The sequence below is a fragment of the Chenopodium quinoa genome, unplaced genomic scaffold, assembly GCF_001683475.1.
Source record: "Chenopodium quinoa cultivar QQ74 unplaced genomic scaffold, ASM168347v1, whole genome shotgun sequence".
In the NCBI taxonomy this organism is placed as follows: domain Eukaryota; kingdom Viridiplantae; phylum Streptophyta; class Magnoliopsida; order Caryophyllales; family Amaranthaceae; genus Chenopodium; species Chenopodium quinoa.
Window position 1 is genome coordinate 2,298,994 of NW_018742726.1, and position 60,948 is coordinate 2,359,941.

General features: G+C 35.5%; 7 protein-coding genes and 1 pseudogene across 9 annotated transcripts; 6 read left to right on the forward strand and 2 right to left on the reverse strand.

Moving 5' to 3' along the window:
* Positions 1-1,171: 1,171 nt before the first annotated feature.
* Positions 1,172-2,900, reverse strand: LOC110723296 (thioredoxin H-type 1-like). The gene is made up of 3 exons (XM_021902644.1): positions 2,737-2,900; positions 1,687-1,809; positions 1,172-1,582 (listed from the first exon to the last, which is right to left on the reverse strand). Exons 1-3 carry the CDS (start codon positions 2,812-2,814, stop codon positions 1,421-1,423), a joined length of 363 nt encoding a protein of 120 aa, XP_021758336.1. The 5' UTR covers positions 2,815-2,900; the 3' UTR covers positions 1,172-1,420.
* Positions 2,901-5,694: 2,794 nt separating this feature from the next.
* Positions 5,695-7,011, reverse strand: LOC110723358. Its single transcript, XM_021902709.1, has 2 exons — positions 6,734-7,011; positions 5,695-6,640 (listed from the first exon to the last, which is right to left on the reverse strand). Exons 1-2 carry the CDS (start codon positions 7,009-7,011, stop codon positions 5,695-5,697), a joined length of 1,224 nt encoding a protein of 407 aa, XP_021758401.1.
* A 3,447-nt stretch (positions 7,012-10,458) lies between these two features.
* Positions 10,459-12,384, forward strand: LOC110723235 (putative germin-like protein 2-1). The gene is made up of 2 exons (XM_021902574.1): positions 10,459-10,674; positions 11,526-12,384. Exons 1-2 carry the CDS (start codon positions 10,533-10,535, stop codon positions 12,113-12,115), a joined length of 732 nt encoding a protein of 243 aa, XP_021758266.1. The 5' UTR covers positions 10,459-10,532; the 3' UTR covers positions 12,116-12,384.
* Positions 12,385-15,985: 3,601 nt separating this feature from the next.
* On the forward strand, positions 15,986-20,756 carry LOC110723298 (putative germin-like protein 2-1). 3 transcript variants are annotated; one of them, XM_021902648.1, is made up of 5 exons: positions 15,986-16,300; positions 16,410-16,576; positions 17,927-18,039; positions 18,150-18,661; positions 19,886-20,756. In XM_021902648.1, the coding sequence occupies exons 4-5, from the start codon at positions 18,520-18,522 to the stop codon at positions 20,407-20,409; spliced, it is 666 nt and encodes a 221-aa protein (XP_021758340.1). In that variant the 5' UTR covers positions 15,986-16,300; positions 16,410-16,576; positions 17,927-18,039; positions 18,150-18,519; the 3' UTR covers positions 20,410-20,756. The 3 variants fall into 3 exon arrangements, with proteins under 3 accessions (XP_021758340.1, XP_021758341.1, XP_021758339.1); XM_021902649.1 differs by having other exon boundaries at positions 16,508-16,576; XM_021902647.1 differs by having other exon boundaries at positions 15,986-16,576.
* Positions 20,757-29,048: 8,292 nt separating this feature from the next.
* LOC110723359 lies at positions 29,049-29,933 on the forward strand. The gene has a single exon (XM_021902710.1). It carries the CDS (start codon positions 29,049-29,051, stop codon positions 29,931-29,933), a length of 885 nt encoding a protein of 294 aa, XP_021758402.1.
* Positions 29,934-34,732: 4,799 nt separating this feature from the next.
* Positions 34,733-36,154, forward strand: LOC110723297 (putative germin-like protein 2-1). Its single transcript, XM_021902645.1, has 2 exons — positions 34,733-34,945; positions 35,320-36,154. The coding sequence occupies exons 1-2, from the start codon at positions 34,807-34,809 to the stop codon at positions 35,913-35,915; spliced, it is 735 nt and encodes a 244-aa protein (XP_021758337.1). The 5' UTR covers positions 34,733-34,806; the 3' UTR covers positions 35,916-36,154.
* Positions 36,155-38,387: 2,233 nt separating this feature from the next.
* Positions 38,388-41,679, forward strand: LOC110723300 (putative germin-like protein 2-1). The gene is made up of 3 exons (XM_021902650.1): positions 38,388-38,641; positions 39,055-39,390; positions 41,275-41,679. The coding sequence occupies exons 1-3, from the start codon at positions 38,476-38,478 to the stop codon at positions 41,550-41,552; spliced, it is 780 nt and encodes a 259-aa protein (XP_021758342.1). The 5' UTR covers positions 38,388-38,475; the 3' UTR covers positions 41,553-41,679.
* A 17,485-nt stretch (positions 41,680-59,164) lies between these two features.
* On the forward strand, positions 59,165-60,658 carry LOC110723236 (annotated as a pseudogene).
* The last annotated feature ends 290 nt before the right edge of the window (positions 60,659-60,948 follow it).

The following is a 60,948-nucleotide window of genomic DNA, read 5'->3' on the forward strand; positions in this document are numbered from 1 at the left end:
ACAGAAAATAATAACAAACGTGAAAAAAGAATGACAGATAGTGTTTCTACTTTCTTTTTGTATCTAAATTTTTTTAAAAAATATAATAACTAATACTAATAATAATTATTGTTATTAATAATAATAATAATAATAATAATAATAATAATAATAATAATAATACAAAACATGCCCATAAATAAGTACACTCATTAAAATGGGTATTCGGAGCAACGCTCGGGGCACGTACTAGTATGTATGTGTGTGTGTGTATATATATATATATAAAGGGGAGTTTTTTCCCGAGTTTTTAAAATGCCACGTAGGATAACATTTTCTGAACGCACCATGTAGGATAATAAATTTTAGTGATAGCCAATCAAAAAAGAGATTTGAAAATTCTATTAAAATTAAATAATTCAAATGCAACATAAGCAAAATTGAAGAATGAGATTTTAAAATTTAAATTAATTAAATATTATATATTATGTTTTAAAATTAGGAATTTTATCCAAATGTATAACCGAAAATTCACAATTTATTTTAAAAAATAAATATATTAAATGATAAAATACGTACAACGAAAAAATAACAAATTTTATCACATATATACAAAAAAAATATTTATTCTAAAAAAATAAAAAATAAAACCATACATCGCACAGGTTTCATCTAGTTAAGGATAATAACGGTATGACTCCCGTATGAATATATTTATTGAATGTATGTAATACGTTACAATACAATTATCCCTATCTGCATAATCGTATCTCTAAAATGTGTGCCTCAAACTAGTGGGCATGAGGAATACGATGCTTTAAGCCTTTAACAATCCCTGAAATTCGATTTTTCACATTTCGTACAAAGGTGAGATGCTAAGGGTTGTTTCAGAGCTAGTTTATATGAACTCTTTCCTTTGGCATAAGTTTTCGGCCTAACGAGTAATCCTCCCTTTCGAACCACACAAAAAGACTAGCAAAGCATGGGTGACAACTGACAATATGTTAAATCTTCTTCCTGAGATGAAGTTATTCAACAACCAGATACTGGGTGGTAAGCCATCCCCTGTCCCGAGAACCCCCCCACGAAGGGGTTCGGTCTCTCATTACCTGTTACAGGGTATACTACTACTTCGACCTGGTTTTAATTGTCACGTTATAAGTACAGATCACACTAATAATGCAACAATTAATTCCACGCAAAGAAAGCAATAATAATTATAAGAAACAACGAATCTACTCTTAGGTAAGCAATAAGCGTACCCATGAGAACACAAGTAATTCCACAAGGTACAGTACATTATTCGCTATTCTGTCATTTGTAACAACCACAAACCACAACTGAATCATACAAGTATTCATAACCCATGATATGGTAATACATTAACAGTACTTAGACATAAGTTTAACACGATAGAGCAATAAGCTCGCGGTTAACTTCATTAGGTTGATGCTGATCCGGAAACAGTCGAAGGAACTGCATGCTTCTCTATTTTGGCAAGGAGGGAATCTTTGTCAGCACCCACAACCTTGTCAACTACATTTCCGTCCTTAAGGAAAATAAAGGTCGGCATTGCTTCGACTTCAAACTGCTCAGCAGCACTCTGCAAGCAATGATTTCCAACACTCATGAGACTGATTATATAAATACGAAGAAACGAAGTAGCTATGGGGGCACAATTATGGTTTAAGAGTTTCAGTTACATACCTTCAACTCATCAACATCAACTTTGAGGAATACCACATGTGGGAATTTCTTGGCATACTCAGCCAGAATTGGTGCAATGAATCGGCACGGTGGGCACCATGAAGCAGTGAAATCAATGACAATCTGCAATAAAATTCATCAGTTCCAGTAATCCTAACTCCAACCACAAAGACGAAATCATTGTTTTTGACAAATCAAAACGTCAAACAGTCACCCAAAACCATACTTGAAACCCAATTGAGAGTCAACATAACCAACAAGTGTTTTGATCGGCTAGTTAGAGACTTAGAGGTAATATTCTAGCTCAACCAGCACTAGTAAGGACCATATGCCTTCAATTGGCGCACACCCAGACTGAATCACCCAAAACCATACTCGAAAGTTGAAACCCAATTGGAATTCAATTCTTATAAAACCAAGAAATCAATATGACCAACAAGAGTTTAGATCAGCTAGTATCCCTCCAATTGGCGTATGTCCTCGCTTAAATCCGGATTAGTCGAAGTCTAATGAGATCTGGATTATTGGGGTCTCCTAAAAACATTACTCACCCAATATAGCATACATCCACAGAAATACTACTTGTGGATTATTATAGGGTCTCCTAAAAACATTACTCACCCAACATAGCATACATTCACAGAAAGTCCAATTTGTGCTTCTTGTAATAACTCCCCAACTTTCTTCACTTTTATCACAAATATCATCAATTCATCATTCCAGTTACTTTAACCATAAACAAAATTCTCAATTTATATTCGTGAATTAGGGTTTGACAGAATTAATTCTAATAATCAAATTCAATTCCGTATAAAGAATTAATCTTTGAATCCATTCAATTCAACTCAATTGCACATGTAAATCAAATCAAATCACATAATTACACATTAATAAAATTTCACTCCATACCATACAATCATATACAACAAAAAAAAAAAAACACTCAATTCTTCACAATTTTTTGTAAAAAAATAATGCAATCATATTAAAAAAAAAAAAAAACACAAATAAATTCATCACAAAATTACAAAAATAATGATAAAAAATTACCAATTTGTCAGGACTTTTGTTAGTCTCAAGCTGCTGCTTCCATTGGTCAACGTTGTGGCATCCAACAACTTCACCCATTTTTACGATTTTCTGTTTTTCTAATTTTGTTGAGACAATAGAATTCGAAAAAGCGATGATTTAGCTTAGTTGAAAATGAAAAGATTCACCTCTTCAACTATTTGTAGAGGGGAATGTAAAGTTGGGGCCGCGTATTTGTTGGGCTGGGCCTTTTTTTTTTTTTTTTTTTTTTTTTTTGGTATTCGCACTATTAACTTTCCTTAACGCGGTGTTTTAAACTTTTAATATTCGTTCACGTGAGTAATTTAATTTTACTCCGTACTTCCTATTTGATTTTCTTTTTTTTTTCTTATATTCAAAGGTTTTTGTAAATTCGTTTTATCTTTCCATTTACGCTACAGCTAGAGGATATGGAATATTTGACCTTTGATAGATAATGAAAGTGATAAAGTTTATTTTGATATCAAGATTATCACTATGTACATATATTATGGAAATTTCCAACGCGTGTTCGTATAGGCTTTCTGCAACAAAGTTGTTACTCTTTTCATCCTGTAGAAAATTTAGTTTATTATTCTGGATGTTCTACTAAAATTTTCTAACATAATTAGTGGCGGATCCAGAATTTTCGAGATGGTGGGTCACCATCAATTATCGAAGATGAGGTTTCGTTTGCGATATCGATAACAGTCGTGAGTTGCAGTAACGGAAATAATGCGGTTATCACTAAACGGGTTGCAGATGTGGTATCTAAATTTTAATTAGCAATTTGATATTTTTTTAACCATTTTCTATAATCTATTATTATTACTCTCTCCGCTTTTTTTAAATGCCCCATTGGGCATTTTGACACTATTCAATAAACATACTTTGACTTATGTTTGTGAATTATATATAAGAAAAAAATATAGTATTGTGAGTGTTTGTTGGAATCGTCTCAATGAGTAGATTATTAATATTCAATTGTTATAATTTATCATTCTATATAATTAAAAATATATTTATTTGATCAAAGTTTTGTCTCGACATATGTGTCATGTCACTATGGGATACTTAAAAAAACAGCAGGAGTATTAGGCAAAACCACCCAAGCAGCTTACACGTACTAATTTCTAAGCCAAAAAAAAAAGGTTTATTGAAATGTAATTGGTCTCTTAAATGTCAGAATTTTAAAATCTACAGGTATTGCCTAGTAAGAAATAACTTTGAATTCTTACTCTACTCCGTATTCGGTACTTTTTCCTATGCTTTCAAATAAAGTAAAAAAGTTTTGCTTTTTTTAAAGTTATAGCTATCTAAATTAAATAAATAGAGGGTAGAGGTCATGGACTTATACGTATTAGACAGTTGTCCACCTGTCCTACACCTATTCTAAAACTCAAATATTGCATCATTTCCTACCCCATACTTCATAGTTTGAAGATCTTAGCCATGAAGCCACTGGAAAAAAAAAATAAATAAAGGGAGAAAAAGGGTAAAATTTCATTTCATTTTTTGGGGCTGGTGGTGCACGTGCACCATCGTGCACACATATGGCTCCGCCACTGAACACAATCAGTTCTTGGATCCAAAACCCTTCATTTCATTTTTTAGGGCTGGTGGTGCGCGTGCACCACCGTGCACACATATGGCTCCGCCACTGAACACAATCAGTTCTTGGATCTAAAACCCGAAAAAAAATTCTAACCAACTAAAATATCCCTTACTTACCTAACTAAATGGTTTATGTGTGACATATAAGCCAAAATTTAAGGCATGTCAATAAAGGAAAGAGAAGCCCACTTCAACTTATAAAACAATTGCCAAAAGTATGAAAGGAAACCGTTTTGGGTCAGCCTTGCCCACCTAGCGTGCCCATTAATTTTCCAACGGTCTAGCCCGTATTTATTCTAGTCTAATTGAGCCCATCGGTCCAGTCGTCCAGGCTCGGGAGTATAATCCTCTAATAAATGTAACTCAAAACTCTTGAGAGTCTCAATGATGGCTACATTATGCATAGTCTTATGCTTTTAGGTGACTAATGCCTTAAATCGTCAACATATTCAGAATCGCAGTGGGTGTACAAGGAAAACAATATACAGGAAGCAATTGCCACACTTGAAACTTTGTAGAGGTTTCCTTATTCTCGACACTTAACACGAAAGATTTATCCATCTCCGCTTGAGTATATATATAGCCCTCATTTGCATCCCCTTGGGGGTTGGAGGTGTTCATTCGACGAAGAGAACCCTATATATGTTTGTTTTGTGACCTCCAACAACAAACTCGATAACGGGACATAGTAGTGTTCCCTCAAGGCCTCAAGACTAACTACTATGTAATCCACTTCCATATACTATGAATTAACCCCAGGAACAAAAATCCTGTCACAATTAAAATTTGAATTAATAGTACTGCATTTTTATTTCTTTTCACCTAGGTCTATAAGGGAGCTCTTTCCCAAATTAATGTCAAGAATTACCGCAATTCCCAAACTACAGCCACTTCTTTTTATTTTCCCATTCTACCGTCCACGTAAGCATTGGGGAAAAAAACCGGTTTTTTTTTTTCCGGTCCAGAGTAAACCGCTACTTCAAGTAGCGGTTTCTTAGTACAAAACCGCTACTTGAAGTGGCGGTTTACATTGGAAAACCGCTACTTCAAGTAGCGGTTTTGTACTAAGAAACCGCTACTTGAAGTAGCGGTTTTCCAATGTAAACCGCCACTTCAAGTAGCGGTTTACCCTGGACTGTTTTTTTTTTCAAACTTACATAATCATTCAAAAAAAAAACCTGCAAGTTGTGTACCTGTAAAACATGAGATATATAGCATATTTTCAACACAACCACCACAAATAACAAGTTTATGAAGATTTAAGGAAGTCCAAATTGCAACGTCGAATATTTTTCAATTGATTAAATATAACAAAATCCAATTCTAAGCATTTACAAAAAAATTAGTTTAGTTCCAAAATATACACTTAGCTCGGGCGTTGCTTCTTCCCATGAGGTGACGATGAAGATGATGCAGGTGTCTCCTCCTCTGGTATGTCATCCAGGCCAACTCCAACCCCAGACGTAGTGGTGTTCCAGGAACCGTACTCTCTAACAGCCTCCACTCAACAACAGTTCCAGGATTTGACTCCTTGAGAGCTTGCATGTACTTAGGCAACTGTTCATATGAACCCTCCCAATCCCCATAAATGAGTTTTATTGCCTTTTGTTTCGCTAGCCATGCTCTCTTGTAGGTTATTTGGAATCCATCAAATTTCTCTTTTACAAGTTGCACCATTGTCTTGATTTTCAATGAAGGATCAACGCGAATGACATCTAGAAGAGCATTGCAAACAAACTCGGAAGTGAGTAGCTTATGATCTACCGAGTCGATGTCACCAACACAGTTACTTGCATGAGGGCCATTGTACCTCACAATTTTAAACGTAGAGAGTGTTGGATCTTTCACTCCTCTAAGCCTCCACGAACAACTACATTGTTCTTTCCTCTTGCACTCAACAACATATTTCTCTGGCTCTGCCTCCACAACTCGAATTGTTTGATTTCTAGCTATGGAGTAAGATTTCACAGCATCTTTCAGTTGTTGCAATGAGTCAAACTGCTGTCCAACCTCAAATTCTCCCCCATTGTTATATGTCTCATTTCCTAACCAAGACATCCATGAGTTATTCAAACGAGGATCAACTTGCGGCACTTCATTGAAGTCTGAAGTGGGAGCGCTTTCTTTAATTGCCTTATCACGAGCTTCAATTACTTCTTCATCATCATCTTCATCAGTGTCATTCATCTCCGCATCGCCAAATACATCAACATTGTTTGGGTCAAGAGAATCAAGAATGCCTTGTGGTTGTGTGCTTGTTGAGGTTCCAACATTAGGCGATGAGGCCGGAGACCTGAACTATGACAGATGTTCATTGACATAATGTGGATCAACAAGCATTCTTGTGAATGACCCTATGCCCACACTTTGATTAGTAAGGGAAAACGGTTGATCCACACTACCAAAAAAATCCATCCCCGAAAAGGAACCAGTGTTAGTTTGCACAACTGGCTCCTTTGAAACTTGTTCAATGTACAATTGCATTGCAATGGAAGAACTCTGAGTCACAGCAATCCACATAGCCTTAAGAGCGTTGTCGTCATTCAACGGAACTGCGACATAAGCCCCAGCCATAGGATACCGCATAACCACCTTCAACTCCACAACTCTGGGATCAATACTCAATTCTTCATACAGCTTATTCAAAACTTGTGAATATGTCATCCCAGATTGTACAAAAACAAATTTTTGATTCCCACCCCTATACGTTACATCGCTATCTTTGTGTATAGTTTCTCCACCCCAATAGCAAAATAGAGGGTAGTTTGATACCTCCATGATGCATTCTAGAAAACGCCATGATTAGTGAAAGATATTAGTGTTGCAAAAATTAAATTAGACGACCATGGATAAACTACGCTATACTTAGGCAAAATACATGATTCACAAGCGGCAACAACAACAACTACTTCACAACTAAAATAAAAACATTAATAGGCAAATGCAATACATTCACAATTCACTACTTCACCAAAATTTCACTACCAAACACCTAACTCACAACCAACAACACCAACAGCTTCACAATTAACACCAAACTCACCAACATAAAAACATAAACACCAACAGCTTCACAATTAACACCAAACTCACCAACAGCTTCACAATTAACAACAACAAATTCACAAGCCACAACAACAACAAATTCACAATTTCCAAACATAAAAACAGCAAAGACAAATGCAATAACATTCACAATTCACTACTTCACCCAAAATTCACTACCAAACACACAATCAACAACACCAACAATTTCACGACCAACACCCATTTCAAAGCATTAACCATAATCAACAGCCAATTCACGAATTGGATAAATAATTAACAAAATTAGGGCATAGTACACTTACCAATTCACGCAACACCAAGGAGCCAAAACTACTTCACCGGCGTCGCAACAAGCTTGGTGAACAAATCAGCGTCTTTCCGGCAACAACCGCGGCTCCGGCGAGTACACAAGTGGCGAAGACCAGACTTGGGAGGGAGTGGTGTCTTTTGGTGTTCGTCGGAATGTCTGAGAGTGAGTTATAAAGAGGGAATTCTATTGCCTTGATAAATCGAAGAGGAAGACTGATTTTGTAAAAAAAAAAAAGGATTCAGTGTAAACCGCTACTTCAGGTGGCGGTTTACTTAAACAAAACCGCTACTTCAAGTAGCGGTTTTTTAGTAATACACCGCTACTTGAAGTAGCGGTTTTCAAGAATATACCGCTACTTCAAGTAGCGGTTTTCTAGAAAAAACGGTTCAACTTTTTTTTCCCATGAACCGGTGACGTGGACGGTATTCAGGGAATATAAAAATAAGCGACTGTATTTACGGAATTGCAATTGTTCTTGACTATATTTTGGGAAAGCGCTCTCTATAAGGGCACGTATGGCTAAATCAATACTACTTAATACTTATACATTATTTGTTTATTGAATTAATGTTTTACCTAAAATTTAATGGTTTTTAATCGATTCATTTGCAAGTTCAATGCATGTGTATAATTATGTATGGCTGTGTGAGTGGGGAGTCAATCAGATTCCACAGGGCCATATGCTAGTAGAAGACTCAAACTTAAGACCTACATCGAGGTTATTATGTATTCGAATGGTCAATATATACCATCAAGATAGTAGTGCTTCTACTAAAACAATAATTGTAGGTCCAAACATACAAAATTACAAGAGTGGAAAGTTATTGAAGTATGAACAAATGAAATAAATAGAGAATCATATCACACGATAGGAATGGAGAACACTAGATATGACATGCATTAATTATGATGTGAAACATGTCAAATTATTTGCTCTAGCCTCTAACTCAATACAAATATAATATATATATATATATATATATATATATATATATATATATATATATATATATATATATATATATATATATATATATATATATTACAGATCGGGGTATAGCAAATTATTATAACACTAATCAAATTTCAAATTGCTTACTGATTCTCCTAATTAATAATCCAATACCTAAACACGTACAAATTTGTATCCTATGACCTAATAAAATTCTAGTGGATGAAAATTCCTTTTATTATTTCTCCAACTCGTCCCCTCCCAATAAGATTGGAATGAAGAATAGTAATAAGAGAATCTAATCTCAAACGACTCCAAGTGCTCCTTTTGACAAAAGATTCATTTAATGACAACACTAATACAACCTGAAGACAAACTAATACAAGAACACAACAAGAAAAACACTAAGTAACAGGAAAACCAAATAAACAGAATGCGACATCAAAGAACATCTTCTTTTGTAGAATTGTAGGAGGTTTTTAGAGTCATTTGTTGCGAACATCTTCTAGCTTGGGAGATCGAGTCAAACTAGTGACCTCCAAATCACAAGCTCAACCCGACCCCTTACTAGTGGTTAAGCAATCTAGTCCTTATATGTACCCATTTTAAGCAATTTAAATTTCTATATGCAGAACGAGTTCTTGTACTTTGTAGATTGTTAATTAAATTTACAATTGATTTAATCATTAAATTCAAAAGATAATTTTAGAGCACAAATACAAGACAAAAGAGCACAATAAAACCCTAGTGCAGTTGTATACTCGACCTAATCCTTGATCAAGCTCGAATTAGTCTCTGATCTCCTTCCTTAGTTTGAAGATATCTTAGCTTCCAAATTGCAAAGTTCTGGCCCCGTACAAGTGCCATGAACTATGCTTGTATTGAACTTCAAATGACTTTATTAGTTCCCAAAATCTGATTGAGTTTTAATGGAATCTTATTAATGTGCTGGGCTTTATATTTTTTTTGACTTTTGTCACCCTAATTTGTCAGCTAATTACAATTTGCTAACTAAGGAAATCACTAATGTGGCACAGGATTGGCATATATGGGTTATAATTCAATGAAAGTATGCTTTTAAGGCTATGTGAAGTTCGACAAATTTCAAAATTTTAATGCTAGATAGCTTGTTTAGCATTTGACTAATTAAATCGGAACAGATTTGATTATTAATTAATTAAAAATACTCGGTACATAGTTTATGTATGATAATAAAAATAAGGAAAATAATAAATGCATCCTTTAGGGCTGAATATAAGAAGATTAAGAAAGAAAAATTAAAAGTTATTAAAAAGGGTTATGTTATTGAAGCCCTTAGGGCTACAAATAAGCAATTAATATATTTCCTAATTTTGTATTATTTAGGAATACATGACAAAATCACGCACAAATCAGTATAATTAATATTATATTTTCAATTTTCTTACACCACATTTTTCCTTTTTAAAATAGTTATAAAAAATAATAATGAGTAAAACCGTTATAAAAAAAGTAATTAATAATCGTGATCAACATATGATTTTGTCATAATTACAGCACTCCATATTAAATCAAATATAATAATTTCGTATATAAATATATGCATGTGCTCCCTAACTATTTAGTACAGTACGATGAAGGATAATTAAGTCAAATTTGATCTACTAATAGCATAATTAATGTGGGGGCATGCACAATTTCTGACCTTAATTAGCAATTCTCACGTTGAATTTGACAATTAGCGAACATAGTTAGGGCTGCATTTGGCTATAAATAGGCCATCATAGATACACCATTTATGCTATAACCTCAAAGTAGCAAATTAAAGAGAGAAATAAATTACTTCATAATTAATATATCAAAAGATTTATTAATTATTACTAATAATAGCACATTATGGAGAAGATTAGAGTAGCTAATATAGCAATTTTGGGCATGACTATTTGTTGCATGATCTTTTGCTTTAATGTGGCTAATGCTTCTGATCCTAGTCTTCTTCAAGACTTCTGTGTGAGTGCAACTGATCATCATTCCGCAGGTATATATATCACATTATCCATCAAAATAATACTCCGTTTTGAAATGATGATTACGCTTAGTATGTATGAATTATTTAATTTTTAGTTATGAGTTGTTACACCTGTCTCTTTACCCTACACAAAAGGACCAACTTTTTACCCACTTATTTACTCCGTAATTAGTAATTAATTACGTACTTTTGCCTACGAGTTACTCCGAATAGGCTAATACCCCCACTTTAACGTGAAAGATATATACTATCAGGATATTTTGATTTTATCGATCTCTTGTGTATAAATATAATACTTCAAAAGAACATTTAAAAATAAAAAAGAGTATATACTCATATTTAATAGTGCATACATTCAGGGTTAAAGTACATCAAAAACTAATTTTTCTTGCTTATACATAAGTTTTTTAAGATAATTTTTTTTTTTTTTTTTTTTTTTTTTTTTTTTTTTTTTGGGAAAAGCAATATTAGCAAATTAAATTCATTTTATTGCTATTATTAGTATCTTACATGAATGGTGGGAATTTGTAATTTCAAATCAAGAATAGTTCGTGAGGAGCTATTATGTTTCTTTTTTGTTTTGTCTTAACTTAATTAGATTAGTTGTCCAATTATTATTAATATCTTTTTCATTTTTGAGGGGTCTAAAATGAAAAGAACTGGTGCCCTATTTTACATTTATATTCTCTCATTAGTATTACTACGTTTATAACTTGATTTTCGATAGTTGTATAGTTTGTACCCCGTACAAGCCTTACAAAGGTTTTTTTTTTTTTTTTTTTCCCAAACACTAAGCTAGTTAATTTTCTAATATTCCGTACATGTTCATGATTTATTTCTCTGTAAATTTTATTTTTCAGTGTTTGTCAATGGGAAATTCTGCAAAAATCCAAACGACGTCAAAGTGACTGATTTTTTGTTCAAAGGGTTTAATAAGCCTGGAAATACAAACAACCTTCAAGAAGCATCCGCCACAATCGTAGACGTTAACCTATTCCCGGCACTTAACACACTAGGGGTCACCATTGCTCGTGTAGACTTTGGGCCTTATGGCCTAAACACTCCTCATTTGCATCACCGTGGATCAGAGACTTTCGCGGTGATGGAAGGAACCCTATACGCGGGTTTTGTCACATCCGATAACAAACTCTTTGACACGGTAATAACCAAGGGGGATGTGATTGCGTTCCCCCAAGGTCTAATCCACTTCCAAATGAACATGGATAACACACATGCTTATGCAATAGCTGCATTTGGTAGTCAAAACCCGGGAAGAATTAATGTTCCTAATAGTCTCTTTGGAACTACACCGCGAATTTTGGATGATGTTCTTACTAAGGGATTTCAGGTGAGTGTGATGGACATCGAACGACTTCGAGCACAATATAATAACACGTCCATAGATACCGGAAGATCCATTCTCAAGTTGCTATCTGAACGTTCTTATTAATAGCCTTAATCCAAAACCTAAATAAGATGTTTGTCCATCATATTATATTCTATCATTAGATTGAATATAATCGATAATACGAAGTAATTGGCAATTACAAGCATAACTATGTATTCCGTAATACTTTTAACGTATGTTATGTTTTTTACTTGAGTTTGTCACCTACGTGCTCCGTTTGTAGTACGTATGCTTGTATTGTCTCTACATGAGTAACATGACTACATGTAGTGTGTTCTGTATGTTTCAATAATAATAGACCGCATTTTAATTTGGTGGTTAAGTTTTCAATTCGCAATAAATGATTGCTTAATGAATATAATGACTATCTATATCGATTGGGAATTAATCTTATATATATGTAAAGTGGCCACACCATGAGCTCAATAAATTACATTTTTTTTTGAAGAAAAATAAATACAGTTTTTAGTTTAGTCATATACGATTAAAATTTGAAATTATCAACAAGGAATTAATCTTATATTCTTATGTAAAGTGGCCACACCATGTGGCTAGCCACATGAAAAAGTTTATGTTACTCAGCATATTAGAAAATAACAAAACATGATTTAATTTTTGAAGGGGCAATGATATATATATTCTTTAGATCTATATGCAATTTAAGCATTAGATAGACTTTCAAAAGTGGTATAAATTTAAAAATTCGTGACAAAAACACGTGTAAATCGATGTTATTTATGTTTATCTATTCTTAATCATTTCTCTTTATGTAATCTTTTTCCTTGGAACTATGTTTATCATTTTACTTTATAAAATGCATGCATATATGGGCATGCCAGCCAATACATGAACGTTTGTGTGGCCTCTAAAAACCTAACAAATCTTCTGCCACCACTTCAAAGAAGTCCATGTCGTGCACATGGCGTCTTGCACTTCGGGTGCGAGGTAGTGCACGGCCGTGTTACCGATCATATATGTTAACCCTTATGAGGTTTTGATGATGATGTTGGTGTTTGAGCAAACTTCTATCTAATAAGAGTTTTCTAGTGTTTTGATGTTTGCAGAATAAGTAAACTTTGGGAGTTGAAGTGAGGTCTGGAACAGAGGAACTTAAGAAGACTAAGGATGGCAAGTAAGATCAGAGGAAGATTTCCAGAAAGAAGTTCTCTGAACAAAGCTGGATGGAACTACAAGGTGTTCCCTAACAGGAACATATCAAGGGCTTCCTAACAGAAGCAAGTTCCAATGTAATGCTGGAAAAGAAGGATAGCAGGTTGTAATGACTTGGTCTGCGAGTTCCAGTGTAATGCTGGAACGTGACTTCAAGAATCAAGAACCAATGCAGAGCTCGAGATATCAACCAAAAAGATGACCTTCATAACTTAGGTTGTATTAAAGATAAGTTTGTTATTTAGGGTTGATGTAAATATATGATTGGTTGATATGCATGGAACTTATTAGAAATTAGATAAAGCTTGGCAAACTAATTAATTCGTAAAAGATTATCTTGAGTTTATGAAAAAGAATTTAATTGATTTTATCTCTTAAAAATTTGGTTTACATGGTTTTATCTTTTTCATGTAAAACTCTATATTTATAAAACAGATTTATCTAAGGAAAGGTTTTCTTAAAAATGGAATTAAGTTTACTTGATTTCTGTTTTAATATGATAAGGTTGAAATTCTGATTTATCTTCAACTTATCATTTTATCAAAACCCTACTTTGCTAAGTTGACATCTTCTATAAATAAGGTAGGTGTTCTTCGAAGTAAAGTGAGAATTTAAGCGTGAAAACCACTAAGTGCTTAAGAGTAAGTTTTCCAAAGGTTTAAGCTTTATCATTTTGATTTCAGGTTTCATGTGTAGCTTTCCAATTATATATTAGAGTGAGTCTTTGTGTTATAATTGGTTTTTGGGGTGAGTGTGAATTCTCTATAATTCATGTGTAGCTGTGAGTGCACAGTGAGGAGCTTCTAGTGTGAAGTAGAGTGTAGGCACTCTGGGAGTGCTGAGTGAACCTAGGTGTGGTACTTAGATTGGGTAGGATAGGGTCCTATCAGGAAATAAGTGTCCGGGTAGAAACTTGTGAGTGTAGCAAGTTGTCGTGGAGGAACTTGTGAGAAAGGTTTGTGTGTAATAGGTTGTAACTAGGAGTTGCCCCATTATAGTGAAGTTTTGGTGTGCAAATCCCGAGAAGGGTCGAGGTTTTACTTCCAATTGGGCCCTGAAAGGTTTCCTCAACTCGTAAAACTTGCTGTGTGTTTTAAGTTCCTTTTAAGCTTTGCTTTATATTCCGCAAAAGATTGACCTAACTGGAACCTACTACAATCCACCCCCCCTCTCGTAGTAGTTCATCTAAACTAACAATATCGATAATCAATGTTACCATTGCACTTCCTTCCTCGTTACTGAACGTACAATTGCTTGTAATTTCCATGAATATACCCAAGTACCATGCTATATTTTCTTATTTGAACCAGCCATTTTTTTATTTTTTTTTCTTAATTCATTTTAGGATAAATAAATAAATGTAATCTTACATTATTATTGATGAAAGAAATGTCAAATTCTAGAGTAGAGAGTAAATACTGGTGTGGGCATACCTGGGGAGGGAAGGAGGTCAGAATTGTAAAAGGAGATTACTTGTAAAAGTTGGTTATGTGTTTGAACATTTAATTTCTCACTGATTAAAAATTAAAAATTAAAAATGATGGTCCATAATTGACCAACTCCTATGATAATCAATTCCTATGATCGTAAATTCGGTTCAATTAATAATTAGCTTACTACATGTGTCATGTAAAACTTTCTTTTTCCTCAGCTCCTTTGTTTATTATTGAACTTTTTTTTTTTTTATCGTAAATTCAATTCAATTATCAATTAGTTATGAATGCATGACAAATCACACGTTGTTTGGTATAATTAATGTTAGTTTTATTCTAATATTTACACTTTTAGTTCTCTTATTCAACGTCTCGGAGGCGTTTGTTAGCTTTTGTCAAATATAATAATAAATAAACTCTATTCCTTTGTACAAGTACCAGAGATTTCAACTCTCCATTAGCTAGAATCTACTATAAAAATCAAATGAGGTTCGTTCCACTTCAAAACAATACTTATAATAAAAGGATAGTCCCTTGGCCATATAATATGTTTAATTAATTTTCTCTTCTGACACTAATGTATTGTTTGAAAAAGCTATATCTCAACCAGTGGCGGATGGGGGCCGGAATTTGAATCTTTATCAATCAAAGATAATCACTATGTTCAAATATTTTGTAAGTAAAATAAGGTTATTTAAGTTCATCAACTAATTAATTACAGTAATTTATCGGGGACGACAGGGCCCCAAATGGCCTCGATGGAAGGTCTCCCTCTATTCTCAACAATATATAAATTACCCCCATAATTTTGGTACAACATCAAGGGAACTAAAAGGGTGAAAAAGTATATTATATTGCATATTTTTGTAAACTTGTCCCCCTAAATAATTAAGGAGTCTTAGATGCGTAACTTATTATTAAAAAAAAAAAAAAAAAATTCTTCCTCATTTTTTTTCCTATTCACATGCATGCATTTTACGTGGTCTCCAAGACATACATATATTTGGCCAATTAGAACATCCACAATGTATGATTACATAAAAGGACCTGCTCGTAATTCTAAATAGTTAGAGGTATATGCTAGCCATTGTGGAGCTACATAGGTTGTAGCTAAGGCCAACACTAGTAAAAAAACATAAATGAGCACCGTACCGGTTATTAAAAATCGGTGCGAAAAAAACAAGGCAGGAGTTGATTAAAGAGTAATCGCACCAGTTTAAACCGAACCGGTGCGAACTTGAGTTAATATCACCGGTTCAAACCGATGCGAATGTTAAAGAAAAAAACCCGCCCCTCTATTTTCTTTCTTTTCCCCCTCTTCTCTCTTTCTCTTTCCTCGATCTCTCGTTCTTTCTCTCTCTCTTCTCTCTCCTCTCTCCTCTCTCCTCAACTAGATCTCCCTCTTTCCTCCCTCCACCGTGCCGCCGTCCATTCCACCTCGTCAGCGCACTCTCCTCTCAGCTCTCTGTCTTTCTATCCATCCCACCTCACATTCACTCTCCTCTCAGCTCTCTTTTTCTCTCTTTCATTTACCCTCACACTAACCATCGCGGCGGCGATGGTGACGGGTTTATTTCTTCATCGGCGCCGAATCTTTGCAGTGGTGGTGGATCTCTTCACGAAGGTATGTGCTCTTCGATTTGAAATCTAGGGTTTCTGATTTTATATACTTTTGTTTTGTGATTAATGATGAACAATTGAAATTTTGATTGAATTTAATGGTGAGATGATAGGGCGTCTGATTTTTATTTATTATTTTGTGATTATGGTGACGGGGGTCGATGCTTGGATTTCTCCTCTTCTTCGCTGCGTTTCGTCGCCTCATCGTCAGTCGTCTCCAAATCCCCTCTTTCTCGTGATGAACAGGAGCCCAGATCTACCCCTTGTTTGATTTGAAGAGGTTAATTTTTTTTATTTGGTTGAGTTTTGGTTGTTCTGATTTGAAATTAGGGTATTGTTTGATTGTGGTTATAGTGATGAATATGCGATTTTTGATTGTTTTGGTTGTATTGATGATTTTGCTGCTCGGATTAGTTGTGGTTATGTTGTGATGAGCTCGATGACATGGTGAACATGTTGTTAATTGATTGAATTTTTTTTTTGGGTACTGTATATTTTTGGAGTGGGTGAAATTAATTTGAATTATATAGAGTTGGTGGATTGATTGGTATGATAATTGATTGCTCTTTGTTCTTGGTGTGTTATTTGAGGTTCTGTGTATTAGGATTAATTTTTAGAGTTGCTCTTTGTTTCCTTTGCTTTAGTTCCTATTTTAGTCTTCTTGTTTAGTTTCAGGAATTATATAGAGTTGGTTTGATTGTGAATTTGATTATTGTTTATGTTATTTATATGATTAGAGTGTGAATCATTAGAAGGGGCAATGGGTGATTAATCACTTCCTAAATTGTCCCAAATTTTGTTTTTCCATACCCTAAACCCATAAACTAATTATTTAAGGAGCAATCCAAAAACCTTCACCTAAAGAATAAGGGTTGATGACAACTTTAAAACGGGTATATAGTCGAGGATTTTCCATTTGTATGCCTTTTACTGTAGTCTTTAGCAGTAGTTGTTACATTTCTTTTTCCTAAGTTTGAATTTATATTGGTTACATCTCCAATGTTCTGTGTGCTACAAATAAGCAATTCATTGTTTACATCATGGAACCAACCAATAAAGTAACTCAGTCATGGGTTTTGTTAAAACATTATTTCTTGGATGTGTATGTAGTTACAAAATGCTGGTGTAAGCATTAGCTTCTGTGCTATCAATTTGAAATTTTGCCAAACTTATTGTTGTTATATTTTATACGGTGTTGCTGTTACCTGAGATGGATGAATCTGTGCATTCATCGACCATTTGTCTTCTATAAGAGGATCATGAGGAATTTTGCTGCCTGTCTTTTACTGGTTCCTATCCCCCCCTCCCTTTTTTAGAATGACATTCCGGAGAGAGTAAATGAAGTTCTTAATTGGTATACATACTTGTTTATAATTTGTTTCAAAGAGTTTCAAGGTTACATGGCTGATGCCGGTAGCTCTGTCTGCTATTTAGAAACCTTATGCTTCTTTGATTGATCATACGGGAACGTGCCATTGATTATATATCTACGCCCTTTCCTTCTCCACACATGTAACCTGTTAAGACTTAAGAGTATCTAGCTTCTTATTTCATTTGATCATTGATATATATATATTGTTTGCATTAATGGGCTTCAATTAATTCTTGGTGTTATCTTTTACATTTGCAGGCTATCTAAGACGATGTGGGGACAGTTCACATTCAGCGCCCTCACAAAGGTCCTTTTTATGTTTCTCCGAAAACTATTGACCAGCTAGTTGCAAATCTTGGAAAGTGGGCTAGGTACATCCTTTCTTTCTTTTTTCTTTTGTTATTTTTTTTTTATTTGTTTTTTTTTTTTGCAATCTTGTCTTATGCATCCTCTCTGTGTGTATAAATGGCGTATGCATCAGGTGGTACAAATTTGCTTCCCTGGGATTCACTGCCTTTGGTGTCTATTTGATCTTAATAGTTGATTTGTGAATGGATAGTTATAGTATTATAGATGTTGAGACAGTTGAATGGTTGACACATACTCCATATTAATAACAATTGTTATATTTCCTTCGTCCCCCAAGTCATCATGGAACCATTCAATGAATTGCTTGGTTGTAACTTTCCAAAATCCTTGTTGTATATTTGGCCTATAAATAGCCTGTTATTGTTCTTGTTTTAACATCAAAACTTGTCTAAAACAAATTAATCACAATAAACAATTCACTTATTTTTTCCAATCTTTGATTAATACGTTTGTGTATTTTCTTAATTAAGTAATTACGTCAAATGGAGATGAATAATCATACGGCTAATTTGTTCATGGTCGTTGCTTTGTTGAGCATTACTACTCATCTTTATGTTGCCAATGCAGCTGATCCTTCTATGCTTCAGGATTTCTGTGTGGGTACGAACGACCCTAATGCCTCAGGTTCGTCGTTGTTCTTGTTTTTTCGCTCTTTTTGTTTAATAATTTCAGTTATTTACTATGGCAAAATTGGATCTTATATCAAATATAATTCCATATTGTTTTTCTAATCATTTAGCTACTCTTTTTAAAAAAAATTTATAGTAAGAACTACTTTTTACTTTTTTGGGGATAAAATATCCACGTTACTAATTAAGATTAGTTGTGGTTCATAATAAGAATATGATTGTGGTTTTATTTTTTTTAAATGAAATTATGCATCACTAGTACGTGTCTAAGAAATGTCACTATAGAGTATAGAGTAATAATTAGTGAAAGATATTTTGATTTGAAGTGTTCTTATGATGTAGTTGGTCGATCTATATTCTCTAAGATATCTTCAAAATTGAAGGAATTGTTGCAAAAAGCCAAAAGCCATATGGTTTTCATAGTTTTTGAAAGTTAATAACGATTTATGGTTTGGTAGCTAGACTTTTCTTGAAAAAATTATAACTAATTTATTAAATTGAAACATGCATGCAAATCCTAAGAAATATATAAATGCATCCCTCTATTTTAGTAACTTGTCCTTTTCGTTATTATGGACAAAGTTTGAATATAATTTTCTTTATAATAATTTTTTTGGGTGTAAAAGGACATTACTCTTAAATATGAATCATATGATTCCCATAACTTTATATTGAATATCGTGAAGCTAAAGTTTGACCTTAAAAATTAAAATCAATCACTAATCATTTGATATCGTTATTACTTATCAGTTTCTTTTTTTTTTTTTTTTTTTTTTTTTTTTTTTTTTTTTTTTAAAATAATTTCTAGTTCATGCAAACCACTTTATTACATAGCTCAATAAGCTAATACGAATAAATAAAGTAAAGAGAAAATGCAAGTTTAATTATCACCTTAATAACCAAATTTTATTTATCAAATGACAAAACTGTAAATAAATCAAATACTTTTTACTTAATATGGGCCTCACAGTTGTTGATATAATTGCAAAAATGTCATGCTAACTGGATATTTTGTTGATTTTTATTTTACAATTTTGCCACTTGATAAACAAATTTTGTTTAAGAATTGAGAATTAAACCTATCATTACATATATGTATATACATAATATAGAGTGTATATGAAATGATTTGATGTATGTCTAAACTCAAGAAGTTTACTTAAAATGATTTGATGTACAGAGTTCTAAGCTAACTATATGTTTTTTTTTTTTTTTCAAGTCTTTGTAAATGGAAAGTTTTGCAAGAATCCAAAAGATGTGGAAATAGATGATTTCATACACAAAGGGTTTCACATTCGAGGAGACACGAACAACGCTCTAGGAGCAGAAGCCACACTAGTAGACGTAACTCGATTCCCAGCACTTAACACACTAGGCGTAGCCCTAGCTCGCGTAGACTTTGCACCCTTTGGCCTAAACACCCCTCATTTGCACCCTCGTGGCTCTGAGATCTTCGCGGTGCTAGAGAGAACTCTATACGCCGGTGTTGTCACAACCAATTACACACTCTATGACACGGTGTTGAGAAAGGGCGACATGATTGTTTTCCCTCAAGGTCTAATTCACTTTCAACTAAATCTTGGTAGAACAAAAGCTTTTGCCGTTGCCTCTTTTGGAAGCCAAAACCCTGGCCGAGTTAACATTGCTGATGGTGTGTTTGGAACAAGGCCGCGTATTTTGGGTGATGTTCTTACCAAGGGTTTTCAAGTGGATGAGACCGTGATTGAACGACTTCGAGCTTAGTTTATGAGTAAGAACTTATCAACCAGCACCGGAAGATCTATTCTTAAGCTTTTGGCTCAAGATTATTTGGCTGAGGATTCTTCGTACTAATTAATTTATTAAAATTTAATTAATTTCGTACGTAATATAATCAAGATTTATGGTAGCTGGCTCTAAATCACAAATAATCTTCTTATCAAGATATATGATTTTACTTGGTTTCAAAAAAAAAAAAAAAAAAAAAAAAAAGATATGATTTTACTTCGCATAATTTGTGTGGTTTGGATTAATCTAGGGTTGTATGTACTGTATTCCTTTATGCTTGGCTTTCTGTAGTTCAAATAAATTAAAGGAATAATTTAGCATCATTCTGTTGTATGTTCAGTTTAGTTTCTAAGGGTGTTGTAATTCATTTCCTCAAAAAAAGAAGCTAGATACTCTTAAGTCTTAACAAGTTACATGTGTGGAGAAAGAAAGGGCGCAGATATATAATCAATGACACATTCCCGTATGATCAATCAAAGAAGCATAAGGTTTCTAAATAGCAGACAAAGCTACCTACATAAGCCATGTAACTTTGAAACTCTTTGAAACAAATTATAAAGAAGTATGTATACCAATTAGGAACTTCATTTACTCTCTCCGGAATGCCATTCTAAAAAATGGGGGGATAGGAACCAGTAAAAGACAAGCAGCAAAATTCCTCAGGATCCTCTTATAGAAGACAAATGGTCGATGAATGCACATATTCATCCATCTCAGGTAACAACACCGTATAAAATATAACAATAATAAGTTTGGCAAAGATTCAAATTGATAGCACAGAATCAATTAACAACATGTTCACCATGTCATCGAGCTCATCACAACATAACCACAACTAATCCGAGCAGCAAAATCATCAATACAACCAAAACAATCAAAAATCGCATATTCATCACTATAACCACAATCAAACAATACCCTAATTTCAAATCAGAACAACCAAAACTCAACCAAATAAAAAAAATTAACCTCTTCAAATCAAACAAGGGGTAGATCTGGGCTCCTGTTCATCACGAGAAAGAGGGGATTTGGAGACGACTAACGATGAGGCGGCGGAACACAGTGAAGAAGAGGAGAAATCCAAGCATCGACCCCCTGTCACCATAATCACAAAAAAAAAAAAAAAAAAAATCAGACGCTCTATCATCTAACCATTGAATTCAATCAAAATTTCAAATGTTATCATTAATCACAAAAAAAAAAGTAAATAAAAATCAGAAACCCTAGATTTCAAATCGAAGAGCACATACCTTCGTGAAGAGATCCACCACTACTGCAAAAATCTGGCGCCGGTGAAGAAATAGACCCATCACCATCGCCGCCGTGATGGTTAGTGCGAGGGTAAATGAAAGAGAGAAAAAGAGAGCTGAGAGGAGAGTGAATGTGAGGTGGGATGGATAGAAAGACAGATATCTAAGAGGAGAGTGCGCCGGCTAGGTGGAATGGACGGTGGCACGATGGAGAGAGGAAAGAGATAGAGAAGTGGGAGATCTAGTTGAGGAGAGAAGAGAGAGAGATCGAGGAAAGAGAAAGAAAATAGAGGGGCGGATTTTTTTTCTTTAACATTCGCATCTGTTCGAACTGGTGCTGTTAACTCAAGTTCGCACCGTAACTGTTTGAACCGGTGCGATTACTCTTTAATCAACTCTCGCCTTGTTTTTTTAGCACCGGTTTTTAATAACCGGTGCTCATTTATGTTTTTACACTAGTGAAGGGTTACTCGTTTAATCAGGGGTTACTTGTAGGGGTTACTTATTGAGGGATTACTCGTTTGGTCAGGAGTTACTTATTTAGGGGTTACTCGTTTTGTCAGGGGTAAATTATAGGGGTTACTTATTCAAGGATTACTTATTCAAGGGTTACTCGGTCGGTCAGAGGTTACTCTCACATAGAAAACGCGCTAACCGACTGAGTAAGTAACCCCTACAAGTTACCTCTAAATAAGTAATCCCTTGCCACACGGTGTGACGAGCCACACAGAAAAAGTTGTTGTAATAAAAAACGGAGGTAGTATTTATCATGTACGAGTATCAGTACCGACAATGAGGAAATTATAATAAGAAAGGTGAAATACATGGTAAAATTCTACGAAGTAATAAATAACAAGCATGCATGCATGCATGGCAAGGTTGTTCGGAGTATGAATTGTTTCTCCGTACGACTTGAATTGATTGTGAAACGAATTATGGTTATCTTACCTCCATCATGGACCATGCATGCATGTTCTCCTCCAACTACATTATATGTGAAGTATTTGATCGTAAACCTAATTATTTTTGCACTGAGTTCGTTTGTCTCATTTAATATACGTACGTAGTATTTCATATTTGGCTGAACTGCTAAAGGCCATTTTAAAGGATTTGTCTTTAATTTAGATATAAATTCTTTAATCATTTCTACAATTATTAAGAACAAAAGCTTCTATATTATGAATACTTATGCATCATATTCAAAATTATTGGTAAAATTATAATATGCCTATATATAAAATTATAATTTTAATTTTAAAATGGCAAAATCAAAACACAAATTTAGCTAATCCGCGATCCATCCATTCTTTTTCTCTTTTTTTGTACTTCCTACTTTTCGATTTAAATGTTCGATCTTTATTTTTTTTTCCTACTTTTGCTTTATTCCTTTTACGATAAAGAAAATTTTCACTTTTATCACCTTTTACCCCACCACATAGTCCACGTACATTAAACTATATAATAATACTAATGTTTTTAAACAATTTTTTCTCTTCTACCTAAAAATACTTTAATTTGATATAAATACTCTTATCTTCATATTAAATTACTTGGTAACTGGTATACATAATTTTACGGAAGCGTACCTAATTTCATAATGATTTGATTGAATCCACTTCTTGATTATGTGTCTTCTAGCATATACATACACTAGGGTGGTGGGATATATTTGAAAAATACAATAAATATGTAATATGTATTACTATGGACCATAACCCTAGACATCTATATATATCGACTCCCTAAATTGTCCATCATGTTTTGAAAAGGACTTGATGGTCTCTACACATATAAGACTAAGCCCACATACACTTGATACTAAGGTCGTGTATTAGCCCAATATTAATTACTTAATTAAATGGATCATTTTAATTGTTTTCCCATATATATATATATATATATATATATATATTATATATATATATATATATATATTTGGTTGGTAAAAAGAAGGGCCCTATCGGGTTGGAACCTCTCACAGGTCCTCTCAGCCCAAATTAGCGGGCTAGACACTTTGATAGTGGGTGGGTGGGTGGGTGGATGGGGGAGGGTAAGGGAAAAAGTGCCTCTAGTGGGGTTTATTTGATCCAATAATCTCATGGTTGAGAGCTACAAACCTTCTCACTAGACCAAGCTTTGCCCAAAATATATATGAAAGTATGAAACTATATGATAGTAAATGTATACAATTATACTTGTATTGTACACGCATAAAATTGTATTTAAGTCCATATTTCTTAGATGTCAATATCATTCATTAATTAACTATTGTTTTATTCTTGGGCACAAGAATGTGTAATTGTAGGGTAGCTTGTAAATTATGGTCTTTAAAATTACAGTATCTATCAAAACATTATAGCATCCGAGAATTTGTAACTGGCCGATATGACAACTTGCATTTGGATTCTAAATTTCAAGGACTAGTAATAAATGGTTTTCATGGATTTGTGATTCGGGTTACAATTTTACATAATCCCCACGTTTACAAATTACAATTTTACTAGAAAACATTTTGTCAAATAAATAAGATCAAAAGTTAATGTGTAATATATTGATCGTTGGATCTTTCATAATAATGATTATTTTTCAAATATCATATTTATAATATTTTTTTTATAAGAATTAGGCTGACACTTATAATTAATATACCTGCCTAATTCAATTATATATTTTGATGATTGGATTGAACGTACGTGATTGATCTTCTTCCTATTCTCTCCAATAAACTGTCATATTGCGTTCATATGGAAAATATTTCTTTGCTACAAATTAAAATTCTTTGTTTTTGGAAAATTCTGAATATATATAATTCGATATTTGATATCCCAAAGCAATTTATGATATGGGCTAATATTACTTTAAGAATGGTGATTTTCACGTCCCTATTATTCATTTCCGATTAATTATTTATAACTAACAAAGTAACAATATTTTTTGGAGTATTAAAAAAGAGAAAAAGGTACTATAAACAAAACTAATAAAGTATAAAACATATTTTTAGATCTCAACCATTAGTTTAAATTTTTAGTTAAATTAATCCTTTATCATCATGGTAATATGGTATTGTTTTGATATCATGTTAAAGTACACTATCAAAAACTCTGACAGGAGTCACAGGACAATGAGATAAAATATTGGGTAAACAAAGTGTCATAGTGAATTAGTGAGACAGAGATAGTACAAATTAATTTCAAAAATATTGGTTGTCAATCATGCTTAAAGTCGTGTTTAATTTAATGTTGCACGTCAGGTTGAAAATTTATTGACGTCCTTGAAATGGCTAAGATTTTTGTTTGGATTGTGTGGTTACTATTACCCACTTAATGATGTCTAAAACGCAAGGCAAGTTCATGGTTGACGTCTCTGAATAGTTGAAAACCATCATTTTCATTCCTTATGATTTCGGCCCAATATAAATTTAGTAATTTGATTTTCTTATGTAGTTCGTACTTTGTTATGATTTTATTAGTCGATATTCTAGTAATATCAAGTATACTCTCTTCGTTTCTTTCTATTTGTCCTATTTATTTTTTTGTACAGTTTAAAAAATGCATGATTTAACATCAATACCTTCAACTATGCATTACTCGTATAAGATAGTGAGGGATAGCTCAAGTGTTTAAAGCTTCTCTTCCGGTTTCAGGTGATCCTGGAATCCATTCTCATTACTCGCCATTGTGGCTCTCTAAAGACCAAAAAAAAATGTATTACTCGTATAAAATAAATAAATATACTTCATATTTAGTTGATTTATAGATATTATTCATTTATACGAATTTAATAAAATCCCGCCCACAAATGTGTTTACTACCAAGGACTTCAAATTTTTAATAAAGTATCTAGCTCTATCCTTGATTTGAAATTTCTACTATCTTTATTTATTTCTATTTGCAACAAATGAAGGTAATGTCAGGTAGCTCTTAGAGTTATGAATAAACATTTAATAACTTTCTTATTTGATATTAATTAGGAATGTATGATAAATTACGCACAAATTAGTGTAATTAATGTTATATTTTCATTTATTTTTTTTCCATTTTTAGCTTTTTATATGTAGCCTTACCGGCTATGTATGCATTTTTCTTTTTTAAATATGTCTCATATAAAATACCCCTTTTGTAGCAAATAAATAGAAATAAAGAGAGTACATTCGTGTCATGTATAACCGTGTTCAATCTTCAATTCTACGTCAATTTCATAATTAATTAAACAATCAAATAAATGCCTATAATTACACTCGTATTACAAATTCAGTCTTATATTCATTTATGTTGATTAGGTAACAAATACTCCTGTCGCCTCGAAAAACGCAACACTATGACTTTTTTTTTTTTTTTTTTTTTTTTTTTTTTTTTAATAAAGATTGATTCATAAATAAAAAGTCATACGACATATAAAGAGATTTAAATTTAATAAATGCATGACAATTGAATCACATAAAAGCTTCATTTCAGCAGAGCTACGATCCATGTTGCAAATCGCTATGATTTACATTCTTTTTCGACGAAGGGGTCTATCAATCTGTTGTAGTCGTGAAGAAAATTTTCGTCTGATTCATCTGACTGTAATCGAAGGCCGGAGTAACCTCTTTTTCGATCCCGCACAAATCTTTACCATGAAACAACTTGTTGGACCATACTAAACTAAAAAAACAAAAACAAAACTAGAACAAAATCCACCAACAACAACAGTATGACTTTTTGCAAGTTCACACACACACATGTATGTATATATATATGTATGTATATATATAATATATATATAAGTTATGACACACTTAGATAAATAATTGACAAAGTAAATTGAACCAAACAGAGCTTTACAAATTTAAAAATAATTCGAGTTAGTATATATTATATACTCTTGAAGTACTATGGATCATGAACTCCATACACAATATGCTTGAGTTATTTTAATTTGTCTAAACCTTATGTATTTTGCTTAAATCTTGTGTTATTTTGCTAAAACAATATGTTATTTACTTATTTACTTTAACCTAAGCTCGTGCTATTTTACATAAAATTTGTGTTATTTTGCCAAAACATTATTTTATTTTATATAAGTTTCAGCTCATGTTGTTTTACCAATAATACCCGTATTATTTACATAAACTTTGTGTTAATTATTTTCTTAGACCTTGTGTTAGTTTGCTTAAAATTGATAAATTTTTTGTATTTAAATAAACCAACTTATCTGTATTCTCACTCCTTTAAGAGAATTAAATATTACATAAATATTATTGTTAAGAGTATGGAATATTCAAATTAACACAAGAGCTTTAATTATACAGTGAAATGGTCGATATTGAATATAAAAAAAGCATGTATGTATAAAATAACATGTACTTATTTAATAATAACATATATATAAATTGAAATAATAGGTTCACATCAAAATAACATGAATTTTATAAACCTGGAGTATAGTGAAATGATTGATGTTTAATATAAAAAAATAGCATGCATGTATAAAATAACATGTACTTATTTAAAAATAACATATATATATAAATTGAAATAATAAGAAGTTCACATTAAAATAACATGAATTTTATAAACCAGGAGTACCTGGCTGGTGCATGGTACTTCAGGAGTAAGATAGAAATTGCGCTCATGAGTGCAAATGTGCAATAGCTTAATGTTAATAGGCTTGGGCAACACTCGTCAAAAGAGTCTACTTTATAATATTAAAGAGGTTCCACTTCAAAATCATATACCAATGAGGGACGTACCCTTCTAAGTTAATATAGTGGACAATACTTTTTAGTTTATTCATATGAGATACACATCCAAACCCATCCCCTTACCGTTACATTCGCTTAATACAAGCCACGGCAATACATGCATCTACTCACATGTATGTTTGTTTATGGGCTTAATATTTAAAGAAACACAATATCAATAGTAATTCTATCTTTAATCTTAAATCTTTATCACAGCCGATCCTCACGAGCTAGAGTAGCCTACCTTGAGACTTTTTTCTCCATTTGAGGCTTCGAGCATGCTACAATTTTTCATAGTAATTTGCTTTTAACATTGAACGTTGAAAAAAGTCCGAGTCCGAGTCCGATCTCCGGCGTTGAACACATCGAGCTTGATCTTAAATTATAGTTAAGCGTACCAATAATCATTATTAGGTAAGCAATGATCACTATACCAAAAGAAAGACAGCTAGGTTGGCCTAGCTTGCGAGTTAATAACGATTCAATTTAATTTTAGTTAGCAACTCGATTACGATGTCCAAACTGTACAACATTTATTGTTATACACCATCAATCATGCGGTTTAGAAACTCTGATAATCACATTGCTTGTGAAAAAATCAACACGAACACTTGGTTGACAAATCCCCCCTTGTGCTAATGATTGTGCCATATTGCCATAAATAGATTTTTATTTTGATAAACATGTTCAAATTGATCACGAATTCTCATTAATGTATAGAAATAATATAGTCGTGTGGATTCTTGTTAAATTTATTTTAATTTTAATTTAAACGATTAAAAATACTTTTTTTTTTTTTAAAAAAGTTACACAAGATATGCATGTGTAGGAAAATGTGAAAAATCGGATTGATTTTAAAAGGAGGAGACAATAATGTAATTTCTTTTAGAATGGAATATGGGTCTGAATAACCCAAAAAGAAGAAGGAGAATTTAGTCCGCTTACGATCTCAGCTAAATTTCATCCCTAAACCAATTTGCGGTAGTTTAGCCATGTAAGTTATCTGGAATGAAAGTTATTTTAAAAAACATATTAGCATGGTTGTAACTTGAACCCTAGATTTTGAGCTCATTTTTTTCTCTCTACTTTCCTTCTTGAAATATCACGTAAATGAAACAACTTGCTTTTTGGGAAATCAAAGATCTCTTCTCCCAACAAACCTTATAAATTTGTGTAAGGACAATTAAAGATAATGACTTATGAGTTATTCATTGACAAACATGATTAAAATAACAAATTTCCCTTTCATCAAAGTAAAAGTCTTGTGTACAACGGGTGTACATTAATTTTATTGTAAAACGACCAGTTTGAACGTAACTTTAACTATTTTTATGATAACTTTAACTACTTAAAGGGTAACTTTTGATTTGTCGTTGGTTTGAATTTTATTTTAATGTGTAATTTCTCATAAATACGTAATTACATATTATAAAGACTAATATGATTAATCTAATACATTATAAGATTTTTGTAAGATAAAATTTATTAATAGAAAAATAATAACTTTTGCATTATAAAGGGTATTTTAAGTACTTTTAACATAAAAGCTTTTTCTCTCCCTCGAAAGAAAGGGTGTGCTCTCCCTTGCGAGAAAGGAAGTTTTTCCACCACCGTTTTTCGACGTGGTTTTTTCTCCGGCTATTATGGCCGAGGACCTGATTGCAAAGTGCGCTAACCTTAACATTGAGGATGAGGATGGCGAGACTGTGGATTGTGGTACAATTGATTCTTCGGATAGTGATGCTAGGGTTTCCCTAATGCTTGTGGGGAAATTATTGACAGACAGAGGAGTGAATATTGAAGCGTTCAAACGAACGATTACCCAATCCTGGGGAATGAAGGGAAAGGTTGTGATTAGGGCAATTGGAGCGAATTTTTTCGGTTTTCAATTCTTTCATTCGAGAGATAAGGAGAAGGTGTTGTTGGGAAGGCCATGGTGCTTCGAACAGAGCCTGTTGATTCTCAATGAAATTAAAGGGAATGAACAACCCCAAGACTTTGCCCTAACCCACTCTCCGTTCTGGATTCGTCTCGAAAACCTACCTTTTAATTGCAGGTCTGAAGAACATGCAAGGGTAATTGCGAGTAAGTTAGGGGAAATCGTTGAGATTGAGTCTGATGTTTTGGGAATTGATAAGAACCGAAGAGTGAAGGTGATGCTTGATGTATCAAGACCGCTGCGTCGATATATAAATGTTAAGAATAGGGAAGGTTCGATTATTAAGATGAACCTGAAATATGAACGTCTTCCCTTCTTTTGCTTCATGTGTAGAGTGATGGGGCATAATGAGAAGGATTGTGTAAATGTTCCGGAGGATCTTCAGCACCAGGGTCTGGGGTGGGGCTCATGGCTTAAAGCTTCCCCTAGAAGGGGTAGAAGAGCTGAAACTGTGGAGGTGCAAGAACTGAGTGCTACGAGGAAGCTTTCTTTTATCACTAAAGATTCGCTTTTGGCTACCTTGGAGAATTCGAAGTCAGTTGGGAAGATGGTGGTGAATGTTGACATTGGTGGAGATGGGGGGGATTAGGGTAGTGGATTGGGCAGGGGGGAGATGATAGAGGGTGGGGGCAGAGAGGTGAGTATGGGTGGGCAGGAGGTAGATGACCATGAATATGTCAATGGAGACGCAATGATACGGGATGCAGGGGAAGATGAAATGGAGCTGGAGGATCTGGATAATAATAATGAATTGAGAACTCTCGCTTCTTTTAATGTGGGCTTGACTACCTGTTCGCAAAAGGCAATTAGTGGAGTGAAAAAAAGAGCTAGAGTGTGCAGGAACGTGAAGGAAGAGAATGCTAGAATGAATAAGATGGATGCGAAAGTTGGTGACAAGAGGAAATTGAAGGGTATGGAGGAGTTGTTGGGAGGTGTGGAAGGGGAAGAAGCAGGAAAACGTATGAAAAATGGAGATGATCACATGGACTTGGAAAACGCAAGTCAAGTAGCGGAGGTTGGTGTCACCCAACCCCGCGAAGGTCAATGAAAATCCTGGCATGGAACTGTAATGGGCTTGGCAACCCATTAACAGTTAAAGCTCTCCAGGATTGGTGCTGGAGAGATAGGCCAAACGTAGTTTTTGTTACAGAAACTAAGATTGATGATGGTTGTTTGGAGCTGATTCGAAATCGTTGTGGTTTTGTGAATGGTATATGTCTAAGTAGCGCTGGAAGGTCGGGAGGTTTGGGTCTGTGGTAGAAAGATATTAATGTGTTTATTCGATCGTTTTCAGCTCATCACATTTATGCAGATGTGTGTGATGGTGGGAATGTTCTGATATGGAGGTTCGCGGGTATATATGGATGGCCGGAAGCTTCGAATAAACATCTCACATGGGACTTGATGCGAACACTAAAAACGGAGTCGACTACTCCAATGTTAATGTTCGGAGATTTTAATGAGATTCTGGGAATGCATGAGAAGGAGGGGGGAGTGGTGAGAAGGGAATGTCAAATGGACGCTTTTCGAGGGGCATTGGAGGACTGTGAGTGCAGGGACCTGGGATTTAAAGGGAACATCTATACCTGGCAAAGAGGAGCTTCGATAGACACGCTTGTACGGGAAAGACTTGATAGGTACATTGCTTGCGATGCTTGGTGCGCTTTGTTCCCACAATCGGAGGTTCTTAATCTCCCCTTGTGTCATTCAGACCACGCACCTATTCTACTGAAATTCGGTGAGAAGGAGGTGACGGAAAGGAAGGATAAAATCTTCCGGTTTGAGGCTTTGTGGCTCTCCAAAGATGAGTGTGGAAAGGTGGTGTCTGAGGCGTGGACCAGCGGCCTAAATGAACAGGTTCCTACTAAGATTGCTCGGGTGGCAGAGAGTTTGTCTTTGTGGGATGAAAAAAATTTTGTTGCTCTGAAAAAGAAAATAAGAAAGGCTAAAAATAAGCTGAAAGAAGCTCAGGGGGGGCGTCTAGATGGTGTTCGGTTAAAGAGGTGTAATGAGATAGCGAGCGAGCTTGATGAGCTTCTTAGGATGGAGGAATCGTATTGGTTTTCCCGGGCTAGGTCAAATGAACTACGAGATGGGGACAAGAATACGAAGTACTTCCATCATAAAGCAAGCCAGAGACGGAAAAAGAATACCATTATGGGGCTTATGGATGAGTCCGGGGTGTGGCAGACTTCAAAGGAGGGGGTAAATTCGGTGATTACGCAGTATTTTGGCACTCTGTTCGCCTCTGAGAACCCCTGTAATTTTGAGGAGGCCTTGAGGGGAATTGAGCCAAGAATATCGGAAGACATGAAAAGGGACCTTGATACTGAACCTTCGGGGGAGGATATCCGGATGGCTTTGTTCCAGATGCACCCAAATAAAGCGCCGGGGCCGGATGGAATGCATGCACTGTTTTTTCAAAAATTCTGGGAGACGATTGGAAATGAGATAATCTCCTTTGTGAAATCCTGGTGGCGTGGAGAGGTGGATCTTACTGAGGTAAACCGTACTTGTATCGTTTTAATTCCGAAATGCAACGAACCGAAAAGAATGACTGAGTTTAGGCCCATTAGTTTATGTAATGTGCTCTATAAAATTATTTCAAAAACAATGGCAAACAAACTCAAACCTATGCTTAGTAGTATTATTTCGGAAAATCAGAGTGCTTTCCTTCCAAAAAGATTGATTACAGATAATGCCCTCATTGCTTTTGAGATTTTTCATGCTATGAAGGCTAAGAATAATAGGAGGGATGGTACGGTGGCTCTGAAGTTAGATATGAGCAAAGCCTATGACAGGGTGGAGTGGTCGTTCCTAGAAAATGTTATGTTGAGGATGGGTTTTCGAACCTCTTGGATTAGGAGAGTTATGAATTGTCTATCCAGTTTGTCTTTCTCCTACAAGTACAATGGCTTTATATCCGGCTCACTTGTTCCCTCAAGAGGGCTCCGACAGGGGGATCCCATTTCCCCGTATCTTTTTCTGTTATGTTCAGAGGCTTTTTCGGGCTTGATTTCTAAGGCGGCAGCGGAGGGATCGATTCATGGGGCCAGAGTTTGTAGGGGTGCTCCAAGGGTTTCTCACCTATTCTTTGCTGATGACAGTATCTTATTTGCTAAGGCTACTTTGCTTGAATGCTCTAAAATAGCTGATATAATCAGTACATATGAGAGAGCTTCCGGACAGAAAGTTAATCTAAGCAAAACAGAAGTGGCTTTTAGTAGATGTGTCGATGCGAAAAGAAGCAAGGAGATTATAGAAATGGTGGGTGTCAGGGAAGTAGACAAACATGAAAAATATTTGGGTTTGCCGACTATTATTGGGAGATCGAAGAGAGTCGTTTTTACAAGCCTTAAGGAGCGTATCTGGAAGAAATTACAGGGGTGGAAGGAGAAGTTGTTGTCTCGTCCAGGAAAAGAGGTATTAATCAAGGTTGTGGTGCAAGCTATCCCGACTTATATGATGAGCATTTTTCGGATCCCTGATTGTCTAATTGATGAAATGCAATCCATTGTGGCAAATTTTTGGTGGGGGACTTCAGGCATGGAAAAGAAGATGCACTGGCATAGGTGGGACTCTTTGTGCTTGCCGAAATCAATGGGGGGTCTGGGGTTTAGAGATATGAAGTGTTTTAATCAAGCCCTCGCAAAACAGGGATGGCGACTGTGCAATGATAATTCCTCCCTGCTGCACCGAATCATGAAGGCCAGATACTATAAACACTCAGACTTCGTAGGGGCGGCTAGAGGTCATAATCCCAGTTATAGTTGGAGGAGCGTTTGGGGGGCAAAGTCACTGTTGCTCGAAGGGCTGAAATGGAGGGTGGGAAATGGCACTTTGATCAATGCTTGGGAGGATGCTTGGTTACCAGGAAGCGGAAATATTACTGTCCCAACAAAGAGGCAGGATAGTGATCCGAACCTGAGAGTAGTGGAGCTGATTGACTTCGAAAATGGGTGCTGGAATAGGAAGCTGATTGACGCACACTTTGAGGAGGCTGATCGCAAGGCGATATACAATATCCCACTTTCTGCCAATTGGGTCAAAGACCGTAGATATTGGTGGCCTGTTTCTGATGGCATCTTCACAGTACGCTCAGCCTATTGGCTTGGGAGACTAGGACACCAGAGGACGTGGGAATTATATTATGGAGGGAATGAAGGTGAGTTATGGAAGGTGGTTTGGGGACTGTGTGGTCCACCTAAGTTGAGCCATTTTATATGTCGGGCTTGTAAGGGATCCCTGGGTGTCATGGAGGTATTGTACAATAGACATGTTAGGGAGTCGAAGAGGTGCGGGGTCTGTGGAGCAGATGAGGAGACTATTTTACATGCATTGTTTAAATGTAAACATAGCCTCCATATATGGGCTCATAGTAACTTTGGAGAACTGCTTGAAAATTCCCCTGTCTCTAATTTTCGTGACATGTTTATATGGATAGCAGGCAAACTCGAAAGGGCTCAACTGAGAGTGTTTGCAGCTCTGACATGGGCAGCGTGGTTTTGCAGAAATAAGGAAGTTTTTGGTGAGGGAGCAGGAATGACAGGGGTTTCGGTGGCTACAGGCTTTGTGTCTTTTTGTGAGGAGTATGGCGTATATAATACCAAGATTGGGGGACGGAGTTCTATGGCTGGTGGAATCTCTGTGAGCTGTTGGGTGCCTCCTACGGGCTCCTACGTCAAGGTGAATGTGGATGCTGCCATTTTTGGAGATGCAGGGGTGGGATTAGGTGCTGTGATACGGGATTCAAATGGTGGGCTACTGGCTGCTGCCGTTAAAAGACAGGAGTGCTGCTGGGACCCTGCGATGGCTGAAGCGGCGGCGGCTCTTTTTGGGATGGTTGTGGCGAGAAGTCTGGGGTATATGGAGGTGGTGCTCGAGTGTGATGCCATAAATGTGGTGCGTGAGATTAGACAGCAAAAGGGTGGAGCAGCTCCGATTTTTTTGTTTTTTGATGATATTGCAAAAATTTGTAATTCCCTAAATAGGTTCAAATGCAACCACATTAAGAGATCGGGTAATACGGTAGCCCATTTAGTTGCAAGATGGGATACCGTTATGAACTCGGCTCGCATTTGTACTAGCTCTTTCCCCCAAAGTCTTCGAACTTTGGCGGATCTTGATTTACTGAATTAAGGGTTGTTTGTTCCGTTGTTCAAAAAAAAAAAAGTACTTTTAACATAACATAACTCGTTTTACAATAAATTAACGTACACCCATCTTTTCGGAGAATTTGTGTTCATCAAATTTGTATACGTAAGGAAGACTATAAATGCACGAGTTGACATTTGTTCACTTGATCTACTATAATACTATTGCGCTAGATTTTGGGCTATAAATAGGCCATTTAGCCGCTACCCTCATCTCATAATCTCATCACACAAACTTCTATAATAAACAAATCTTTTTTATTGTATTAAAAATAATAGTGATAAGTAATTTCTTGTTAGCTAAGTTAAATGGAGAAGAAAATTACAATGTGTGTTATTGCAGCTATATTTACGTTACTTGCAACATTGAGCTTTACTACTACTAACGCATCTGATCCTGCTCCCCTTCAGGATTTTTGTGTGGGTGTTGACGACCCTCATTCTGGAGGTCTGTTTACTTACATCTTGTATGTTGATAATCTATCTAGGCCTCTAATTATTCGTTATTGATAGAGTATAAAATCAATCCTATAATTCTAACCACCATTTTAACTTTCTGGTTGTATAAAATTAATCTTGAGACTTTATTTAATCTTTTTAGCTGAGTTGGTCTACTAATATATTATGTTATTTTAGCCATAGTGTATGGACTTTTACATTTTTCACTTCTTTAACTATTTTTTCATGATTTGTTCACAAGGAGGACATCAATAGAATAAGTTGTCCGTTGTTAAGTGTAAAACACAAAATGTTGCACTAAAACATAAAAAGCAATATGACAAAGGTTTGATTTATTTATGTTATTTATTTTTTCTTATGCAGTGTTCGTGAATGGGAAGTTTTGCAAGAACCCAAAGAGGGTGACAATCAACGATTTCTTGTACAAAGGTTTTAACAGGACTTCGGTTATTGACAACCCTCAAGGAGCCGAAGCTACACTAGTAAACGTTGATCGATTTCCTGGACTTAACACACTCGGTGTAGCCATAGCTCGTGTAGACTTTGCACCCTTTGGCTTAAACACCCCTCATCTACACCCTCGTGCCTCACAAGCATTCGTGGTCATGAAGGGAACTCTCTACGCCGGTTTTGTGACCACCGATTACAAGCTCTATGACACTATTATGAATGAGGGTGACTTGATCGTGTTCCCTCAGAGTCTTATCCACTTTCAACTCAATCTTCGTAACACTACAGCTTTTGCTATCGCGGCTTTTGGTAGCCAAAACCCGGGAAGAATTAATGTTGCTAATGGTGTCTTTGGTACAACGCCAAAAATTATAGATGATGTTCTTACTAAGGCTTTTCAAGTGAATAGAACAGTGATTGACCAACTTCGGTCGCAATTTTCGAGTAGTAAGCACGTATCAATCGACACCGCAAGATCAATGCTACTTGAGATGTTATCTCAAATCTAAGTAAGCTAAGGTTTGAAAGAATTAAGGATTACTATGTCACACTGCTGATGAATTTATGTGAGTTGTACGAAGTATGTGTAATGGTTTGAATAAACGACTACTATGTCGTTAGGCTTTAATTAATTTATGCATGTTTCTTGTATGTGATTGTGTACGACTGTACGTTGCACTATGTTTTAAAGGATGGAATAAATAAAGGACTATTACAATAATGTCATTATTGTCATACATGCAGTTTCCGTTTCATTTTAATTGACATATATCTTTAGCCAAATGCATGATTTCAAATGTCAATTCTATAATTATATATTTGAAAATATTTTTTTTTAAAAAAAAAATTACAATTAGGGATATGGAAAAATTAATGAAGAATTTAAGATGAATCAATCAAAGACCTCATCACGTACGGTATTACTTATAATTTATGTTGATATGAAAAATGCGGTGTTGTATTTAATTTGTGTGGAACAAGGTCAATGAATAAATATATAATTGATGAGAAAGTAATAAAGAAGATAAACAAATTAAAAATACACAAGGATTACGTGGTTCAACTAAACCTATCTACTTCACAGGTGGGGACTTCAATTCGAGAGCGTTTTATCACTTTGATGAAGAAAATAAGAGGTATATGTATACAAGGAGTCTCAAATGGCTTAATTGGCTTAATGAAACCTAAAACTCAATGGTTCTTTTACAACATAAGAGCCCTATTAAAACCCTTTGATTACTCCCCAAGGCAAAGCACAAGTAGCTGACATGACTAAAACGGATCTAATCAAAAACATTGAACGATAGAGAACAAAACACGTGGCAAAAATGGGGCATCCAAGATCTAGTGCGTGGGCGCACAGTAGTTACCATGCACGAACGCGCATGGATTGTTTTTGCCCAAACATTGCCTTTGTTCGGACGCACTAGCTCCTTCTTCTTGCGCAGACACGTAAACCTTCCACCTCGGACTTCAAATTTGCCTTTCTACAATCCTTTTACACACGGTTTATGATTAAAGGATTGAATGGACTATCACAATAATGTCAATGTATGTGTCATTTCCTAAAAAAATATAATGTCAATATGTCATTATAATTATGTTTTAATTTACGTTTAGTATATATCAGTGATTTGTAACCTGTAATTGCACGTAACTTTGTATGTGTGTATGCTTCGAATAAAGGACAAGTCAATTATATATCAACAAAATGATGAAAAAGGGTTTCGAACCCTTGTTGTGCATAGAATAATACTTCCTCTATTTTATTTATTATGTTCTTATTAATTTTTTTTGATTTGTTTTATATTGTTCTTAACATATCTACTTTATTTTAATTTTTGCAAATCCTTCTTACTTACTTCCACCTATTTCCTCACAACATTTACATCTTTTCACAGTCTTTGTTATTCTATTCATCTCAAATTATTTTTTGTAGATAATATACTTCTTCTCTATTCTCTTTTAATATAATTGCAGCGTGGAGGGGATGTGTGGTATTCCGTATAATTTAGGAGAAGAGAGAGATAAAAAGAAAGACCCATGATGTGATGAGAGTAGGAGTACTAAGATAGGGAGCATCATTTGCCAAATTAAGTAATTTTGCAATTATTTTGTAACTTTATAAAAAGGATTACATTGCAACTAAACGAAAACAGATGAAGTTTATACTTCTTATTATTTATACCAGGGCCAATTATTAAGCAATGAAGCCTAACGCAACTGCATAAGGCCAAAATTTTGGTTAGGACCTCGAAACGATATTACTCGAACGCTATTCAGCACTTCAAACGGTTTTATTTTTTTTTTTTTATTTTTTTTTTATTTTTTTTTTTTTACATGATCACTTTAATTTGTCATGGTAAAAATTAGTGCTAGTAGGAAAAATTGAAGATTAGTGGCAGGAAAAAGGATTACACTCGTTAGTTATTCAAGATTGCTGCTTTTCGTTTTTTCCTAAAACCATCGATGTGTCCCCATTATATTACTAAACTTTATTCTTTTGCCCATGAATCCATAATCAAATTATGCACGATTATTTACAAGTACGTAGAACTTCTCGTATCAATTTCTACTATTACCCATTCTCTATTACAATTCAAGTCCGGTTAACTATCTGTTTAAAACCTACTCGTATCGAAATATTTACATTTATTTAGGTAATATCTAGAGAACATTCTTGTCCCAGTGAGAATAATTAGGAACCATACATCTATAAATAAATCCGTGAATGGGTCAGATCCGGTCAATTATTTTGATTGGAGGGCCTAGTTTTATTTTACTTGTACAATGCCTTTGTGATGTGGTGATGACGATGACGACGACATGATTTGAAAAACGATATTTGTGTTAAGATACTATATATTCAAAAATATCAAACACAACTCAATTGCTAAGGGTCCCCATATGTTCGTCCAATAGAAAATGTATGGTTCTTGATTTACTTCACTTCTTTTTTTTGTTGTTGCTATATATAGGCAAGTTATCACCTACATAAATAAAGAGTTAAAAAAAACAATCAAAAAGTGTTACATATTATCTACTAAAATCTTTACTAGTTTATCGTCTATGGAGAAGATTAATAGAAGAGCTGGCTATAATTGGGCCATTGTAGCTTTGTTCACGGCCTTTGCAATGAGCATTGCTACTCAATTTTACGTAGCGAATGCCTCCGATCCTTCTCCCCTTCAAGATTTTTGTGTCGAGGCTCATCATCATGACTTAAATTCTGGAGGTAAAACATTCCTCTCCCTAATTAATTTATTTTTGCGTTATATAACATGGAACATGTATAATGTGGTGCTTTCAGCCCACCACACAAAATTTTAACAATTTTAAAATTATAAGTATTTCGTGATATGAAAAAGATATTAAGGGGTCACGTTGTCATGTGATGTACAGTAACCAATAACATAAGGAACTCTAGGATTGATCATATATTCATATTACCTTATTTTCTAATAGTGAGGGATAGCTCAAGTGGTTAAAATTTTCATCCCGATTCCAGGTGATCCTGGGATCGATTCCAAAAAACCTTATTCTCTGCTTAGTAAGCTCACATAAATATATACATTATTCTAATTTCTTACTAATTGATCTTAATCTATGTAATTTAATTAACTTTTGATCAATCTTCTACTCGTACAGTGTATGTGAACGGGAAGTACTGTAAGAACGAGGATTTGGTAACAACCAACGATTTCGTGTACAAAGGGTTTGACAAACCTGGAGACACAAACAACACTCAAGGAGCAAAGGCCACGCTAATCGATATCAACAAATTCGCAGCCGTTAACACACTAGGGGTGTCCATTGCTCGAGTAGATTTCGGACCGTATGGTCTAAACACTCCTCATTTTCACCCTCTTGGCTCGGAGATATTCGCCGTGCTAGAGGGCACCCTATATGCTGGTTTCGTGACCACTAAGAACAAACTTTATGACACGGTACTAAAAAAAGGTGACATAATTGTTTTTCCACAAGGTTTGTTACACTTTCAACTAAATCTTGATGAGACGGACGCTTTAGCAATTGCAACATTTGGTAGCCAGAATCCTGGACGTATCAATATCGCCGACGGTGTGTTTGGAACACCTATCTTGGATGAGGTGCTTACCAAGGCCTTTCAAGTAAATGAGAAGGCGATTGAACAACTTCGAGCTCAATTTTCGACTAACAATGCCTCCGTTGATAATCCTCGGAAATCGGTTCTAAGGCTGTTATCTCAACTCTCTAGATAATGCTAGTTCATTTTTATGCAGGATAATATTAATGGCCTTATGGGTGATCAAGTTACATGATATTCACCCATTAGAGATTAAAAAACAGTGATTTAATGTTTGAGGTTGTATTGGAATCAAATAAAATGTTGATGCTATTTTATTTTATTTCATGTTTTAAAGTCCTACAAATTTCTATTGGTTAATGTGTACGAGTGTATAGTATCACTCTTTTGTTGCTATTGTTACTGAAGGCTCCACCTTGATGATATTTTAATTTAAGTTTATGATGGAAGTCAAAACATATATTAATATATTATGTTGCATTGGACTGTACGAATTGGTTTATTTTTTAAAGCCCAATACGCATGATAGATTGGATTTGTTAGTTTGGATGATTATATTATTTTGCATAAATATATGTGATAATTATTCTGATCATTTTATCTCTAACAAATTAATCTTCTGTTTTGATTATTTATCTATATGATATGATTGAGTTTGTTAATAATATTTCATAATTATATTTCTTATCTATTTAATTTTTCAGATTATATTTTGAATAAATTTATCCTGTATTACCTAACCTTGTTTCAAGGAAGTTGTTAGTCTTGCTGTTGCACAGGATAAGGCTGGAAATTTATTCAAGGATATATTCAAAGATAAACGTTGAAACAGAAACAAACAGCTAGCAACGTTCAAATTTCAAATAGCCGAAGGTTGTTGAAGAAGCAAGATTAAAGGAATTCGGTTGGTGTTTTTCAAAGGTTTGAAATCAAATCTACAACGTTTGAAATCAGTCTTGAAGCCTTATAAATAGCGTCAAGATATGCTGAAGAAATAATAACGACAAGAACAACAACGTAGAACAAGAACACTCAAGAATTATCAAGCTTCATACACTATAGCAAGAGTGTTAAATATTTTCTCTCTAAGTTCTTTAATACCTTATTGTGTGATTAGATTGAGAGAAAAGAAAAGTGTATCTAAGAGTGGAAAAAGTATATATCAAAAGAGTGATATACTTAGAGTAAATTTATAATACTCAAAGTATAGTAAAAGTGAGTTAGCTTTTATTTCTGGGAATTGAGTGTCTAAGGTGTAGCTGGGGTGCTGCGGAGAGAAAATAGTGAGATCTTCTAGGGTGCTTTAGAACTCTAAGGAAAGAAATAAAAGTTGGTTTAAAATCCTACGGGTTGGACAACCCTAGGCGGAGACGTAGGCCTTTGTGTTGAACTTCGTAACAATTTTCTTGTGTGCTTTACTTTCTGTTCTTGCACTTATTTTTGTGTTGCTTAAACTGATCATTTGCTAAATTCAAACAAACACATCTAACATTCTGATTAGCAATCAGCTTCGCTGTATCAATTGTTTTCAAAGCCTTGACTTTAAGTCTGAAATTAGTTTATTCCGTCTAGAAATTAATTTCAAGACCTTGACATTTTCAGTTTTGCGAAAAACGCCCATACTCTATTCAACCCCCCCTCCCCCCCCCCCTTTCTAGAGTATTATTGTGTTCATTCCATTACCATTGTGATCCTTTCAGTTACAAAAAAAAGAAACAATAGAATCCACTTGACAATAATATCACATATAACTGACATAAGACAAATATTTAGAAAGGGCGACATGATTGTTTTCCCTCAAGGTCTAATTCACTTTCAACTAAATCTTGGTAGAACAAAAGCTTTTGCCGTTGCCTCTTTTGGAAGCCAAAACCCTGGCCGAGTAAACATTGCTGATGGTGTGTTTGGAACAAGGCCGCGTATTTTGGGTGATGTTCTTACCAAAGGTTTTCAAGTGGATGAGACCGTGATTGAACGACTTCGAGCTCAGTTTATGAGTAAGAACTTATCAACCAACACCGGAAGATCTATTCTTAAGCTTTTGGCTCAAGATTATTTGGCTGAGGATTCTTCGTACTAATTAATTTATTAAAATTAAATTAATTTCGTACGTAATATAATCAAGATTTATGGTAGCTGGCTCTAAATCACAAATAATCTTCTTATCAAGATATATGATTTTACTTGGTTTCCAAAAAAAAAAAAAATATGATTTTACTTCGCGTAATTTGTGTGGTTTGGATTAATCTAGGGTTGTATGTACTGTATTCCTTTGTGCTTGGCTTTCTGTAGTTCAAATAAATTAAAGGAATAATTTAGCATTATTCTGTTGTATGTTCAGTTTAGTTTCTAAGGGTGTTGTAATTCATTTCCTCATAAAAAAGAAGCTAGATACTCTTAAGTCTTAACAGGTTACATGTGTGGAGAAGGAAAGGACGCAGATATATAATCAATGGCACGTTACCGTATGATCAATCAAAGAAGCATAAGGTTTCTAAATAGCAGACAAAGCTACCTACATCAGCCATGTAACTTTGAAACTTTTTGAAACAAATTACACTACAAGAAAACAGCTTAATTTCGACGGAAATAATCCGTCGGAAACATAGGAAAATCCGTCGGAATAAGGCCTTCCGACGGAATTCCGTCGGAATAAGGCGTTACGACGGAATTCCGTCGGAACAGTTCTGTCGCGAAACAAATTGTAGGAAATTAGACATTTTCCGAGGGAAATTCCGTCGGAAGACATTATTCCGACGGAAATTTCGATGGAATTCCGTCTGTCGGAGCTGAATTTGACTTTAAACGTAATTCCGTCGCAAAATTCCGACGAACTGAATTCCGTTGAAAAGTTATATCTTCCAACGGAATCGGAAGAAGAGAAATTTCGACGACAAATTCCGTCGGAACGGTCCTGTTAATGTAGCAAATTAATCTATTTAATTTGGATTTACCACTTTTGGAAACCTATATCTCCTGCACCTATTTTAAGACAAATCTGAATTTTTGATTCAATTACGAAAATATTTTTATATATTTATATATAATAATAATGTATACATTGTGTGTATACAAAATAATACTAATTTAAATATATGTACATAATATATACACAAATTCTAAGTCGCAGCCGGAGTACCCTGACCTGCACCGCCGCTACCCGGGTCGTTCGAGGGGTCTCTTCTCAAATGTGGAATGGTGGAACATGTGTCGTTGCTGGAGAATCGAGCCATTATCTTTTCGTACTTGGTTTCTCCTTTCAATTTCGGCCAACTGAGTTGCCATCTCGACTGCCATTTCACTCCGAAGAGCTTGCACCCTCTCCTCCACCCTCTGCTCCACCCTCTGTTCCACTTGATCCTGCATCTGGGAAAGAATGGAAGGCGTGTACTGCTGGGAAGACTTAGAACCTTGACCCTTCTTGCCGTAATACAGCTCTGCACCTTGGCTAAGTTTCTTGACACGACCCTTCTTGTTGCGACCACCTATAGTCTCCCAGTACAACTCATTTGGACTTTTCCGAATCCCTTGGGTGCTGGCTTCTTCAACTTTCTTCTGGTAGGCCTCCTTCAATATACATGTATGAACAGGTGCACACAGATGTTAGTTAAAATAAGCTTTCAGAACCAAATTCATCCAAGTATTGCCTATATGACCTATTCTTTGCCCATTTTCTACATTTTTGAAAAAATGACCTATTTCTTTCTCTAAACATGTCTATTATAGGTATTCAAGGGGTACATGTCTTGTAATCACAAAAAAACAACAAGTCCCTAAGGTTTGGGACGCATTTGGAGCCAAATTGAACCAAATATGGCCTATGTGACCTATTTTTTGCCCATTTTATACATATTTGACCAAATGAACTATTTCTTTCTCTAAACATGTCTATTATAGGTATGAGGAGGTGTAAATGCCTTGAAATCACAAAAAAAAAAAAAAAAACAAGTCCCTAAGCTTTGGGACGCATTTGGAGCCAAATTGAACCAAATATGGCCTATGCGACCTATTTTTGGCCCATTTTCTACATATTTGACCAAATGAACTATTTCTTTCTCTAAAAATGTCTATTATAGGTATTATAATGGGTACATGCCTTGAAATCACCAAAAAAACAAGTCCCTAAGGTTTGGGACGCATTTGGAGCCAAATCGAACCAAATATGGCCTATGTGACCTATTCTTTGCCCATTTTCTACATTGTTGACCAAATGAACTATTTCTTTATCTAAACATGTATATTATAGGTATTATAAGGGGTACATTCCTTGAAATCACCAAAAAAAAAAACAAATCCCTAAGGTTTGGGACGCATTTGGAGCCAAATTGAACCAAATATGGCCTATGTGACCTATTCTTTGCCCATTTTCTACATTGTTGACCAAATGAATTGTTTCTTTATCTAAACATGTATATTATAGGTATTATAAGGGGTACATGCCTTGAAATCACCAGAAAAAACAAGTCCCTAAGCTTTGGGACGCATTTGGAGCCAAATTGAACCAAATATGGCCTATGTGACCTATTCTTTGCCCGTTTTCTACATTGTTGACCAAATGAACTATTTCTTTCTCTAAACATATATATTGTAGGTATTCTAAGGGGTAAATGCCCTGAAATCACCAAAAAAAAACAAGTCCCTAAGCTTTGGGATGCATTTGGAGCCAAATTGAACCAAATATGGCCTATGTGACCTATTTTTTGCCCATTTTATACATATTTGACCAAATGAACTATTTCTTTCTCTAAAAATGTCTATTATAGGTATTAAGTGGTGTACATGCCTTTAAATCACAAAAAAAACAAGTCTCTAAGCTTTGGGACGCATTTGGAGCCAAATTGAACCAAATATGGCCTATGTGACCTATTTTTTGCCCATTTTCTACATATTTGACCAAATGAAATATTTATTTCACTAAACATGTCTATTTTAGGTATAAATAGGTGTAAATGCCTTGAAATCACAAAAAAAAAAAAACAAGTCCCTAAGGTTTGGGACGCATTTGGAGCCAAATTAAACCAACTATGGCCAATATAACCTATTCTTTGCCCATTTTCTACATATTTGACCAAATTAACTATTTATTTCTCTAAAAATGTCTATTATAGGTATTCTAAGGGGTACATACCTTGAAATCACCAAAAAAAAACAAGTCCCTAAGCTTTGGGACGCATTTTGGAGCCAAATTGAACCAAATATGGCCTATGTGACCTATTTTTTGCCCAGTTTCTACATATTTGACGAAATGAACTTTTTCTTTCTCTAAACATGTCTATTATAGGTATGAGGAGGTGTACATTCCTTGAAATCACAAAAAAAAAAAAAAGACAAGTCCCTAAGCTTTGGGACGCATTTGGAGCCAAATTGAACCAAATATGGCATATGTGACCTATTTTTTGCCCATTTTCTACATATTTGACGAAATGAACTATTTATTTCTCTAAACATGTCTATTATAGGTATGAGGAGGTGTACATGCCTTGAAATCACAAAAAAAAACAAGTCCCTATGCTTTGGGACGCATTTGGAGCCAAATTAAACCAACTATGGCCAATATGACCTATTCTTTGCCCATTTTCTATATATTTGACCAAATGAACTATTTATTTCTCTAAAAATGTCTATTATAGGTATTCTAAGGGGTACATGCGTTGAAATCACACAAAAAAAAACAAGTCCCTAAGCTTTGGGACGCATTTGGAGCCAAATTGAACCAAATATGGCCTATGTGACCTATTTTTTGCCCATTTTCTCCATATTTGACCAAATGAACTATTTATTTCTCTAAAAATGTCTATTATAGGTATTAGGAGGTGTACATGCCTTGAAATCACAAAAAAAAAAACAAGTCCTTAAGCTTTGGGACGCATTTGGAGCCAAATTCAACCAAATATGGCCTATGTGACCTATTTTTTGCCCATTTTCTACATATTTGACCAAATGAACTATTTCTTTCTCTAAACATGTCTATTATAGGTATTCTAATGTGTACATGTCTTTTAATCACCAAAAAACCAGATTTGGAACGATTTGGAAAGTAATTCATGAAATCGGTCATAACTAGTTGAAATCCAATGTGTTATTGAAGTTATTACCGCAATATGTTGTGCTTTGGTGTTGGCTGGTACTTTTCCTTTCCCAGGCACTTTCTTGAAGTGCGTCTTCCAGAACAGCTCATGAGCTGTTAGGAGCTGGCCTTGATTCTTCGTCGCCTTTGTTTATACATGCACAAAATGATAAACTTAATTTGTTAGCGCACTTTTAAATTATAAGACACAATTCTCTAAACACTTTACTTGCATATTCATCAAACCTACCATCCGTTTAGCATGTTGTACAGCCGACATCGAACCCTGAAAGTGGGTAGCTTCAACCGCATTTTCCATTGAACCGCACCTCCTGTTCTTCTTGTTTTGGGCCGACCTCTTCTTGTAAGTTGGATCGGCGACAACAATATCCATCATTTTCTTGTGGACGTCCTCAATGAGCCAGGCTGGCTTTGCGCCCCTCATCTTGTGCGTGACTGTGTATAACATGTCACGTAGCCGAGTAGCAAGCTTCTTTTCAAAAGTGTGCTTCACATCCTCGGCCAATTCAAGTGCCCATGTGAATTCTTTCTGCAAATGATAAAATTTAGAAGTCATATACTCAACTTCATCTCATACTTTTCATAAAACATGTATTCGTTAAGTCTAAAATAGCTTACGTAGAATAAGTTCCACCGGTGCTGCTTCGTTGCTTCATCCACCTCTCCGTAATTCCTCCAAGGCGCTCGGTGGTACCCAATTAGCGTGTCGTAGACCGAATCCCTCACCCTGTTGTCGTCGAACCTAAATTATAAGACGAAACCACAAAGTTAGATGATCATCAATAAATAGTAATATAAGACTTGTTAGAGGTTAATTATAGGTTAAGAGTGTACGTACCAGAGCACAGTAGGGTCTAATACCGGCAACTGTGAACGCTGCTGTGTCTGTGCCTGTGATGGGCTGGAAGGGGGCTCCTCAGTCGCACCCAAATCGTGTGCCTCTGCATCCGCCATGTCCTCATCGGAGGAGTCGACCACCATTGCCCGTTTACCTCTGTCTTTACCGCCCGCCATGATCACCTTAAATAATTGTTAATAACATGGCAACATATTATAAGTTACAAGTGCAGTACATTATAATTAAATTTCAGCGTAAATGTAATGATTTATTATAAAACCAAGTCAATTTGCGATTTTACAATAACAAGCAAATTCAACGAAGGAGAGTAACATATTCTCCTATTAATTAATGTCATCACTACTGTCACTACTGGAATCATCACTACTATCATCTAATAATACATCGATATCATCATCCTCGTCACTATCACTAGAGTTGATGCTAGATTCATCGTCTTCATCGCTTGAGATAACAAATCCATCGTCATCATCTTCATCATCATCTTCTACGATATAGTCTGGAATATCATTAAGTGGGCAAAGCGTTGCATGTACTTGTGGGGATGGTGCCTTTAAAACCTCTAAGTCCACCGGAGCATCAACCACTGATCTTGCTTGTGTTTTAAAAACTGCCCACCATTGTGCTCGATCCCGTTTCAGGCTAGGGTATGATGCGTAGTACACTTGAGTCACTTGGTAAGGTAAAACAAAGGGGTCGTACTTCGGGTATTTCTTAGTGTAATTCACTTCGACAAGCTTGTACTGTTCATGTATGTTCATGCCCCTAACACAATCCATCCAACTACACTTAAACAAAATAGTCTTGTACTGCTTTTCGGGACCAGTGTAGACCTGTTCAATAATGTCGTCTAAAATGCCGAAGTACTCTCCACCATCCTCACCCGATACACACACGCCATAATTCATCGTAGATTTTTGCTTGTCGTGGGCATGTGTATGGAAATTAAAGCCACCGACAAAAATCTGCTTCCAAGTTCGAACACGCTTGAAAGGGCGCATGCTCAACGCTCGCAGCACATCCGAATTTGGTTCCTCTTCAACAACCTATCAACGTGTTGAATTCAACCGTCACACTTTCGTAATTGAGTACATTGAATAGCAAGGAATAGAAAATCGTACTTATGTAACGGTTAGACAGTACAGTTTACATCACCTTGCGATGAAACCAATCAGAAAATTCAGCTTCACATTTCTCCATTACTTCTTCTCTACGCAGATAAGGTCGAGTACTAAGAATGTAGTCCTCGAATTTCCTACGAGGCCAATAAAAATGTAAGTCAACATTGTAATGATTTTAGTATTTAATAGCTTTGAACACACTTCATTCCTAAACATACTACACCTTTCGTATTCACCGAGAATGCCGGTGTTTTGTAACACGAACAAATGAGCGCACTCGAGTTCTTTGTCATCTAAGAACCGAGTTTTACCCTCATTTGACACACGACCACTATCCTCCTTGAACAACTTTGGTATTTCAGCGTCGTTCAATGTGGAGTCGACGTCGGGATTCACATTTCGACCGAGATCTCGTGTTTTAGTGTCAACTGTCGACTGAAAGTAATTGGAGCAGAAGTTTTGTATCTCTTCAGTGAGATAAGCATTGTATATGGGCCCTTCAACTCGAGCCTTGTTCCCAATCTTTCATTTCAAATGATTGAGGAACCTGCAATCATAGTTATGAAATTAAATAGATAAACACGACATGATATTGAATCTGATGTAAGAAATAGGATGTGGATGGATCTTTGATTTACCTTTCGAACGGATACATCCATCTATACTGAACAAGACCACATAACTTCCCCTCGTATGGAAAATGAATAGGTAAATGCTCCATAGAGTTAAAGAGTGCAGGGGGGAAGATCTTCTCAAGTTTGCACAGGATCTCAGGTATGTTTTTCTCCAATTGCTCCATGTCACTAACTGATGTTGTATGTTGTATAGCAACACAAATCGCAAAAGAATTGGCTGATCTCTGTGATTGCATTCCAAATATGGAGAGGAAGCAATTCCCTCATAGCAGTAGGCAACAACCTCTCCATGAACACGTGACAGTCATGGCTTTTCATTCCGTGTAGCTTACATGCTTGCATGTCAACGCTTCTGCTCAAATTGGAGGCGTAACCATCGGGAAATCGCAGCTGTTTAACCCACTCACACAAAACTTTTCTCTGAGCCATGTCAAGAGCGAATGGAGCCCTAGGCATGAACTCTTTTCCTCTAACATCCTCCTGAAGATGAAGCTGCGGACGTTTATAATATTTGGCAATGTCATTTCGAGCGGATGGCGTGTCACACGTATGCTTTTTCACATCCATTACAGTGTGAATTAACTGATCAAAGAAGTTTTTTTCAATGTGCATGACATCTAGGTTGTGACGAATAAGCAGATGCTTTCAATATGGAAGCTCCCACAGTATGCTTTGCTTGAACCACCCCTTCTTTTCTTTTTTGAGGCGTTGAAGTGACTCGGGCCCATCTATAGCCTTCGGAAGGTCTTTCACACATTCCCACAGCTCCTCTCCTGACATAATTTGTGGAGGTGCACCCTTTTCGACCTTGTTTTTGCATAATGCAGTTCTACTTTTCCGAAAAGGGTGATTTGTCGAAAGGACTGGCGGTGACAATCAAACCAAGAAACCTTACAACCATGATCGAGCCAAAATGCTTTGTTTTTCTCCATGCAATATGGACAGGCTTTCTTACCAGATGTGGCCCAACCGGACAACATACCATAAGCCGGGAAGTCACTAACGATCCATAGGATGGCTGCTCGGAGATTGAAATTCTTTTTCATCGAAATATCATACGTATGCGCGCCAACTTCCCATAACTGTTTCAACTCCTCTACCAACGGTTGCATGTACACATCCAAGTTGCCCTTAGGGTTTTTAGGACCAGGAACGAGTAAGGAAAGGAACATAAATTGTCTTTTCATACACATTGAGGGAGGCAGGTTATAAGGGGTCAAAATGACATGCCAGCAAGAATATTGTCCCCCAAACTTGCCATGAGGAGCAAAACCATCTGTACACAACCCAAGCTGAACATTACGAGGCTTGGAGGCAAACTCTGGAAAGCAACTATCGAGGTGTTTCCAAGCCTCACAATCACTAGGGTGTGCCATTGTGCCTTGAACTCGAGGATTTTTCGAATGCCATGTCATTTCCTCCGAAATGTTCTTAGTTGTAAAGAGCCTTTGCAACCTGGGTGTGATCGGGAAATAAAACAAAACGTTCAAAGGAACTAGGCTACCCTTGGAAGTCTGCTTGTATCGGTCGCTGCCATACGCCCTATAAGTAGACAACTGAGCATCATCCTTCCAAAACAACATACATCCTTTCGGGCATGCGTGAATCCTTTCATGAGGCAATTCCAAGCCCTTCACAACCTTCTTCACCTCATAGAATGTGTCGGCCATATGGTTGTTGTTAGGAATTGCTTCACAGAGCAAAGAAACTAACCCATCAACACATCTATGGGCCAGATTATACTCGCACTTTAGACTAGTGATTCTAGCGGCCATTTCTAACACAGACAACGAACTCCCTTCGTATAATGGCCTTTCAGAAGCCTTCAACAAACCCAGAAAATGCTTAGCTTATGCATTAGGCTCCTCCTCTGATGAAAAACTAGCCTACTCGGAATGCCTTTGATCCTGACTATGACCAAAAGCATTGGAAACCATTTCACGATATTCATTGGACCGCCGTTCAGGAACGCTCGGAAACCCTTCCCCGCGACACATCCACTCATAGTAATAAGGTATAAAACCCGCGCGAAACAAATGAAGTTTAACCGTATCCGGATCCCAAAGCCGTTTGTTCTTACATTTAGCACATGGACACCTAACTTCATTCGGGTTACTACTCTCGGGATTATCTTTGACGTATTGAATGAATTCATCAACCCCTTTCACATACTCTGGATTAATACTTTGCCCAACCTTCCTTTCATACATCCAGCTACGTTCTGTTTGTTTCATGATTACAACTTCTACACAACTCACGCATATGTATAATCACATTAGTCATAAATCATATTTCCTATGAGTCATTATCCATCAAACTGTTACAGAAATGAAAATGAGATTTGAAATGCTTCCAAAGGGTCCTTATCACTCCAACCTAACCCATCCTTGTACGCTTAATCTCACTAGTGAATGTAAGCCAAGTTTTCAATTCTATGGAAAATCCACCAGCATTTCCCTACAGTTCTCCAAATACACGATGTAGGCGATTAAAGACACCTACATATGTACCCAGAGAACATTATAGAGAAATGAAAAGGCAGGATTTTCCATAGAATCAATAACAAGGTATACATTCACCACCTAAGTGAGAATAAGCGTACAAGGACAGTCCCAACCGGGGACTATTCAAGACATACTCCTAATGTGTATGCCTTGAACGGGTATCTAGGCAAATGATTATGCAAATGATTCATTTACAAAATATATAAAGTAAAGGACACATGCATTATACTAAACAAATATATATCACAATTAAACTAAACTAAACAAATAAATAAGCACAATTATTAAATATTATATTAAACATTATATCAAACAAAATGTTAAACTACATAAACTAACATACACTATATTAAACTAAACTAAACTAAACTAACATACATTATTATATTAAACTAAACTAAACCAAACTAAACTAACATATTATAATACAACAATTAAAAATTAAACTTAAGTAACTAAACTAACATATCATAATACAGCACATTCATTTCAAATATTAACATATTAAAATATAAACACAACAAATTGTATACACTACACTAAAAACAGTATTAAGCTAACATATATATAAATACATTACAATTAATCACTAAAAAAAGAATATAAATTAAACTAAGAATTTTAGGGTTTACAAAGTCTCTAACCTGTAGATCTGCACTTTTATTGACATTCAAACCAAGTAACTTTACAACTCCTACAAATAATTAAAATTAAAACTTAATTAGGGTTTATGCTTTAATTTTTATTAAAAAAAAAAAAAACAAAACAAGGCCGCGAGTATTACCGGGGTTGCAAAACGGCAGGAGGCCTTGGAGTCACGAGGGGCGGCGGACACCGGCCGGCGGTTGTGGTGGAATGCCGGAGGTGGCTGTTGAAAAAAGGGGTGATAGTTAGCTTAGGGTTTCCCAAAAAATTTAATTAAAAAAAATTAAAATTAACAACACTTACAAATGCAGAACGACAGCGTAGTTGCGGCGGAGGTGCGGTAGTCGCCGGCGACTTCGTCTTCCTCCTTCTCTTTCTCCCTTTCTCTTTCTTCCTCTACCTCTTTCTCTTTCCCTCCTTCTGTTTCTCGCCTCCCCTTTCTCCCTCTCTCTCCTCCTCTTCCTCTTTCTCCCTTTCTCTCTCCTCCTCTTTCTTCTCTCTTCCTCCCTTTCTCTCTCCTGCTCTTTCTTTTCTCTTCCTGTTTCTCTTTCTCCATTTCTCTCTCTTCATTTCCAGGAATTGTGTTTCTGGTTTTTTTTTTCCTGAAAAATCAGAACGTTGTTTCATCTTTTTTTTTTAATAGTTCTGACGGATTTTTTTTCCGTCGAAAGCTACAGTTTCAGAGGGAAAAAAATCCGTCGGAAATATTCCGAGGGAAATTCCGTCGTTATTCAGCTTTTCCGGCGGAATTCTCCTACAAACCAAAATTCCGTCGGAAAATTATTCCGTCGAAATCTTGCCCATTTCTAGTAGTGTTATAAACAAGTATGTATACCAATTAGGAACTTCATTTACTCTCTCCAGAATACCATTCTAAAAAATGGGGGGATAGGAACCAGTAAAAGACAGGCAGCAAAATTCCTTAGGATCCTCTTATAAAAGACAAATGGTTGATGAATGCACAAATTCATCCATCTCAGGTAACAGCAACACCGTATAAAATATAACAACAATAAGTTTGGCAAATTAGAATTTCAAATTGATAGCAGAGAAGCTAATGCTTACACCAGCATCCTGTAACTAGGGGTGGCAAAAACTGACCCGACCCGAAAATAGCGGGTTAGGGTTGAGAATTTCGACACGAAAACTTAAATGGGTTGACACGAACCTGACCCGAAATTAAATGGGTTAGGTTAAGGTTGAAAATTTCAACCCGAAAATGACCCACGTAACCCGAAATTCTTTTCGGGTCAAAATCAGGTCGGGTCAACCCGAACCCGACCTTATAACCCGAAAAAAGTTATTAGGCCCAAGCCCAAATTGAAAGGTGAAAACTAAAAAACCCTAAAACTTAAACAACCGTTTTTATTTACTCTTTTCACATTTTCTCTCTCCTGACTTTCATTCAGTCATTCTTTCCTCTTTCAGTCTTTCGTTCTCAATTTCTCTGATTCTCTGTGAAACCCTAAAATTCTCCATTCTCATCTCTCGAACGAACTCTTAAGACGTCACAGACTCTCAGCTCTCAATAGCTCAAAGGTAATTTTTAGTTAATCATTTTTGTTTTTGTTTCAGTTTTTTTTCGATCTCAAGTTCTGCATTCTCGATTTTTTTTTTCGATCTCCAGTTCTCCATATTCAAATCTTCTTCTCCTTCAAGCCGTCAAAGCTCAAAGGTAATTTTCTGTTAAGTTTTTGTTTTCGTTTTGTTTTGTTTTTTTTTTTTTTGTTTTTTTTTTCCTTTTACGGGAAAAAGTAGATTTGTAGCTGATTTGTTGTTTGACGGGAAAGGGTATTTTGCATGTATTTATTTTTTGATTTTTAGTTCTAATTTATATTGTTCATAGAATTTCTGATTTATTATGTTGTTCACGTAATTTTTTAATTTATATTGTTTTTCTTGTTCATATAATTTCTGATTTTTAGGTTTAATTTATATTGTTGTTCATATACTTTATGTTGCATTTCTGTTCCTGATAACGAATCACAGATTCACAGCCTAACTTCATATACTTCATGTTGTTCATTTTTGTATAGTAGTTTATTACTTTATTCCTGTAGTATATTTTGCAAGTTTTGAGAATGTAATTATTGTATATTTGTATTACTAGTCATTTACTAATTACTACTAGATCAGTTTCTTTCTTGTTTCAAATGTTTTATTTTGTTATAATTTTTTACGGTAATTATGGACACCCATTTTCAACAGCTTTCTTCCGGGGAAGAGGAGGAGATTTGACTCATTGAAGACTATGAAGCTTAATTAAAAACATTTATTTCTTTTTAATTGTGGTTTGTAATTTGTTAAGACTTTGTTTTGGTATGTAATAGTCAATTAGGCATTTAGACTTGTTAGAGTGCTAGACTTTATTTGGTTTTCTTGAAAACTTTAAGTTTGAAAACATAAGGTTTAAAAAAAATAAATAAAAAAAAAATATAAAATCAGGTTTTATTAACTGTTAAGTAGTCAAAAACTCAAAATCAGGCTAAAAAATCAGGTTATTCAGGTAAAAAAAAAATTAAAAAAAAAATAAAAAAATCAGGTCAAATCAAGTCGTTTTCGGGTTGACCCGTACCTGAAAATATCAGGTTCGGGTTTTCAACCCGAAAACTTAAATGGATCAGGTTCAGGTTGGGGGTTAGCTGACCCGAAACCCGAACACAAACCCGACCTGACCTGATCCGTTTGCCACCCCTACCTGTAACTACATACATACACATCCAAAAAATAATGTTTTAACAAAACCCATGACCGAGTTACTTTATTGGTTGGTTCCATGATGTAACCAATGAATTGCTTATTTGTAGCACACAAAACATTGGAGATGAACCAATATAAATTCAAACATAGGAAAAAGAAATGTAACAACTACTGCTAAAGATTGCAGTAAAAGGCATACAAATGGAAAATCCTCGACTATATACCCGTTTTAAAGTTGTCATCAACCCTTATTCTTCAGGCGAAGGTTTTTGGATTGCTCCTTAAATAATTAGTTTATGGGTTTAGGGTATGGAAAAATAAAATTTGGGACAATTTAGGAAGTGAATAATCACCCATTGCTCCTTCTTATCATTCACACTCTAATCATACAAATAGCATAAACAATAATCAAACTCACAATCAAACCAACTCTATATAATTCCAGAAACTAAACAAGAAAACTAAAATAGGAACTAAAGCAAAGGAAACAAAGAGCAACTCTAAAAATTAATCCTAATACACAAAACCTCAAATAACACACCAAGAACAAAGAGCAATCAATTATCATACCAATCAATCCACCAACTCTATATAATTTCAAATTAATTTCACCCACTCCAAAAATATAGAGTACCCCCAAAGAAAAAAAAATCAATCAATTAATAACATGTTCACCATGTCATCGAGCTCATCACAGCATAACCACAACTAATCCGAGCAGCAAAATCATCAATACAACCAAAACAATCAAAAATCGCATATTCATCACTATAACCACTGCACAATCAAACAATACCCTAATTTCAAATCAGAACAACCAAATCTCAACCAAATAAAAAAATTAACCTTCAAATCAAACAAGGGGTAGATCTGGGCTCCTGTTCATCACGAGAAAGAGGGGATTTGGAGACGACTGACAATGAGGCGACGGAACGCAGTGAAGAAAGAGGAGAAATCAAAGCATCGACCCCCGTCACCATAATCACAAAAAAAATAAAAAAATAAATAGATAAATCAGACGCCCTATCATCTCACCATGAAATTCAAATAAAATTTCAATTGTTCATCATTAATCATAAAAAAAAAAGTAAATAAAAATCAGAAACCCTAGATTTCAAATCGAAGAGCACATACCTTCGTGAAGAGATCCGCCACTACTGCAAAGATACGGCACCGGTGAAGAAATAGACCCGTCACCATCGTCGCCGCAATGGTTAGCTTAGTACAAGGGTAAATGAAAGGGAGAGAAAGAGAGCTGAGAGGAGAGTGAATGTGAGGTGGGATGGATAGAAAGACAGATAGCTAAGAGGAGAGTGCTATGGCTAGGTGGAATGGACGGCGGCACGGTGGAGAGCGGAAAGAGAGAGAGAAGTGGGAGATCTAGTTGAGGAGAGAGGAGAGAGAAGAGAGAGTGAAAGAACGAGAGATCGAGGAAAGAGAAAGAAAATAGAGGGGCGGTTTTTTTTCTTTAACATTTGTATCGGTTCGAACCGGTGCTATTAACTCAAGTTCGCACCGTAACTGTTTGAACCGGTGCGATTACTCTTTAATCAACTCCCGCCTTGTTTTTTTCCGCACCGATTTTTAATAACCGGTGCTCATTATATTTTTTACTAGTGAAGGGGTTACTCGTTTAATCAAGGGTTCACTACAAGAAATAGGCCTATTTCCGTCGGAAATCCTGTATATTCCGTCAGAATTTTCCGACGGATTCCCTACGGAATAAAAATGCGTCGGAATTTATGGGCTTTCCGGCGGAATATTCCATCAGAATATTAGTTTTCCGGCGGAAATTAAATCCGTCGGAAAGTTCCGATGGATTTTTCTGTCGAAACATAAAATTTCCGCCGGAATTAAAATCTGTTGGAAATTTCCGACGGTATATTCCGTCGGAAAATTAATATTTCCACGGAATATTCCGTTTGAATGTAATTAAAAAAAAAAACCCTAAAATCCCGGATTCCCCCCTCCCCTTTTATTTCTCATTTCTCTCTCCTCTCTATTCTCTCCGCCTCTTTGCTCCTTCTCTCTTCTCTCTTCTCCTTCTTCTTTTCTGTTTCTCTTTCCTTTCTCCATCACCTTTCTCCTTCTTTTCTTTCCTTTCTCCTTCTTCTCATTTCTCTCTCCTCTCTTCTTCTAACTCCGCCTGATGTCTCCCTCTTTCCTCTTCTCGCAAATTCTCTGAAGCAAAACCACTCAAGCTCACCATACGAGTTTTGAAATTTTTGAAGAACTTGAAGAACTTTTTGAAGAACAAAATAGCATCCGTGGTTTCACCGGAATTTGAAGAACATTTTTTTGTAATTTTTTTGGTTTTTTTTTTTTTTCAGATTTTGATATTAGATTTGTATATGTTTTTGTTTTTTTTTTCGGGATTTTGTTCTTCAATTTGTGGGTTAGATCTGATTTTTTTTATTTGTATATATTCAATTTTTCTGTATATTAGATTTGTTCAAATCGACGAACTCAATTTTCCTCTCCTCTCATTTTGTTATGATTTTTTTTCGGTTTTTTTTTTTTTTTAATTCTGGGTGGGGGTTCGATTTTCTGGGTTTTCGATTTCCTGGGTTTTCGATTTTCTAGGTTTGTGGGTTAGTATAGTGGGTTAGGGTCTGGGTGGGGGTGGGGTGGTCTTGGTGGGCGTGGTGGTGGGTGGGGGTGGGCGTGGTCTGGGTGGGTGGGCGTGGTGATGGGTGGGGGTGGTGGGTCTGGGTGGGTACCGTTTGGTTAGGGTTAGGTGGTGCTCTGGTCTGGGTGCTGGGTGGGTCGTCTGGGTGGGTGGTGCTGGATGGGTCGTTTGGGTGGGTGTGTCGAGTGAGGTGGTAGGTGGGTGGGTCTGCTGAGGTGGGTTAAGGTAGGGAGGTGGGTTAAGGTGGTACGGGGGCTGGTGGGGCTGGTGGAGGCGTTTTTTTTTATTGACTTTTCCGTCGGAATATACCTCTTCCGACGAAAGTTTCCGTCGGAATCCTCTCCAACTCCGACGGAAAATTTCGTCGGAAAATTGCGACGGAATTCCGTTTAAAGTCAAAACCAGCTCCGACCGAATGGATTCCGTCGAAAAAGTGGCTTCCGACGGAATTCCCTCGGAAAACGTCGAATTTCCTACAAAGGGTATTGCAACAGACTGCTTCCGACGGAATTCCGTCAGAAGGCCGTATTCCGACGGATTTTCCGATGTTTCTGACGGAAAAATTCCGTCGGAATCCAGCTAATTTCTTGTAGTGGTTACTTGTAGGGGTTACTTATTGAGGGGTTACTCGTTTGGTCAGGAGTTACTTATTTAGGGGTTACTCGTTTGGTCAAGGGTAAATTATAGGGGTTACTTATTCAAGGATTACTTATTCAAGGGTTACTCGATCGGTTAGAGGTTACTCTCACATAGAAAATGCGCTAACCGACTGAGTAAGTAACCTCTACAAGTACCCTCTAAATAGTAATCTCTTGCCACACAGAAAAGTTGTTGTAATAAAAAACGGAGGTAGTATTTATCATGTACGAGTAGCAGTTACCGACAATGAGGAAATTATAATAAGAAAGGTGAAATACATGGTAAAATTCTACGAAGTAATAAATAACAAGCATGCATGCATGCATGGCAAGGTTGTTCGGAGTATTAATTGTAACTCCGTACGACTTGAATTGATTGTGAAACGAATTATGGTTATCTTACCTCCATCATGGACCATGCATGCATGTTCTCCTCCAACTACATTATATGTGAAGTATTTGATCGTAAACCTAATTAATTTTGCACTGAGTTCGTTTGTCTCATTTAATATACGTACGTAGCATTTCATATTTGGCTGAACTGCTAAAGGCCATTCTAAAGGATTTGTCTTTAGTTTAGATATAAATTCTTTAATCATTTCTACAATTATTAAGAACAAAAGCTTCTATATTAAGAATACTAATGCATCATATTCAAAATTATTGGTAAAATAATAACATGCCAATATATAAAAATTATAATTTTAATTTTAAAATGGCAAAATCAAAACACAAATTTAGCTAATCCGCGATCCATCTGTTCTTTTTCTCTTTTTTTGTATTTCCTACTTTTCGATTTAAATGTTCGATCTTTATATTTTTTTTTTCCTACTTTTGCTTTATTCCTTTTACGGTAAAGAAAATTTTCACTTTTATCACCTTTTACCCCACCACAGTACATGGTCCACGTACATTACACTATATAATAATACTAATGTTTGTAAACAATTTTTTCTCTTCTACCTAAAAATACTTTAATTTGATATAAATACTCTTATCTTCATATTAAATTACTTGGTAACTGGTATACATAATTTTAGGAAAGACTACCTAATTTCATAATGATTTGATTGAATCCACTTCTTGATTATGTGTCTTCTAGCATATACATACACTAGGGTGGTGGAATATATTTGAAAAATACAATAAATATGTAATATGTATTACTATGGACCATAACCCTAGACGTCTATTTATATCGACTCCCTAAATTGTCCATCATGTTTTGAAAAGGACTTGATGGTCTCTACACATATAAGACTAAGCCCACATACACTTGATACTAAGGTTGTGTATTAGCCCAATATTAATTACTTAATTGAATGGATCATTTTAATTGTGGGCCGAAATATATATATATATTTTGGTTGGTAAAAAGAAGGGTCCTACCGAGTCGGAATCTCTCACAGGTCATCCCAGCCTAGATTAGCGGGCTAAGCACTTTGAGAGTGGGTGGGTGGATGGGGGAGGGTAAGGGAAAAAGTGCCTCTAGTGGGGTTTATTTGATCCAACAACCTCATGGTTGGGAGTTACAAACCTTCTCACTAGACCAAGCTTTGCCCAATATATATATAAAACTATATGACAGTAAATGTATACAATTATACTTGTATTGTACACGCATAAAATTGAATTTAAGTCCATATTTCTTAGATGTCAATATCAATTCATTAATTAACTATTGTTTTGTTCTTGGGCACAAGAATGTGTAATTGTAGGGTAGCTTGTAAATTATGGTCTTTAAAATTACAGTATCTATCAAAAAATTATAGCATCCGAGAATTTGTAACTGGCCGAAATGACAACTTGGGATTCTAAATTTGAAGGACTAATAATAAATGGTTTTCATGGATTTGTGATTCGGGCGGGCCGTGCCTGAATTCAGACCAGACTTTTCTTTGTTTGGATATCCGATCCCGAAGAAGTTACTCATTAATAATACCAAACCCTAAAGTTTGAGACCCCACTATATATACCAAACCCTAAAGTTTGACTGACACCCCCCAACCCGCCTCTCTTTCTCTCTCCTCTTCTCTATCATCAACATTAGATCTCCCTCCTTATCTGATTCTCTATCTTCTCTCTCCTCTCTTTCCTCTTACTCTCTTAGATCTCCCTCAGTTCAGTAGTTCACCTCCATCAACATCTGCAACCAGTTTTTTGCTTAAATTTTTCAATCACTTTTTTTCAATTTATTTCGGTATCTCTTAATCAGTTTTTTGCTTAAAGTGTTACATATTATCTACTAAAATCTTTACTAGTTTAGTCGTCTATGTAGAAGATTAATAGAAGAGCTGGTTATAATTGGGCCACTGTAGCTTTGTTCATGGCCTTTGCAATGAGCATTGCTACTCAATTTTACGTAGCGAATGCCTCCGATCCTTCTCCCCTTCAAGATTTTTGTGTCGAGGCTCATCGTCATGACTTAAATTCTGGAGGTAGAACATTCCTCTCCTTAATTAATTTAGTTTTGCGTTATAACATGGAACATGTATAATGTGGTGCTTTCAGCTTACCACACAAAATTTTCTCAAGTGGTTAAAGCTTCTATCCCGATTCCAGGTGATGTTTAGTAAGCTCACATAAATAATTACATTATTCTAATTTCTTACTACTTGATCTTAATCTATGTAATTTAATTAACTTTTGATCAATCTTCTACTCTGTACAGTGTATGTGAACGGGAAGTACTGTAAGAACGAGGATTTGGTAACAACGAACGATTTCGTGTACAAAGGGTTTGACAAACCTGGAGAACAAACAACACTCAAGGAGCAAAGGCCACGCTAATCGATATCAACAATTTCGCAGCCGTTAACACGCTAGGGGTGTCCATTGGTCGAGTAGATTTCGGACCGTATGGTCTAAACACTCCTCATGTTCACCCTCTTGGCTCGGAGATATTCGCCGTGCTAGAGGGCACCCTATATGCTGGTTTCGTGACCACTAAGAACAAACTTTATGACACGGTACTAAAAAAGGTGACATAATTGTTTTTCCACAAGGTTTGTTACACTTTCAACTAAATCTTGATGAGACGGACGCTTTAGCAATTGCAACATTTGGTAGCCAAAATCCTGGACGTATCAATATCGCCGACGGTGTGTTTGGAACACCTATCTTGGATGAGGTGCTTACCAAGGCCTTTCAAGTAAATGAGAAGGCGATTGAACAACTTCGAGCTCAATTTTCGACTAACAATGCCTCCGTTGATAATCCTCGGAAATCGGTTCTAAGGCTGTTATCTCAACTCTCTAGATAATGCTAGTTCATTTTTATGCAGGATAATATTAATGGCCTTATGGGTGATCAAGTTACATGATATTCACCCATTAGAGATTAAAAAACAGTGATTTAATGTTTGAGGTTGTATCGGAACGAAAATAGTATGGTAGATGGGGGTGTACCATGTGATTTACATTACATATAAATAAAAGAACACTGGGACAAATTTAATGTTCTTTTATTTATGTGTAATGTTTTTTTTTTATGAAGCCTCATTTACATGTAATGTTCTTTTTTTTTATATGTAATGTAATGTTCATTTCATCTATTCATTTTCTCTCTCTTCAATACTTTCTCTCCTCTCCCTCTAACTTCTTCTTCCATTTTATTTCTTGATTTTTATAGTTTTTATGTGCTTAATTCATCACTTAC

What these genes read in the sequence shown, in the direction of transcription:
- LOC110723358 (XM_021902709.1), bottom strand. Translation starts at nt 7,011, where the DNA reads ATGACATATTCACAAGTTTTGAATAAGCTGTATGAAGAATTGAGTATT. An exon ending in TTTGGTAGTGTGGATCAACC is followed by an intron (nt 6,641 to 6,733) that starts GTTTTCCCTTAC and finishes GTCATAGTTCAG; the next exon opens with GTCTCCGGCCTCATCGCCTA.
- LOC110723235 (XM_021902574.1), top strand. Translation starts at nt 10,533, where the DNA reads ATGGAGAAGATTAGAGTAGCTAATATAGCAATTTTGGGCATGACTATT. An exon ending in AACTGATCATCATTCCGCAG is followed by an intron (nt 10,675 to 11,525) that starts GTATATATATCA and finishes TTTATTTTTCAG; the next exon opens with TGTTTGTCAATGGGAAATTC.
- LOC110723297 (XM_021902645.1), top strand. Translation starts at nt 34,807, where the DNA reads ATGGAGAAGAAAATTACAATGTGTGTTATTGCAGCTATATTTACGTTA. An exon ending in TGACGACCCTCATTCTGGAG is followed by an intron (nt 34,946 to 35,319) that starts GTCTGTTTACTT and finishes TTTCTTATGCAG; the next exon opens with TGTTCGTGAATGGGAAGTTT.
- LOC110723298 (XM_021902647.1), top strand. Translation starts at nt 18,520, where the DNA reads ATGGAGATGAATAATCATACGGCTAATTTGTTCATGGTCGTTGCTTTG. An exon ending in GAACGACCCTAATGCCTCAG is followed by an intron (nt 18,662 to 19,885) that starts GTTCGTCGTTGT and finishes TTTTTTTTCAAG; the next exon opens with TCTTTGTAAATGGAAAGTTT.
- LOC110723300 (XM_021902650.1), top strand. Translation starts at nt 38,476, where the DNA reads ATGGAGAAGATTAATAGAAGAGCTGGCTATAATTGGGCCATTGTAGCT. An exon ending in TCATGACTTAAATTCTGGAG is followed by an intron (nt 38,642 to 39,054) that starts GTAAAACATTCC and finishes CTACTCGTACAG; the next exon opens with TGTATGTGAACGGGAAGTAC. An exon ending in CATAATTGTTTTTCCACAAG is followed by an intron (nt 39,391 to 41,274) that starts GTTTGTTACACT and finishes TTTTCCCTCAAG; the next exon opens with GTCTAATTCACTTTCAACTA.
- LOC110723359 (XM_021902710.1), top strand. Translation starts at nt 29,049, where the DNA reads ATGGCCGAGGACCTGATTGCAAAGTGCGCTAACCTTAACATTGAGGAT.
- LOC110723296 (XM_021902644.1), bottom strand. Translation starts at nt 2,814, where the DNA reads ATGGGTGAAGTTGTTGGATGCCACAACGTTGACCAATGGAAGCAGCAG. An exon ending in ACAAAAGTCCTGACAAATTG is followed by an intron (nt 1,810 to 2,736) that starts GTAATTTTTTAT and finishes ATTTTATTGCAG; the next exon opens with ATTGTCATTGATTTCACTGC. An exon ending in TTGATGTTGATGAGTTGAAG is followed by an intron (nt 1,583 to 1,686) that starts GTATGTAACTGA and finishes CATTGCTTGCAG; the next exon opens with AGTGCTGCTGAGCAGTTTGA.